Below are 55000 nucleotides of genomic sequence, written 5' to 3' on the forward strand. Positions count from 1 at the left end.
TAATCTTGCCCAAGGAAAAAAACGAAAGTGCCTGAAGCGGGGCTCGAACCCGGGACCTTCCGGGTCACAGTACAATGCCTTAACCACTTGGCCAATTCGCCATCCCCCCATGTTATGCGTTTAAGTAAGATACTCACAACATCTGCCCGCCAAAAACAAGGGTCAAGCTCTAGCACATAGTCTAGATAATCAGTTGAATCAACGGGCAATAGAATTGCCCTCAATTTAAGAAAGGTTGGTAAGTTACTTGTATATCAATCTGTGAAAAGTGGTTTTATAATTTTTAGATTTGATAGTAATTCTGTGCTCCATGATACAAATTTAAGATTGGCTGTACGGAATAATGTTGATCTTGATTCCTATTTTTTAAAATGAACAGATTATAATTTAAATTTGGCCCATGTTTTCGCAGTAATCTATCTTCAATTGTGTGATTACTTCTCACTAAATACTCTCTAATAAACTGTAAACTGTAATGGTTATACGAATTAATTTTGTGTATTTGTACGATTGATATGGCAGGCAAAAATGGTGTCTATTTTACTTAAACACATAGTATCAATACTGAAATGCCATGTTTAACGAATTGACAGTAAAAATGCACATACCAAGGGAGATGCGAATTTCTTTTCTCGATATTATCATTGTCATCTCGTGGGATATCATTATCATACATTTTTACCTTCTATCTCCACAGGCAAAACGTGCTATCAATGAGGAGGATCAACCCAGACTCAAGAGACGTGTCTGTCCACCAGAAATTTGGGGTTGTTAATAAAATATGGACGTAAAGACAAATAAAGAGAAACATGCAATGTAGGAAACAGACAAAATCAAAATTCCATTGTCAATCTTTATCAAATTTAACATCGGAAAATTATTTTTTTTCGGACAACATCTGTTAATTAACTCCAATAAAGTTACAATACGTGAAGAATAAAGTGTTTGATTTAACTTCTTGTTGGGGGAATGCGATTGTCACAGATTCTTTCCCTTTGCTGTGTCCAACACTCTTGTTATGCCATGGCAATAGTTGTGAGGACATAACCCGAGCTAATCCGGAGTTGACGTAACTTCCCAGGGGTTGCTAGGCATTCTGAACACCTCTTTTATCCAATCAGGGTTAGAGCCCGCCGTCATATAAGCAAGGCGCGGGAAACCAGAGGTAGTTCTTGTAAGCTTCGTCCAGTTGAACACAATACCTACAAGCAGCGATCGCATTTTATAAGAATTTATTGTTGTCGTGTTGATTATTTGTGGATGTCAGGAGAAAAACAAGAAGGATGAATGGATAAGTAGAGTTTTGTCATACCTCTTTGTGTTGTAGATGTATTTAGTTACAGTAATAAATGGATCCTGTTTGTAAATCTTGTAAATAGAGGTGCCTACTTGAGTCAATAAAATGGGGATAAAGATAAAAGGAGTAAATCTGACTCCTGAATGAACACAAAAGAAACTTCTGTGTTGTTCATTCATGAATCAGATTTACTCCCTTTATCTTTATCTCCATTGTAAATCTTGATTTCCTTCATTCGATTGCTACCCTGTCTGGCCGTAAAACACATACTTTCTCCTTCTTTCTCTTCCCTCTGATCAGGCTAGGCCCAGTGCAGTGACCTGATCTTCTACTCCGAGGGAACTTAGCAACGAGTTCCATCTTTCTGTCCTCCTCTTCTTTTCTTCATTTTTCTTTTGTTGACGTTTCGGACTATCTGGCTCCACCAACTCTCCGGGAACGGCCCGAATCGTCACAGTGGCGCCCAATAAGTTGCTGTTTACATATGCTTTGTATATTTGACTGGAGGTAAGATCGCGGCTTCTTGGGCATATACTCAGAAGAGATGAAAATATACCAGCTAATAAAGCCATGAATATGTTATTCACCCCATCTGGACACAAGAAATATCAAGGTAGACCACCCACGTCAATTTATACTGTCCTCAATCGAGACCTGAAACGCCTTCAAAATAACAAAGAATTAAAATCAAAGGAAGACCTTATAAACTTAGCATCCACAGCAAAAGACCGTGAACTGTGGAAGAAAATGACACAGATGATTAGAGAGGCAGCCGAGGCGTCCCGATCGGATGATTAGGAAGCGAAAGGCCTTAAGTCAGTAAGTCATATCATACTTTGATTCTTGATGAATTTTGTGGAGACGATCAACATTTCTTTTTGATGTTACATACCTATCAACCGACATTCCACATATTAATGAGAAGACACAAATAATGAAACTCACCTCTTTGAACTTGCTGATCAGTCTCTCTTACAGATGATGATGTTAGAATGTAAATTCATTTTCTTATTATGACCTTTTTGTTTAAGGAATCACTTATCATGTAACTCTCTAATTTGGGGAACGACAAAATTAAGCATTATTATTATCACCCTTTTTTTTCTTCCTGTTCCTGCAATAAAAAGCAGATGTCTCAATGAATAAAGTTCACTCTGTCATCTAATGGAATTTGTTATTCTGTTCTTGATAATTACCTTGGCCTTCATCTAAAATCAATGATATGGCGTCCACCATGCCAACAGATGACACATACCTAGTATTAGTAGATACTAGGTGTGAAATGTGAAGAACATGCGAAATTGCGGCATCCATCCCTTTGATCTAACAAAGTTAGTTCACCATAAACAACGTCTATGTCATGTATGATGAGAGGGCAATAGAAGAACACCCTCTCTCTCTCTCTGATCAGTCTCTCTCTCTCTCTCACTCTCTTTCTTTCATCGTTGTAGTCGTCGTCATAGTAATGGTTGTAATAGAAGTAGTAGTAGTAGCAGCAGCAGCAGCAGCAGTAGTAGTAGTAGTAGTAGTAGTAGTAGTAGTAGTAGTAGTAGTAGTAGTAGTAGCAACAGTAGTAGTAAAAGTATAATTGATTGATAGTTGAATGGATTGATGACCAAGTTGATCGACCATGAAGTTCACATGACTTTCATCACACCCTCGCAGTATTTTGTTTATTTATTTTTATGTAATTTTTGCTAACAACGCGTCTGTTCTGTCCCCGAAATGCCAATGTTTACTGTTTTCTCATATTACGCTGCCAGGTTTCTGGAAACCCCGTATATCGTCAGTCTATCTCTAATCTCGATTCATCCGATAACTGCTGACATCTTAAATACGATGTTGGCGATTAGCCACTAAAAAGTGGCTGTTGTCCGGTCTGCTCAACACTGACCAAGGAATTCTCACCAAGAGGTCACACACTCACTCACAGACTTCACAATTCGACGCCACTCATCACGGTCTTGGGCCCTCCTCATTAGATTGTTCCACGTCAGTCCTATCCAATCTTTAATGTTATCCTGCCACATTTTCCTCTGTCTTCCTCTTTTTAGGCAGCCTTCTACTGTGCCCTGCAATATTGTCTTTCATAAGCTTTCGTGTCTTACGAGGTGACCAAACCAACAAAATGTTCTTCTCTTTACCTTTGCAAGTAGTGGTTCTTGCCTTCCTGCCAGTTCTTTTACTTCGTCCAGAACACTTACATTGGTCCAAAGTTCCAAATTTGATATCTTTAGTAGTTTTCGGTAGCCTTTGAGTTGGACTGCGCGAACTCTCCTTTCCGTGTCAGCATTCATGGTCCAGGCCTCGCAACCATAAAGGGGTACAGACAGCACCAGAGAACTAAATAGTTAAAGCATTGTCTTGAAGTTTATGTTGCTTTTCTAGATTCTATTTAAAAGCTGGGGTACCTTGGCAATCAAGGATTGCTAGGCACTAGGAGAAGACAACACTCCAACCCAGCGGGTCCCCAGGATGCGGATAGGGGAAGGCCCTGTAATAGGGTAGCTGCGAATATTCAATAAACAGTCCCGGACAGAATCATGGGGGCCCTTTGGCAATGCCAGTACCCATCAGCCACCCTGCTTGGGTCACATCGACTTGGAGAGGAGACGGGCGCTTCCAAGTCTACCAGCCCACAGAAAGGACTCGTGGGAAGCAAACATAACATAATGATGACACCGGATCGGTCGAGGCCCGGGACAACAACGACCGCGCGTTCTATCGGCAATATCCAAGGGTGGACGTGATAAATCAACGACTGGATACAGGAAAATGAAACTACCAACCACAGGTATGACACTTGGGACTTGGAATGTGAGAACGCTCTACGCTGTGGGAAAAGTAGCCGAGCTAACACATGAATTAAGCAACTATAGATGGGACATCATTGGCTTGTGTGAGTTGAGTGGGACAGGCATTGGTGAAACAGTGTCGACAGAAGGCCACAAAATATGGTACTCTGTGGATGAAAGGGTCCATCAACATGGAGTTGCATACATTGTTAAGAAAGAAAACACCAATGCTATCATAGAATGTACCCCCGTGTCCAGCAGGATAATCACCATCAGAGTCACAACTCAGTCCAAAAATGTGTCTATAGTACAGGTTTACGCGCCAACATCAGAATACAGTGATGAAGATACAGAACAATTTTATGAGACTCTAGAAGCAACAATTTCCAAGATACCAAAGAAGGACCTCTTAATAGTACAAGGAGACTGGAATGGGAAGGTGGGACCAGACGCATATCCAAAATGGACAGGAACAATAGGACGTTTTGGTATAGGAATAATGAACAAGAACAATGATAGGGGCATGAGACTACTAGAATATGTTAAAGCCCATACGTTGACTATTGCAAACACTCTCCACCCACACAAAAGAACACGAACAACAACATGGCACTCCCCTGATGGTCAGTCACACAACCAAATTAATTTTATACTGGCTCCACAGAGATTTAAGTCGGGTATAAATAAGGCAAAGACAAGAAAATATCCAGGAGCAGATATAGGAAGCGATCATGATTTTGTTCTCTGTCCACTCAATTTGAAACTTCAAACAAAACCTGATGCCTCAAAAACAAGACTAAGGTTTGATATCGAGAAACTGAAAGATCCAGCAGTTGCTGAAATTTGAGGCTGAAGTTGGTGGTAAATTTGCTGCCCTAAGTTTAATAGACAATGATATACACTCGCTAACTGAGAGCATAAATGATGTACATCAAGAGGTCAGGTGGATCTTATTGACATGCAAAGCATGAAAGCACGCGCAGTGGATCCAATAAGAAATGGATCATGGTGTACCAAGATGTGAGCTGGCGAACAAGGAGACAACCAGATATGAAGTGAATAGAAAAGTGCCAGAAGACAATAGAGAATAAAAAATTTTTCGCGGCGGTGGTGGGGTTTGAACCTGCGACCTTATTGGTACGACAACTCCGCCTGGCAGGTGAGAGCGTGGCTCTACCGTGTGAGCTATCCACGAACACAAAAATATTCGTTTCAAACTCAAAGTCATTACTAGATCCCTCTCTCACCCACTTCTTGAGACCGCCGATTCGGTCGTACACCAACATCGCGAATAATTTTGACCAGCAGTTAAGCTTAATAGCCAATATTCTCAACACAAACATATAACATAGAAACGATTGAGACATTGAGTATGCTCCGGTGTATGGGGTGAATTTTTAATTCAGAAAAGTGAGTGGAGCAGGCACTTATGTTGGTAACAACCAGATATGAAGTGAATAGAAAAGTGCCAGAAGACAATAGAGAATAAAATTTTTTTCGCGGCGGTGGTGGGGTTTGAACCTGCGACCTTATTGGTACGACAACTCCGCCTGGCAGGTGAGAGCGTGGCTCTACCGTGTGAGCTATCCACGAACACAAAAATATTCGTTTCAAACTCAAAGTCATTACTAGATCCCTCTCTCACCCACTTCTTGAGACCGCCGATTCGTTCGTACACCAACATCGCGAATAATTTTGACCAGCAGTTAAGGGAGCGTTCACATATTACGTCATCAAAAATTTGCCCTTTTTAGACCCCCCCCTCCCCCAAGTCATCACTTGTCATCATTGACCTGACCCCCCCCCCAGCAGATGATGATGTCATCTAATTTAATAAAAACTAAAAGATACTTTAATTTCACAATATTTATTATTCGTTTTTCAAACCATAAACATTGATTATCAACGTTTGATAAAACACATTCAGACATTTTATTAATTTCAGAAACTTGATAATTTATGTTTTACGATACAATGGGGACATAAAATTTAAATTTGCAAAGATAAAATCTAACAAACATTATTTAAATTAGGCTACTTGGTGCAGGTGCTATTAAAAAAATTCAGAAAGTGTAATTTAAAATAGTATAGGAGGCAAATTATTTTATAGCATATTAGTCTTTTAGTGGAATGAATTTCTGTTTCAATTTCCAAACATAAAATTAATTGATTCAAAAATGTTTCTGCCTTAGACCTCTGGCAATGTACTATAAATAGTATCATCAATTTCATCTTCATCGTCATCATTTTCTCCCATTTGCTGTTCTTCATGTATGCCGCATTTTAGTGAATGGTCTTTCATTGCTGTGATCGAGGAGTGATACATTTAGGGCAAGTTCGCCTTTTGAGAAGTGATACCCCTTTCCCATTTTGTTTCTTGAGAGATGGGCAATACTCATCATAGCAATTTATCTTTAGCTGTTTTGAAAGGAACAAACTTTGAAATAGGCTTAATTTGCCTATGTTTTGATGACATCATCTTGGGTCTGACCCCCCCCCCCATGTCAACACATGTCAACATTTGGTAGACCCCCCCTCCCCCCCTAGCTGATGACGTAATATGTGAACGCTCCCTAAGCTTAATAGCCAATATTCTCAACACAAACATATAACATAGAAACGATTGAGACATTGAGTATGCTCCGGTGTATGGGGTGAATTTTTAATTCAGAAAAGTGAGTGGAGCAGGCACTTATGTTGGTAACAACCAGATATGAAGTGAATAGAAAAGTGCCAGAAGACAATAGAGAATAAAAATTTTTTCGCGGCGGTGGTGGGGTTTGAACCTGCGACCTTATTGGTACGACAACTCCGCCTGGCAGGTGAGAGCGTGGCTCTACCGTGTGAGCTATCCACGAACACAAAAATATTCGTTTCAAACTCAAAGTCATTACTAGATCCCTCTCTCACCCACTTCTTGAGACCGCCGATTCGTTCGTACACCAACATCGCGAATAATTTTGACCAGCAGTTAAGCTTAATAGCCAATATTCTCAACACAAACATATAACATAGAAACGATTGAGACATTGAGTATGCTCCGGTGTATGGGGTGAATTTTTAATTCAGAAAAGTGAGTGGAGCAGGCACTTATGTTGGTAACAACCAGATATGAAGTGAATAGAAAAGTGCCAGAAGACAATAGAGAATAAAATTTTTTCTATGTTATATGTTATTTTTACATCGTAGAGCAGGTGTGTGTGTGTATGTGTGTGTGTGTCTGTGTGTGTAAGAGAGAGTGTGAAAAAGAGAGAGAAGAAAGAGAGACAGAGATAATGTGTATGTGTGTGTATGTGTGTGTATGTGTGTGTGTGTGTGTGTGTGAGAGAGAGAGAGAGAATTGTCTTGGGTTGAAGTCGAACGTGAAAGGATTTAAGGAAGGATTGTGCGGCTATGTGGTCTAGTGGTATGACACTCGCTTTCGGATCGAAAGGTCCTGGGTTCGAGCCTCGCAATCGGCTCAATGTTGAGTCCTTGGAAAAGGCCCTTTATTCACATTCTCTCACCGTACTCAGGTGTAAAATGAGTACCTGGCCGGTAACAGCGTTGTCTTTGTCCGAAAAATTGTAATATCGCCTAACAGGCGTTATGTCCCGTCCTACACGTTAAATGTTGCTGTTGACCAGGGACCCCTGTAAAGCGCTTTGAGCACGTTTAGTGGATATTGCGCTATATAAAAATAACTCAATTTAATTCAATTTAATATTAATTTTAGGCTTCTCCTTCGATCATTTTTTTGCCTTTCCTGTACGATAATTTTGATAATTTTTAGTCACTTAAAGACACCATGGATTTGATTTAGTTATTGGATTCCAAGGGATATAACCGATATAATACTTTGATAAAAAATTAATCATGATTTATTCCCTTGCTTCGAATCGTGAGAGCCATAATTGACCAAAATAATAATGATGACAAGGATAATAATAAAGATGATGATGATGATGATGATGATGATGATGATAATGATAATAATAATAATAATATAATAATGATAATAATAATGATAAAAATGAGAATATAAATAGTAATAATAATGATAATAAATAATAATAATAATAATAATAATAATAAATAATAATAATAATAATAATAATAATAATAATAATAAATTTATTAAGTATTTTAAAAAATAAATTTAAAAAAGAAGTTAATAAAACTCTTTATTCTTCACGTATTGTAACTTTATTTGAATTAATTTACAGATGCTGTCCGAAATAAATTTTATTTTACGATGTTGAATTTGATAAAGATTGACAATGGAATTTTGATTTTGTCTGTTTCCTAGATTGCATGTTTCTCTGTATTTGTCTTTACGTCCATATTTTATTAACAACCCCAGACTCCTATCGGACAGTCACCCTCCAGGAGTTTGGCCTGAACGTCGTCATTGGTGGCGCGTTTGGCCTGTGGAGAGAGAAGGTAAAAATGTATGATAATGAAAATGAGATGACGATGATAATGTCGAGAAAAGAAATTCGCATCTCCTTCGGTATGTGGGTCTGTAATATAATTTCGTTAAACATAGCATTTGAGTATTGATATTATTTGTTTAAGTAAAATATACACCACTTCTGCCTACCATACCAATCGTCCAATTACACAAAACTATTTCGTGTAAACATTAACGTTTGAAGTTTATTAGGGAGAATTTAGTGAGAAGCAATCACACAACTGAAGATAGACTGATGCGAAAACATGGGCCAAATTTAAGTTATAATTTATTCATCAAAAATAGGGCTCGGGATCAACATTATTCCTTACAGCCAATCTTAAATTTGTATCATGGAGCACAGAATTACTATCAAATCTAAAAATAATAAAACGCATTTTCCACAGATTGATATACAAGTAACTTACCAACCTTTCTTAAATTGAGGCAATTCTATTGCCCGTTGGTTCAACTGATTATTTAGAATAATATGTGCTAAGGCTTGATCATTGTTTTTGGGCCTCCATTTTGATTAGTTCTAACATAAATATATCAGACAATAAGCTTCGTGTTGGTAGTATGTTTCAGCCGGCGGGCAGATGTGAGTATTTTACTTAAAAGCATATCATCAATAGGTCTATGTGTTTTTTTTTTTTGTTCTTTTTTTTTTGTTTTGTTTTTGTTTTAGGGGTGGTTGTTACGCGTGTGCGGATGTATAAGCGGATGTCTGTATATATCCAGAATTGTTATGGTAAAAGATCGTTTTGTAACATGGGACACAAAAATTAACCATTACTAAAGCATTGATGTTATACGGTTAACCAAAAAGCGCACAAAATTTCGCCTGCCGGATATAACGTACCAACACACAAAACTGTGTGTAACTTTGAATGTTGATAGAATTTATTGGGAATTACTCATTACAATGGCTGGCTTTTAAAACAATAACAAAGAACTGAATGACAGACATGCCCCAACCGTTGCCATCTTCTACTTTTAATGATACTCTCCAGAGACTCCATTTCAGCTCTCGCTCTCAGGTCCTCATTTGATATTGTTTTTGACCAGAATATCTTAAAGATACGTCGCAAACATTTGTTTTGGAATACTTCAAGTTTCTGGATGATACTCTCTGTGATCTTCCTACATTCTGATCCATTTTATATATTGAGAATTACTCATTACAATGGCTGGCTTATTAAAACAATGACAAAGAGCTGAGTGACGTCAAGTTCCTTCTATCTATTCCTAAGCACAATGACTAGGTTTCGTTTTCATCAGTTTTATTTGTTTGTCTTAAATAATATGCGACTATGTGGTCTGACAGTCGTTTTAGGATCGGAAGGTCCTTGGAGAAGGCTCTATACTCACATTTTCTCACCGGACTCAGGTTCAAAATGAGTACCTGGTCGTTAACAGCGTTGTCTCTGTCCGAAAAAATTGTAATACCGCCTAACAGGCGTCATTTCACGTCATACATGTTAAGTGTTGCTGTTGGTCAGGGATCCCTTGTAAAGCGCTTTGTGCACGTTTAGTGAATATTGTGCTACAAAAAAAAGCCTTTTTTAATTATGAAAAAAGATCCAAATCTTGATGGCTTGGAACCAGACGTAGTATGGCCCCGGAATGAATGAAGCTGACAACACTCAGCTCAATATTATTGTTTTAAGTCACCAATATAGTTAATAAACGATAACCAACTCCGCATATTGTTTTGAAATTTTAAAAAATCACACCACTTAAAAATATGAAACTTATCTTGAATTGTAATATTTATTGGACATTGCAACTAATTGAAAGCCCATACTGGCTAAAAGATTGATTTATATAATAAAAGTGATGAGAAACTACGGAAGTCTTCCCCTCTGACAGACTACGAAAAGTTTGAGGTTATACAAAGTTATGTATTTTAGTACGATTGCTATGTCTGGCAGGAAGAACGGGTCGTATTTTACCTGTGAGGGGAATGCAATTGCCACCGATTCTTTCCCTTTGTTGTGTCCAACTAACTGAACTCTACCATGAGGACCACAAACATATGACCAAAAAAAAAAGAAGTAGTAGAAGAAGAAGAAGAAGAAGAAGAAGAAGAAGAAGAAGAAGAAGAAGAAGAAGAAGAAGAAGAAGAAGAAGAAGAAGAAGAAAAAGGGAGAGGAGGAAGAAGAGGAGGAGGAGGATAAGGAGGAAGAGGAGGAGTAGGAGGAGAAGAAGAAAATAGAAGAAGAAAGAAGAAAGAGGAAGAAGAAAGAAGAAAGAGGAAGAAGAGGAAGAAGAGGAAGAAGAGGAAGAAGAGGAAGAAGAGGAAGAAGAGGAAGAAGAGGAAGAAGGAGAAGAAGAGAGAAAGGAAAGAAGAGGAAGAAGAGGAAAGAGAGAGGAAGAAGAGGAAGAAGAGGAAGAAGAGGAAGAAGAGGAAGAAGAGGAAGAAGAGGAAGAAAAAAGGAAGAAGAGGAAGAAGAGGAAGAAGAGAAGAAAGAGGAAGAAGAGAAGAAGAGAAGAGAAGAAGAAGAAGAAGAGAAGAAGAGAAGAAGAAAGAAGAAAGAAGAAAGAAGAAAGAAGAAAGAGAAGAAGAAAGAAAGAAGAAAGAAGAAAGAAAAAGAAGAAAGAAGAAAGAAGAAAGAAGAAAGAAAGAAAGAAGAAAGAAGAAAGAAGAAAGAAAAGAGAAGAAAGAAGAAAGAAGAAAGAAGAAAGAAGAAGAAGAAAGAAGAAAGAAGAAAGAAGAAAGAAGAAAGAAGAAAGAAGAAAGAAGAAAGGAAGAAGAAAGAAGAAAGAAGAAAGAAGAAAGAAGAAGAAGAAAGAAGAAAAAGAAGAAAGAAGAAAGAAGAAAGAAGAAAGAAGAAAGAAGAAAGAAGAAAGAAGAAAGAAAGAAGAAAAGAAGAAGAAGAAGAAGAAGAAAGAAGAAGAAGAAGAAAGAAGAAGAAGAAGAAGAAGAAGAAGAAAGAAGAAGAAGAAGAAGAAGAAGAAGAAGAAGAAGAAGAGAAGAAGAAGAAGAGAAGAAGAAGAAGAAGAAGAAGAAGAAGAAGAAGAAGAAGAAGAAGAAGAAGAAGAAGAAGAAGAAGAAGAAGAAGAAGAAGAAGAAGAAGAAGAAGAAGAAGAAGAAGAAGAAGAAGAAAACTAACTTTAAATTTAAAAAACCAATTCTACTAACCTTTGTGAGTGGATAATCCATAGCTGCTGGTTCCACACCAGATCCAATGGACGCGCCATCCGTCCAGGACACAAGGGATGTGGTAGTGATCAAAACGATCAACAACAACAAACAACACGTCTTTTTCATGGTCGATGTGGATTCTCTCAACGGAAAACCTGAACAGCAATGATTTGACTTGTGACTTTAACTTTGCAAGATACACAGCGACTGAATTGTAACCAGTGTGACTCGCCTTTTATATTGACTCCCAGCGGCGGAGTGATATTGTCAAGTTGTCTCATTAGTTTGTATTCAGTGCTCTACTCGAACTCTGCTCGAACGGTAAGCTCCAAACATTGTTCGAACACCACGAATGGAAATCAAATGCTTCGAGCGATATTGAGCGTAGACTTCGTAATCGAATAACTAGATGGGACCGAAATTGAGCATAAATAATATTGTGGTAAAAGCATGAACTCTGGTAACAACGAAGATAGTAGTCTTACAATTAATTTTGGATATTGATGCTATGAGTTTGGGTAAAATATTCACAACATCCTCCAGCCAGACATAATGCACCAACACATAAAACTGTGTGTAACCTTGGCCGTCAATAGTCTGATTGTTATAATTTAGTGAGATCTAATCATCAAAATGGTTGTCTAAAAACATTAACAAAGATCTGATTGTCATCAATTCCGTTCCTTCTATATATAAATCTGACAGTGACTTAAAGGAACTTCGTCACTATAAGGTTCCGATCACCAAAGTGAAAGTGAAAAGTGAGATATTCTCAGTAGTGTCCAAGAAACAGATGATCATGTCGAGTATGTTATTGAGTTGTTGAGGTCGTCACGTTGTATTTTGACATTTGTTTTTCTTGTTTGTCTGTCTTGTATTGTATTTTTTTCGGGGGGGGGGGGGGGGTGTTGTTGGTTTGTTAGTTTTGTGTGTGTTTTTTTTTTTTTTTTGCTTTCGTTTTTAAAAAAATATGTTTTGGAATTATTATAATAATAATGATAAAATTCATAATGATAATAATAATAACAATAATAATGATGTTGATAATAATAATAATAATAATAATAATAATAATAATAATAATAATAATAATAATAATAATAATAATAATAATAATATATAATGATAATAATAAAAAAAAAATAATAGTAATAATAATAATAATAATAATAATAATAATAATAATAATAGTAATAATAATAATAATAAATAATAATAATAATAATAATAATAATAATAATAATGAATAATAATAGTAATAGTAATAATAATAATAATAATAATAATAATAATAATAATAATAATAATAATAATAATAATAATAATAATAATAATAATAATAATAATAATAATAATAATATAGACAAGGAAGACGTAGAAAGAAGAAAAAATTATCGACGATTGCACTAAATAAATTATTACATATATTGATTCGAAAAGATAAAATAAAAATAAACACTAAATTAAAATTATACACAACACTTGTAAAATCCGTGCTTATATACATTGAATAAAGCCAGGAATACGTTTTTCACCCCATCTGGACACAGCAAATATCAAGGTAGACCGTACGTTAATTCGCATTGTCCTGAATAGAGACCTGTAACGCCTTTAAAGTAACAAAGAATAAAATCAAAGGAATACCTTATGAACTTAGCATCCACAGCAAAAGACCGTGAACTGTGGAAGGCAATGACAATTATGATTAGAGAGGCAGCCGAGGCGTCCCGAACGGATGATTAGGAAGCGAAGGGCCTTAAATCAGTAAAGTCATAAACGTTTTAAGGTAACACATAGTTTTGTGTTGTCTGTTATACTTCCGGATGGCAATGTTGTGAGCTTCTTAGCCAAGCGCACACTATCTATAGATAGAATGCGCTTGGCCAAGGAGTTCACAACATTGCCATCCGGAAGTATAACGGACCAACACACAAACTCTGTGTAACCATGAACTTTTATAGTCTTGTTTATACAGTTTAGTGAGAACAACTCACAAACGCGGATGGCAAAAACAATAACAAAGGCCTGAGTGACGTCATCTGCATACTATCTATATAGACTAGAATTCACACTAACACGCATACACACAAAATCACATGTACACTCAAAACCACATACGGAAACTTCTCCGCATCTACATTCGCAAACTTTTTACATACACATTACTATAGATAGTTCGAAGATGACGTCACTCAGGCCTTTGTTATTGTTTTTGCCATCCGCGTTTGTGAGTTGTTCTCACTAAACTGTATTAACCAGACTTTAAAAATTCATGGTTACACAGAGTTTGTGTGTTGGTCCGTTATACTTCCGGATGGCAATGTTGTGAACCCCTTGGCCAAACGCATTCTATCAATACCATCTACCCAAAAATCAAAACATAAAGTTGTTGTTTTTCAGTTACAAAGGAAAAGTTAGAGCCAAGTCTCAAGATTCTGCATATAAATAGAATGAAGTTGACGTCACTAGGGTATTTGTTATTGTTTTTTGCCCTCCACGTTTATGAATACTTCTCACTAAACTGTATGAACCAGACTATAAATATTCATAATTGCACATATGTTTGTGTGTTTATCAATTATACTTCCGGATGGCAATGTTGTGAATTTCTAAGCCAAGCTCATACTATCTATAGATAGTTCGAAGTTGACGTCACTCAGGCCTTTGTTATTGTTTTTGTCATCCGCGTTTATGAGTAATTCTCATAACTGTATTAACCAGACTATAAACGATCATTGTTACACACAGTTTTGTGTGTTGGCCAGTTACACTTCCGGATGGCAATGTTGTGAACATATTAGCCAAGTGCATAATATCTACAGATATCTCGAAGTTGACGTAACTGAGGTCTTTGTTATTGTTTTTTTTTCATCTGCGTATATGAGTAATTCTCAATAAACTGTACTAACCAGACTATAAACGTTCAAGGTTACATATTGTTTTGTGTGTTGATCGTTATATTTCCGGATGGCAATGGAGAAGGCTCTTTACTCACATTCTCTCACCGTACTCATGTGTAAAATGAGTACCTGGCGATGTCTTTGTCCGAAAAAAATGTAATATCGCTTAACAGAGGCGTCATGTCCCGTCCTACATTTTAAATGTTGCTGTTGACCAGGGACCCCTTGTAAAGCGCTTTGAGCACGTTTAGTGGATATTGTGCTATATAAAAACTCATTTTTTAAAAATATGACAATGTCAGTACACGTAATTAGCATACGCATTCCCTAGTCGATGGGGGAGAGAGAACATTCGATCTTACATCAAGTAAGCCCTCAAGGTTTTGAACACTGTTCACTATTTTTTGACATTGACACATGTGATCGATAAGTGCTGGATGTTGCGCGATGAAACAACGTGATGCTACTTGCCTGTCAACCGTAGCCATCGTTATGTTATAGCCTGATACTGAAATCCAAAAGGACTGGCAGTTTGACGTCATTATTTGGTTTTTGCACCGCCTAGTGATTTGTCGTTAGTAGAGCTCATGCAAAACAAGTTATTTCATTGGTTGAACTATTGAATACAACTCACGATTTGTTTTCTTTTGTGGCAAAAGACTGGCATTTTGACGTCATTTTTTGGTCAGTATCAAGCCATAACTTTACGAAGGCCACGGTCAAACGAAAAAAACCAACTGCACACATCCTGAGTATTTCGTAGTTTTAACACAGGCGATTGAAAATAATGCAAGGGGTTGTCAGGTGTTGAAAGATAAACAATGGGAGCGATCTATATTCATGTTTTCGTCCAACCAGGTCATCAATCACATGATTCTTTGCTGTCCAACGATTGGATATTTCTTAACAAATGTCAACAGGCTGCTTTGTTTACAAAAGTTATAAACATACCCATGTGTCAATCTGAACATATTAACCAATCGTGATGTTAGATATTTAAAAAGCTGTGAACACTTTTCACTAAGTGGGTCACTTTGAGCACATTTTGCAATGTGACCAATGACCTCGAGCACATGGGAGGTTAATATAGATCATGCCCATTCTTTCATCAGTGATTCAAAACATGGAATTTGTGACACACCTTCAGACGTGCTCGGTCAAACAGAGCTGTTTGTTTATAAACAATAACGTGAATGAAATTGACCTCTCTATGACCATTGTTATTGTTTTTATACTGACAAATGGGTGACTAGTTATCACATGATTTTCTCGATCATATTATAAACATTTAAGTTAACATAGTTGTCTTTATTGGTTCTATAGACAGTATGCGCTTGGCTAAGAAGCTCATAACATTGCCATTCAGAAGAATAACGGACCAACACAAAAAAACTGTATGTATTCATGAACGTTTATAGTCAGGTTTATACAGTTCAGTGAGCATTACTCATAAATGCGGATGGCAAAAAACAATAACAAAGACCTGTGTGACGTCATCTTCGAACTATCTATTGACCAAGCGATAGAACAGTGGGTATTTAACTTAGACACATACCATAGTGTAGTTCGCGATGTTTACCAATCATTGTCATTATTCACATTATGACGATAGTCCGAGAGGGATGGTTATCGAAGTGTCTATTACTTCAGATGTCTATGGATCGTACTGCGTCAAAACAACGTAAAAACTCTGTAGTTCGGCTAATTTTGCTGGTACCGACGTACTTTAGGTGGTAATGGGAATAACTGGATTCAGTAGTCTGATGTCACGCCGCCCGGCAACGGCGACCATCTTGGTTCTAAACAAAGAAAATCATTACTTTTTATTCTTCATACCGGCTAGAACTTCTAATATGCCTTGTGATCAGAATGTGTAAAATTCAAAACATGATCAAATTTATGAGGTTTTTTTCCCTCTGGATACGCTTTTATGCTCGTCGGAGAAATATTTAATACGGGGTCCGCCATGGTTCCGATAGTTTAGAGCCAGTGTTGCTAAGTTACCATGCGTCATTAGGAAGGAAGTGACGTTAAGACAGTTGAAGAGTATTCGGGAGATAGAAAGAGAGAGAGAAATATTTGTGTTTGTGTGTGTGTGTGTGTGTGTGTAGTGAGAGAGGAGAGAGAGAGAGAGAGAGAGAGAGAGAAACAGAAAGAATGAGAAATAGAGAGTTAGAGAGAGAGAGAAAGAAAGAAATAAATTAGAGAGAGAGAGAGAGAGAGAGAGAGAGAGAGAGAGAGAGAGAGAGAGAGAGAGATGGAGATAATTATAAATATTACCCTTGGGTAACAAAATATTAAAATTCATTGCTGAATGAGAAAAAAGACGTAGATAGATTTGTAAAGAGGGACAAATCCCAATTAAAAACTAAATACATGGAAATTAGAGAAGAAATTAAAAATGTGTAAGGACTGTCGCGTCATTGTAGGAGAAGTGGCAAGTCAGTAGAGACAAATAGAAGTTAGCTCGTTTCCCCAAAGACAAAACTTGTCAGGAGCCTCTTTTACCCTGTCATTGTTGGGTTAAAGTTCAAGACAACTCGACAGACAGTAATAAAATTTTATATTTGAAAGCAATAGGTAGTAGAAGTGGTGGTAGATTGTGGCACGTTATATATAGGGATAGATTAGGTTCAGAAAGTAAGTATTAATCTCCGTTAAAGCAAAAATACTTTAATATTAGTCAACAGAATAGCCTCACACAACAACACGTTAACGTTCTGTGCTTTACAGTCACCAGGAGTACTTTCTTTCTTATATTTGGTTCATTCAATGCAATGCTGTATGATTTTTTCCCTTTTCAGGCCACAATTCCCATCCGTCTGTAGCACCACGTATCAATTCTTTTCATTCACCACCAACACTACAATCATATTATTCACTAACATCAAAAATATATAAAAATAAATAAAATTCCCTTAATTCATCCCCATGGGGAAATTTGTTTTTAGGGTATATTTCAAGGAAGACTGGAGTAACCCAGGCGTCAGCCGCAGAGCAGCGCCACAAAGTGAACTAGGGCGATGTAACTTGCTCAAGGCCACACAGCTCGATGAGTGATCGAACTTGGTATCTTTCGGGTACGAAACAAAGACCGTACCACTGAGCCACGCTGCCAACAACAACCCCTTTTCTGAATAACTAATAGACTGACACACTCGAAGTAGGACACGCATTCACGGCATGTGTCCATACGGACAGCGCAGTCATATTCAGTCATTCACCGGAGCTTATTTAATGTCCCAATCATCTGAATGTCGCACAATAGATATCAGCTGTATCTAGCACATTCTTGAGAGAAGCAAAAAAAGCGTGTGTCGTGAATTGGGCGGCTCCTGGAGAGTAGGTAGATCAATATTGCCCGAAACATCAATAAAAATAAAAGACTAGGAGAAAGATAGAAGACAGAAAGAATTTGTTGATAAGTTCCCCTGCAAATCAGGCGGATGCACTGGGCCTAGTCTGGATAGAGAAGAGAAAAGGAAAGAGGAATAAGAAGGTCCTACTTCACGAAATGACCATGATAAAAAAATCATAATAAAGTAGGAAAGGAAATCTAGATTAACAATTACGATATATTAATTATAGAAACCACTTTTGCCTTTCGTGTACGAGTTGAGACTTTTCCTTGGTCTACGTTTTTACTGGCACTGAAATGGCCCAACAGCGCCGCCACACTAGTCGCCATTTTGATAACTTATTAGTTACTTAAAGACACCGTGGTTTTGATTTATTTATTGGATTCCAGGGGACTAACCGGTACAATACATTGATATTTAATTAATCATGACTTATTCCCCTTGGTTCGAATCATTGCAGACATATTGACCAAAATAATGATGACGATAAGGATAAGACAGTGTCTCCGTACACGGTAACCGGGCACCTAGCCTCAGGATCTACGTACACCTAGCTCTGGTAACTGGTTTGCCGCTAACAATTCAAGCAATGGAGGGACCTCACTTTACTATGTGTGTGTGTGTGTGTGTGTGTGTGTGTGTGTGTGTGTGTGTGTTATTATTAAAAATCAAACAATATAATTTACAGGGGTGAGAATGACTGGTCACTAAAAATGAGGAAATTTTTCAGCGCTTAGATCAAGAATTTTCATGTTCACTTTCCTGTACTTGCCAATAATAGTTAATCACGAATACTTAGACCTCAAACTTTAGCCTAGTTATTTTTCAAGTTCATGTTTCTCTACTTATCACTAGATGCACTTTTAGCACTCTCTCTTAAACACACACACACACACACACACACAAACACACACACACACACACACACACACTACAACCACCCCCACCACATTTTCATCACGACCATTACAATTACAACCACCGACACCACCACATCATAACTACAACAACTACTTCAACCACCACCACCACATCATCATATCTACCACTACTACTACTACCACCACCACCACATCATCATTACTACTTTTAACCCATTAAAGGCGATATTCAAGGATACTATGTATAAGTGTTGCCGTGTATGTAGATAATAATGATGATGATGGCGATGATGATATTCATGATGATGATAATAAAATTAATAATAATAATAATAATAATAATAATAATGATGATGATGATGATGATGATGATGATGATGATGATGATAATACTCCTCCTCTTCCTCCTCCTCCTTCTACAACAACAACAACAACAACAACTACTACTACTACTACTACTACTACTACTACTACTACTACTACTACTACTACTACTACCACTACTACTACTACTGCTACTACTACTACTACTAATAAATAATACTAATAATCAAAATAATTAATGATAATAATAATAATAATAATAATAATAATAATAATAATAATAATAATAATAATAATAATAATAATAATAATAATAATAATAATAAATTGTTGTGCTTAGAGATGTAAATGTAAATGTTCCAGTGTACTAAATAATGTATAATAATTGAACAGATCAATGAAATACTGACAAGGATGTAAATAGTTAACATTCAATAAAATTGTAAATAAATTCAGATAGGTAGAGTTGCATCGAAAACAGGAGTTGGGAGTTCATTAAAAACAGCCGACGTGAACTCACTAATATTCAGAGTTCTGTTCCCATCAGCTGATTTCGAATGGGCCGAGTTCTCAGCCTTCTCGATTCTCGATCCACTTTCGATTTTATTCTTTCGAGCGCAAAGTTTGAATTTTATTTTGGTTTCAACGATGTCTTTATTCTCTTTGGACTATTTACTATTTTGTTTTTGTTTTTAAGGGTTTTACTGCGCTTGCAACACATTTAGGTTATACCAGCGCCAGTAAAAAGGAACAAAATAGGATAGTCAAATTACCAGAATTACAATTAAAGCACCCAAGAAAAGGTAGGACAAAGGGGAACTGGGAACAAATAGGGATCAGATGTAGATTCCAAGAGTATACCACCAATGTACTAGTTTGAGACCACCTATAAGTCGACACAAGCACAAGATCCAACAAAGAGGAATACGCTCAAATGCTTACATTATACATTTTAAATAACAAATATAATAATACAAAACAGAGAGATGATTTACAAGGATAAAATATCATCTCCCAAAACAATAACTATACATTTGACTGTTTCCCTCCCAGCCAGGACTCCGGCCAGGGCCATGACAAAACCAAGTAATCTCATTCCAAGACAAAGATAGAAAGCAAGCTGGAAAACAGATATAAGGGGATAGAAGACACAGTATGTACCTCCCTGGCTACTATGTGAGGTCAGAAACCCCACCCTGACTATTTACTGTGACATACGATAAATATATTTCTACTTCATGTCGGATTACCCTTAATTAATGGTGTTTATTTCATATTATTTTTTACTTTTTACACGTAATTTCATACCTCGTCTAACTCAGCGGCGAAAAGATAACAAACGCACATCAACAAATTTACTATTCTAGACTCTGGTCAGTTTGGTTGTCAACAATTTCACCCTTCAGACATTATTTACATGTTCTTATCATTTGTCATTTTGCTGACTCGTTTGATTTGTAAGAAGATTAACCCTCTCGGGAAAGGTCTTCTTTGCCTTTCTTTCACGTTTCTTCGTTGTGTAGACTCCTCTGTTGCCTGTTAGTTTTTTCTATCTTTCACTATTTCAATCGAATTTTAAACAATTCTTAATTGTTACTCTCTCCATATATCAGCAATGTAGTCTGTCTCATTTAAAACAAGTATGTGTGGGGTTGGGTGGGAGAAAGAGTGGCTGTGGTCCTATGGTAGTTTAGATCAAATTTGAATTGTCATTATGTCATAGGAAGTGAACCCCCCCCCTAACCTCCAACCACCACACCTTCATCACAACCACTATTACTACAACCACCACTACCACATCACCACTATCGCTCTTACTACAACCACCGCAACCACATCATCACCACTACCACAACTACAACAACCATCACCACCATATTATCATCATCACGATCACTACTACTTCCATCACACCGCATCATCATCACTACCACAACTACTACAACCACCACCTCATCATCATCATCATTACCACTTCTACTACAACCACCACCTCATCACCACTACCACGACTGCTACAACAATCACCACCATATAATCATCACTACCCCTACTACTACTACTATATCCAATACTACCACATCATCTTAACTAACACTTCTACAACCACCAGTACCACATCATCATTACTACAAGTACAGCTACAACCACCGGCACCACATCATCATCAGTTCCACTACTGCAACAACCACCACAACCACATCATCATCACTACCACTACTACTGCAGCCATCATCACCACCACATCATCATCACTACCTCTACTATACAACCACCACCACCATGATGTTATCATCACCACCACTACTACTACAACTACCACCACATCATGATCATTATCACTACCACTACTACTGCAACCATCACCACTACATCATCACTACCGCTACTACTAATACAACCACCACCACCGCATTTAAAAACACAATGCCAAATAACATCCCAATTCCCTTTTCTTGTGTGCGCAAATTCCTCTTTGGAAATTGAAATTCATACGAGTTGTGTCTGAAATTCCTGTGAGCCAAATTTGAAGATGGCGTATCTGCAGATAACAAAAAAAAAAAAAAAAAAGAGAAGAAAAGAAAAAAAATGGCAAACTTTCTTCAGAGTAGTAGCTTTCTTTTCCTTTTGTAAATTTGGACCGTTTTTTGTGATGTATATTATTTCTTTCATGTTCAATACTGGCAGAAGTCAATTCTAATTCAGTACAATTTTTTATCATGCAACTTCCTAGATGATGTACTGTCAGATTGTGTTGACTGGACCTTCTACTACTTCCATTGTGCCAATTTCTATTAAAACACTATTCCTACTTAACTATAGATAGATACACTTTCATATTCCTAAATCTCTTTAAATAATTTACTACTACTTTATTATATCATGTGATTTTCTGATTGCTTGATATGTGTAGTTTAATACTCTTCAACAGTCGTAACGCAACTTCCTTCCTAATGACGCATGGTAACTTAGTAACACTGGCTCTCAACTATCGGAACAATGGCGGACGCTCGTGTGAAATATTTCTCCGGCGAGCATAAATGCGTATCCTTCTTCTTCTTCTTCTTCTTCTTCTTCTTCTTCTTCTTCTTCTTCTTCTTCTTCTTCTTCTTCTTCTTCTTCTTCTTCTTCTTCTTCTTCTTCTTCTTCTTCTTCTTCTTCTTCTTCTTCTTCTTCTTCTTCTTCTTCTTCTTCTTCTTCTTCTTCTTCTTCTTCTTCTTCTTCTTCTTCTTTCTTCTTCTTCTTCTTCTTCTTCTTCTTCTTCTTCTTCTTCTTCTTCTTCTTCTTCTTCTTCTTCTTCTTCTTCTTCTTCTTCTTCTCTTCTTCTTCTTCTTCTTCTTCTTCTTCTTCTTCTCTTCTTCTTCTTCTTCTTCTTCTTCTTCTTCTTCTTCTTCTTCTTCTTCTTCTTCTTCTTCTTCTTCTTCTTCTTCTTCTTCTTCTTCTTCTTCTTCTTCTTCTTCTTCTTCTTCTTCTTCTTCTTCTTCTTCTTCTTCTTCTTCTTCTTCTTCTTCTTCTTCTTCTTCTTCTTCTTCTTCTTCTTCTTCTTCTTCTTCTTCTTCTCTCTTCTTCTTCTTCTTCTTCTTCTTCTTCTTCTTTTCTTCTTCTTCTTTCTTCTTCTTCTTCTTCTTCTTCTTCTTCTTCTTCTTCTTCTTCTTCTTCTTTTCTTCTTCTTCTTCTTCTTCTTCTTCTTCTTCTTCTTCTCTCTTCTTTATATCTTCTTATTATTATTTATTATATTATTATTATTATATTTTTATTATTTTATTATTATTATTATTATTATTATTATTTTATTATTATTATTATTTATTATTATTATTATTATTATTATTATTATTTTATTATTATTATTATTATTATTATTATTATTATTATTATTATTATTATTATTATTATTATTATTATTATTATTATTATTATTATATTATTATTATTAATATATTATATTATTATATTATTATTATATTATTATCATCATATTATTATTATTATATATATTATTATATTATTTATTATTATATATATTATTATTATTATTATTATTAATTATTATTATATTATTATTATTATATTATTATTATTATTATATTATTATTATTATTATTATTATTATTATTATTATTATATTATTATTATTATATTATATTATTTATTATTATTATTATTATATTATTATTTATTATATTATTATTATTATTATTATTATTCGCGTTTGTAAACAATAATTGTAACAGTGTCAATAGCGCGTCAATATTGTGAAACTCCATCCATAGTTGAACATCGAATCAAGTAGACATTGAGTAATTATTAAAAGCAATTCAATTGTCGATTCAACCGCGGTTATATTTTCAGATGGGGGTTAGAAATTATAGATTTGTTCTTCATTTAATGTGTTTTGCCATTCTTTAGTCTTCTTTAAAAATTGCATCTCAGTTATCAAAATGTCTGTCTTAATGAGTCGATGAATTATTCTCCGCTCGCTATTAACCAGTATATTTTTGACCAATCAAAACATGAAATTTGTGACACACCCTCACACGTGCTCGGAAAACATACTTGGTTGTTTATAAACAGTAACGTGAATGAACTTGACCTCTCTCCGATCAGTGTTATTGCATTCATACCGCCAAATGGGTGACTAGTTATCACATCATTTTCTCGATTATAATATGAACGTTTAAGTTCACACATAGTTTTCTATGTTAGTTCTATTGATCAAGCGGTAGAACAGTGGGCATTTTACTTGAACACAAACCATCGATAGTAAAACCTGTGTAGTTTGCTGTGTCTACCAATCACTGCCTTTGTTTTACATTATGACGACTGTCCGAGAGGCGTGATTATCTATATGTCTATTGTTTACTATATCGTTGCTAGACGATCCCACAGAATTCAGCTCATTCGAGATCAACTGAAAGTACCGGATATCTGACTTGGTACTCAGTACACGTGTTTGAGTTGCATCGAAAGTAGGAGTTGGGAGTTCATTGAAAACAACGCATGATTGGACGCGTCTGGCCAAATTCCTGGAATTTAGACATGCGCAGACGCTGTCGCTGTCTTATCGTGTTCTGTTTACATGCGCACCTGTTATGAATGTAGAGCCGTGAAAAAATCCTTTCATTTGGTGTGTAACATGATAGGGTTGAGTGTGTTAACATGGCGTTTGTAGGATCCGAAACAAATTGAAGTTTAGCGCAAAATTCGAGCTAATTAAATCTGAATTACGACTGACATTTCTTACAAAATAAAAGAAATAAACACGTTTGCTTTTATTTTCAAGCTTTACTATAATCGTTAATATTAATCAATTGTTAAATTGATTTAAGAAGCTTTATACGCAATTTTTTTAAAAATTCACATTATCCTCCACTTTGGCTTATATCTCGAATGGGAGCTTGCCGCATCTTGTCGGGTTTTCTCATCCCACTTCACATTTTAGTCACAATTAAAGGCTATACAGTAAGATCCTACCATGTTTTCTGCTTTGAACCTCATCCTCATTGGTAGCGCGGTATCCCTGTGGAGATGACAGGTAAAAATGTATGATAATGATATCCCCCGAGATGACAATGGCAATGTTAATGTGCGGCTATGTGGTCTAGTGGTATAATACTCGCTTTCGGATCGGAAGGTCCTAGGTTCGATCCTCGCTCGGCGCATAGTTGAGTCCTTGGAGAAGGTTCTTTACTCACATTCTTTCACTGTACTCAGGTGTAAACTGAGTACCTGGCCGTTAACAGCGTTGTCTATGCCGGAGAAAAATTGTAATATCGCCTAAAGGGCGTCATGTCTCGTTCTACATGTTACGTATTGCTGTTGGTCGCGGACCCTTTGTAAAGCACTTTGAGTACGTTTAGTTGATATTGCACTATATCAAAACTAAATTTTTTAAACATCGAGATAAGTAATTTGCATCTCCTTCGGCATGTGAGATTTTCATGTCAATTTGTTAAACATAGCATTTGAGTATTGATGTTATGTGTTTAAGTAAAATAGACAACATTTCTGCCTGCCATACCAATCGTACAAATACACAAAACTAATACGTGTAAAATTAAAGTTTGCAGTTTATTAGAGAGAATTTAGTGAGAAGTAATCACACACTGAAGATAGATTACTGCGAAAACATGGGCCAAATTTAAATTATAATCTGTTCATTTTAAAAAATAGGATTCATGATCAACATTATTCATTACAGCCAATCTTAAATTTTTATCATCGAGCACAGAATTACTATCAAATCTAAAAATTATAAAACCATTTTTCACAGATTTATATACAAGTAACTTACCAACCTTTCTTTAATTGAGGGTAATTCTTCTGACTTCGTCAATTGCAAAAGAGTTGCAAACATCTCGAAATCAAGCCATGTCAAGTCGGTAAATATTCTCTAGCTGATAATTCTATTTTAATTTGAAATGTTATAACTTAAATTTGTTGTGGCATTGTCGTTTTTCGCAGCTTCTAACTTCAGTAGGGTGATTACGACCCTATAATTCTTTCTAACAAGACTAATAACAAGAAATGAAGTGAGTAGGAAAGTGCCAGAAGACAACAGAGAATAAAAACTTTGCGGCGGCGATGGTGGCTAACAAGACTATAAACTTTGAAGTTCACCCTTATCATGCTATCAATGCTCCAATGCTATGTTTACTGACTTGACATTACATTCGCATAGTATTCCTAAGATTCTTATCTCATCATCATCATCTTAGCCCCGGGTTACAGATAGTTGTTTGTTTTTGTTTTTTTTTGCGTTGGCACGTTTCAACTGGTGGGTAGATGCTATATTTACTTAAACACATAGCTTTAATAGGAGAGTTTGTGTGTGTGTGTGTGTGTGTGCGTGTGTGTGCTGAGGGGGGGGGGTATATGTGTGTGTGTATGTGATTCAAAAATGTTATGTTGAGAAGTGTCAAAATGTCGTTTTTGTAACATGGGACAATAAGATAGACCATTGCCAAAGAATTCCCCAAAATTCAGCATATCGGTTTCGTTTTCATCAATGGGTTAAATATATTCTTTAGAAATAATAGGATAGGGGCTCAAAATTGTTCCGTTCATCCAATTTTTCATTTTTGCCGACGGGCACAGAATTACTGGCAAATCTAAAAATTATAAAATCATTGTTAAAGATTGACATACGAGTAAATTGCAAACCTTTCTTAAATAAAGGGTAAATCTATCACCCGTTGACTCAAATGTTTGTTTATAAAATCTGCTAGGGCATGATGATGGGTCATTTGAAGTTGGGGATCGCCATCTGGCTGCCCTGTTGCCAGATTCATTTGCGCTCACCTACAGACTTTTTTATTGGACTGATTTACATAGCAAATGGGCTCAAAAGATTAGTCTCGATCTATGTTTATTTCAACAAAACATTAGCATAATATTTAAATTAAACGAGTGCCTTTTCACATTAGCCTTCATTTCTCAGAAGAAGAAGAAGAAGAAGAAGAAGAAGAAGAAGAAGAAGAAGAAGAAGAAGAAGAAGAAGAAGAAAGGGAACTACTTTTTAAAAATGCAATTCTACTTACCATTTCGGTTGGTTCCCCATCCGTAGCTGGTGGTTCCGTGTCAGGTCCATTGGACTCCCCATTTGTCCAGCACACAATAGATGTGGTCAAAATCAACAAGAGTAACAGACAACACGTGGTCAATGTGGATTCTCTCAACGGAAAACCTGGACAACAATTTAATGGTCAAGCAATTTATCGGATTGCAATTAGCATCAGGAAACACACAAGATATCGGCGGAATTGAGTGGCAGGCCTTTTATACAAACTCCAGTGATGTAGTAATGAATATTATTATATCGATGGGACGACATTGAGTAACTCATCTTTTTTGTTAATTGCTTCAGTTGCGTTATTCGTTACCATTTGCTCGAACTAAACTCTAACGGTCCGCCCCGAAAAAGGAACCTAAGAAATGGATGAATACAGGGATTTTATTTATTAAATTAAAAAAAATAATAAGTCATTAAAACTTGAACATTGCATTTATGTTTTTTTAAATGTTTTAAGGATTTTACGGTTTTTACACATTCAGGGTCTTCTGCGCCAGTAATAAAAGGAAGAGAATTGGATAGAGGAAACAATTCTAAAATTCCAAGTACAGGTACCCAAGAAATAGAAAGGCAAAGGGGAATGGTACAAATAAGGAACAGTTGTAGATTCCAAGAGTACAGTATCAGTGTACTTATATTGATATCATTTAAAAGTCTCACCCAGACACCAGCACAGGATCCCACGAAGAGGAATACATTCAAATGTTCAGAGAATATATCCAAAAACAGAAAACATTACTAACAATTCGTAACAGAGAGATCATTTACAAGGTGGAAAAAATCACCTCTCAAAACTAATGCTAAATATTTGACTGTTTCCCTTTAAAGCTAAGGACTTCGGCAAGGACCAGGACAAAAACCAGGCAACCCCATCCCAAGACAAAGAACAGAAAGCAAATCGGAAAACAAAGATAGGGGTATAGAATACTCAGCAAATAACCTGGATGGTGTCCTTTGACCTCCTGCTATGGTGAGAATCGGATTTCGGCACGCTCTAATTCTAAACAAGTGTTATATGAAAAGGTGCCAGACAAAGCAAGAAAGAAATATGGAAGAAGAAAAATGAAAACACCCCCAAAAAATCAGTCTTCACAACTTATCTAGTCGGGTTGGAATTTTGTTCTTGTATTTTTCATTCTTGCTTTGTCCGGTATCGTACAACATACACTTGTTCAAATCTTTATCTTACTTCGGTGTCTGCTCCCTAAATTCTCAGCTCGAATTCTAGCACGCGTTCTTTTGGCTTCTTACGAGACCGTGTTAGAATCCGGTGACTACTGCACTGTATCCTAAAAAATAAATAAAAATAATTTTGACACTTACTTATCTGGATGATATGATAATAAGGGTGTCATTACCGTTTGATAACACCACTGATCTTTTATCATAACAAGCCTACACAGTCTGTTCTGTCAGATTAATGAAACAGTGGCGGTGCGAAGATTAGAGTTATCCCAATGCGTAATAAAACTTATTTTACTAGTTAACCCCCCTCCCCCCCCATGGGGGTCCTGATAGCTCAGTTGGTAGAGCGCTCGCTTCACGCGCATTGGGACCGTGATCGATCCCGTGTGCCGTCGAGATTTTTTCTGACCCCTCTGTTCAACCAGCAGTGATTGGTAGCTTGGTCTGTTAGATCTGACGGAAGTACTGGCGTCCTGTCGAAAGGATAGCAAGAAATTGCTATTTTCCATTTAACAATATAGAAATCGGGATGAACTCCAGCTCCATGGGCCAAATAGCTTGGAAGGACCACATTTTTACTCTCCACCCCCTTCTCTCTCTTTATCTCCCCCCACTCTCTCTCTCTCTCTCTCTCTCTCTCTCTTCCCATCTCCGCCCCTCATATATCTGGTGGCACTGCTTTTAAAAAGATTGAATAAAACCAAGATAAGCATTTCTATAGAGCAATTCTACGGATATACAATGACCAGCGGGCTTCACAAGGTTTCATCCCTCAGTAGGCCAAATCATGGAATCATGTTTCCATTTCATACAGTACATGATGTCTGCTAGCATTTTGTTGTGCGCTAGCACTTGTACAATATCAGTAAAGATGATGTTGAGATAGTTGAATATTTTTAATATTTAGGAATAACTATTGATAGTTCCCTCAATTTCTCCCAACATATTAATATAATATCTAAGAAAGATGCCCAAAGATGCCCAAAGATGCCCAAAGATTATACATCTTAAGGAAATTGAGAACATTTCAAGTAGGGAAGAAAACTATGTTAAGAGTTTATGGCTCATTGATTCAAAGTGTAATTGCGTTTGGCTGCAACATATGGTTTGGCGGATGCCGACTTAAAGGTAAATCAAAAATTTCAAGATCAATCAAAGAGGCATCAAAAATAATAAACCATCCTCTTGATGGAGTAGAAATAATTCATGGAAAAGCAATAGAAAGGAAAGCATTCTCAATTACAAACAATAAAATACATATACCATGAATTTAGTCTTTTACCATTTGGCAGAAGGTTTTGTCAGATGAAACGTAGAACTAACAAGTATAAATCAACGTTCGTTCATTCAGCAATACAAATTTTGAATATTTCATATGGTACAGCAAAACCAAGGATTGATGCGTTTGACTGTTTCCTGTTTCTGTAATATGAAGCAACAGACCTTAAATAGTTCTTGGTAACTTTCTTTAAACAGTATTTGGTATTTCATCTTACTTTGAAATAATTGGTCCTTTAGAGTATAAGGTTTACGGAACTGGAGTTTTTCCTGTGACTTGAAGCAACATACTGTTTCAAGTGCTTGCTGAACTCTGAATAATTTGCACATTTACATTTTACATAGTTAGATCCAGTTATTCATTCAAACATTGCTATCTTAATTTCGAATTGCCATTTAATGAATAAATTTTTTTAGTAAACTCATAGCCTGATACTGACCAACAAATGACGTCAAAAGACAAGTCTTTGGCCACAAAAGAAAACAAATCGTGAGTTGTATTCAACAGTCCAACTAATGGGATCACTCGTTTCCTTGAGCACAGGTAATTACAACTCACTAATGAAACGTTTATAGTTTGATTAATACAATTTAGTGAACACATAAAAATGACTGGCTAAAAACAATCGGTGCATTGCGTTTATCCAAAAAACTCATACCATCCGCCAGTCGGATATAACATTCCAACAAATTAAACTATGTGTAACCTTGAACATTTATGAATGAATGAATATGCTGCGCTGTCTCTATGGACGCTGGCCGTGAATGTGTCACTTTGAGTTTGTCAGTCTGTTTCTATTATCCAGTTAGTAATTTGCCTCCATAAATCTCTGTCCGGTGCAAGTGTTCTTAGCTTTAAAATGTGTGTTAATGTGCTGAGGCAGTTGGATGTTTCCTTCTGTTGTTGAAATCAGTTCGTCAGTTGTTGTTTCTAAATGTATTTGATATTTTTTGATATCTTGATTCGATGTTGTTGGAAGTGAAGTTGGTGTACGCCCTCTGTATTTGGCTCCTTGTTTAAAGTAATCATCCATTGAGGTTTGTGCTGGAATATTTTCATCTCGTCGGAGCACTTGTCCGAACAGTTTCCATCTTTGTTTCTTTATACGCGTACTGTCATATACATCCTCATTACTAATTTTGTCTGGCCAATGTACCCCAATATCGAGTTTGATTAATACAATTTAGTAAGAACGACTCGTAAAAAGGCTGGCTAAAACTTGAATCAAGAGGTAAGTGGCGTCAACTTTGTTCTACCTATAACAAATGTGACCCATCGTCTCAAAACGGTATTATGTCGGGATGAACCAGTTACTAAAAAGCCAAATTAAGCGAGACTGGTCAAACATTTGAATTAATGCTATTTAGCATTCTAAGAAAAGATATCCATTCTCTCCAATAAAACATACAAAACTGATTGCAAGTAATAAATTCAATTTTCAGAAACTTATTCATTCCGACATAATACCGTTTTGAGACGAGGGGTCACAAATAACTGGGTGACGTCAAGTTCGTTTTTTCTTTAAGTTTATTAAGGCTACGGTGAGTTTGTGAACATTTATATAATTTAATATTTTTTGCACACTAATGTGAGGAATGTCATTACCACACTTGACGATACAAACATTAGATTCAATAGTCTGATGTCATGTCGCCCAGCAACGGCGAGCAGCGTGGTTCTAAACAAAGAAAATCGGTAATTTTTATTCTTCATGCTGGCTACAACTTTTCATGTCATGTGATCCGAATGTAAAAAAGTCAAAATATGTTCATATTTATAATGTGTTTCTCCTCAGGAAATATTTCGTAAGGACGTCAGCCATTGTTCCAATAGTTTAGAGCCAGTTACTAAGTTATGCGTCATTACGAGGGAAGTGACGTCATGACTATTTCAATAGCTTGTGTAAACAGTATTAATAATGTTAAGGATCATTGGGGCTAAGCGTAACCTTTGTTAACGTAATCTTAACTTGCTGTGCGTTTAGTTTAAAAAAAACTCACAACGTCCGCCAGCCGAATGAAACGTACCAAGATTCAAAAGTATGTGTAATCTTGAAGGTTTATGAATAGTCTATGCTCTTGGTCAAGAAGTTCACAACATTACCATCCGGAAGTATAACGGAGCAACAAAGACACGGTCGCTCATCTCTTTGTTCTTATTATTAGACAGACTGTTAGTGATTAGTTCTCATTAATTTATATCACTCAGACTATAGACGTTAAATGTTGCACACAACTTTGTGTGTTCGTATGTTAAATTCAGCTGGTGGATGTTGTGAGTATTTTATCTAAACGCATAACATCAATAAGCAAAACGATGATGACGGCTGACTGATTTGGCTGTTTGGAATGTGCTTAGGTTAGCTATGGGCGTGATACTTTGTGATAACATTACATGTCACTGTTTTTATGACATTAAAATATAGATATTTTCAACTACAATCGGACTAATGATTTTACAAAAGGTCATCACAAAAGTATAGCTTTAAATTATTAAACAAGTCCGCTGATTAAATTAAATTAGAACTTTATTTTCAAAGATAAGAAAATGTCAAAATTAAAGTGAAAGGTTTGACAACCAAAAAGTACCTATTCAGTAACATATAAAGACAATACAATATACACAAACCCATCTTGTTTTGTTGTCGTCTCGGGTTTGCTCCTCTGTAATCTTGAAACAGCGTTGTTCTGATTTTTCGTGAAGATGTGTAGATACTTCTTCACTCTGAAACGATCACGGCCCAACAAATATTGAGAACAACCGTGCTTCTCAAATTTGGTTTACGTACAAGACTTAACACTATCCTTTTTGATCTGGATAGAGATTAAACCGACTCAATTGTCAATGACACCTTTTTACTACTACACTCTTTTATTGAGATGTGATATTACGACATATGTCGCTTTTTCATTCGTCACCGACCGACCAGCTTTTGATATTTTATGACACAGTTTTTGGTCTCCTGTGTTATATTTGTTTTATTCTGTACCGGCCTGTATAACACAGTTTCGGCCTTCTCTGTGTTATACTTTACTGAGACATATAGTAACAGATTTGCCTTCTCTGTACTATGATTTGGTCACCCGTTCACGGACTTACACAGTACAGTAATCTGCACTATGCCTTGCTATTTTCTGGCCCCAAACGTATTTCACACAATCAACCCTGCATTGTGCGAAGAATAGCAAGTGACGTTTTGCTGCCTGCCATGGGATTATATAACCATGGTGAGTAGTATTCATATGACGACTGAGAGGAGTTGTCATCACAAGATAGCATAGCAACAGGTTTGAAAAATAACAACTCATGGTCGTCTAAAGCTAATTTACCATTGAGACTTAAGCTCGTTCTACAGTAACGTGACATTACACATGCCGCCATCTCTGTCAAAGTTTGTTGACATATATATGTTGATTGATTTCAACCATAGCCTTCTTCAAAACATGCCATTGACCCAATTAAATCAGCCCCACAGATTGATCAGTGTCATGACATGAATTGATGAAGGCCAAGATCTTAGCGTAGCCATCGTTAACCTAAAGCCTGACACAGACCAAAAAAATGACGTCAAAAGTCAAGTCTTTGGCCACAAAATAAAACAAATCGTCAATTGTATTCAATAGGTCAACCAACGAGATCAATTGCTTCCTCGAGCGCTACTAACGACAACTTTCTTGTCCTCAAAAACCTAAAAATTGAATGTGTAGAAGTATTGAATACAACTCACGATTCGTTTTCATTTGTGGTCTTTAACTTGTCAAAAATATTCATATATGAGACAGTTTTGAGTCTCAGGTTTGAAAATATTCAACACATTAAGGATTTTTTTAATCGATTGATTTTGTAATGTTTTTCTAGCCAAAAGTTTTAAAAATCTGTTTTGACAAAACTGATTGGCTGGACCCATCCTGTATTATTGATTTAATATTATTTCACTCCGACACTGTTGTGGATGTGTATACGGGTTGCCAATTCAGCGTTTTTAATGTCAAAATTAAAAAAAAACTTAGGGTTTTAAAAAGCTTTTTGACATGGACGCATAGTTTTGGGTTTGACATTTGTATTTTGGACACTTGATATAAACAATTGTTACATTTTAATAGTTGAAAGCCAGAGGCGTAACTGCATCAGGGGGGCGGGAATTGCTTATCACACATTTTAATTTCGCCTATTTTAAGAACAATTTGAAACTAATTTCAAAAAGTATATAAATATTTATTATAAAAAATATTAAGTATATCAATTTTTTAATATAAATATTTTGTATATATAAATATATTGTCTTAAACTGGCAATCGGAGTGATTAAATCAATGTCCTAACTCATGAGAGCGAGATAAGAAAAGTAAGTTTTCTTTCCAAAAGATAGCGTTTGCATTTTAGTTGAATGTATGGAAAAGATTGGCATTTTTTTTCAGAAAATTTTCAACTTTTCTGATTCGCGATTTATTTGGCATTATTTTTTTTTAATGCGAAACAAATCTGGCCACCCTGGTGTGTATAAAAGGTGTGTCCAGCAATCACAAGAGTTGTATTTTTCCTCACGCCCCGTCAGTCAGTTGATGTCCAAGGGTCTAAAAAAAAAAAGTCAGTTGATGTCCAAGCCATCACCTAGGAGAATTTAAATATTTTTTGGAACATGAAGAAGACTTGCCTTGGAATGTTCTTGGTGGTTTTGATTACCATGTCAGTTGTAGCTTGGTCTGATGGGGCTGCCATCGGCGCTACTGGTATTGGCTCCCTCACAAATGACAAGCAGATGAACCTGGTGAGTGGAATTTTGTTATAATCCTATTATTTGTAATGATTTTGAGTCGAAATAGGATTCAATAGACTGATGTCACGTCCGCCCAGCGACGAGCAGCTTGGTTCTAAACAACGGAAATCGGTATTTTTTTTATTCTTCATTTTGGCTTAAACTTTTTCACATGTCATATGATCCAAATATATACAATTCAAAACATGATCAGATTTATAATGTTTTTCTCCTCTGGATAGACTTTTATGCTCGTCGGAAAAGTATTTCATAAGGGCGTCCGCCATTGTTCCGATAGTTCAGAACCATTTACGAAGTTACTATCCGTCATCCTATTGTATTTCGATTAAACGCATAACATCATAAGTTTTAGCCCTACGACTGAATTATTGTCAATGTGTGGGAGGACTGCCGTAGTTCCCCTTCATTTTTTTAAATCATACCATTTAATCTTTAATCATTTTGGACCTTCATAATTAGTTGCAATGTCCAATAAATATTACTGTTTAAGATAAGTTTCATTTTATGTGCGGTGTGATTTTTCTACTTTAAAAAACAATTTGATGAGTCGGTTGTTGTGTAAGTACGACTCCGGTAATGCCATTATTAGATACTTTGTTTCTCATCAGTTTCGATATTGCAAGTGATGTCCACATCGTTTCATCAGAATCTTCAGATAGAGTTGAGGTGGATGGGGGGGGGGGGGGAGTGTTTTTGGGATCTCCCGCCGATTAAAAAAAAAAACATCTCTCTTTTCGTGCTGTGAAACTACGGCAGTCCTTCGCAAAAGTATTATCAGCCGTATATCAAAACGGGAAAGAAATTCCACTTACCGGTTCCACTTTAATGACTATTATTTAAGATTTAAGAAATTTAAGATCATCTCAGTCCCAAATTCTAAAGGTTACCACCTAAAATTCCACTTTCGGTAAAAAATGAAATAAAGCCTTTTCATCCATAGCTCCACGCATATGGAACGCACTCAGTCCTCGGACAAAGTCCTGTGAAAATTTATCATCTTTCAGGAAATGTCTGAAGAATGAGTTGTTCCGTGAGGCTTATTTTTTAAGAAATAGATATTGCTTAAATTTTGTTTTTGTATTCATGCTTATTATGTAGACGTCTAGTGCCGTGATTAAAAAAATTATAATGTAAAGCGCCGCAGAGCACGATTAACGTGGATGTTTAGGCGCTATATAAATTAATTATTTACTATTTACCATTACTATTATAGTTCGTTCCACAACTCGTTCACACGCGTTGACGTTGATATCTTCACAACCATCTGATAGATTTTATTGAAAATTGGCTCGAACACTAGAATTGGCATTAAGCCGATTTCTTTTTTCATTGGTTACAGTATCATACTTTGGGCTTTTTCTTCTATACGGTATATAAAAAACGAAGGGTCTGGGATGAGTGAACAAATGGATAATTTACAATAAAATTATTATACTCAGTAAATTATGTTGTGATTACGATCACTGAATTCCCCACAGGCTTGACCAGGGGTTTACTTTTCACGAGATTTTTGTGCACTTCAGTAAATCATCTATCTTTTCATATATTTCTTATCACTTCAGGTGAAACGTGCTGCCAATAAAGAGACTGCCGTAGGAATGGAAAAAAGTATGTGTCCGATCGGCTTTTGGTGCTAATAGGCACTCGAGTCTTGGTCGTCGTGAACTCGGTCTATGGAAGGCGGTGCTCGGATCTAGATATGCCTCCATGGACGATTTGGCAAGAACGATAACTTTTGCAGATTTCATTTGACTGGTTTTCCAAAACTCGTTAAGTCGATTTATCTACTTTTTTAGATTTTTCCTCCATGAGATCAAATGAAACGTAATCTTTATTTTAAGCATTTTTGGCACGAAAACTTCCAAATATTTGGGTGAATTTGAAGTTTAAATATTATAAAATAATAGACGAATGAGAAATTTCAGCGGAAATAATCCTCAGTTTCTCACATGGGTAAAACGGAGTTAAGGAGTTTTGGAAAAATCACTCTTCGTTTGTTGGACAATAAAATATTGAAATAATCTCATGTTTTCTGAATATATTCATTGTTGCATTGAAACGCTCAGCTCTTTGTAATTATTTTTAGACAGTCAATTTTATGACAAGTTCTGACTAAGGATAGAACGAAGGTGACGTCACTCAGGTCTTTCTTATTGTGTTCTGCCTTCCATGTTTATGAGTAATTCTCACTAAACTGTATTAACCAGATTATAAACGTTCAAGGTTACGCATAGATTTCTGGGTGGGGTTCCTGACCTCCAAGGGGGTACATACTGTGTCTTCTATCTTCTTATATCTGTTTTCCAACATGCTTTCTGCCTTTGTCTTGGAATAAGATTACTTGGTTTTGTCCTGGCCCTGGCTGGTGTCCTAGCTGGGAGGGAAACAGTCAAATGCATAGTTATTGTTTTGGGAGATGATATTTTTCCTTGTAAATCATCTCTCTTTTATGTATTATTTTATTTGTTACTTTGAATGTATCATATAAGCATTTGAGTGCATTCCTCTTTGTTGGATATTGTGCTTGTGTCCGGATGAGACATAGGTGATCTAAAAATGAGTACATTGGCGGTATGCTCTTGCAATCTACATCTGATCCCTATTTGTTACCAGTTCCCCTTTGTCTTAGTTTTTTTTGGGTGCTTTAATTGAATTAATAATAATAATAATAATAATAATAATAATAATAATAATAATAATAATAATAATAATAATAATAATAATAATAATAATACTTTATTGCATCCCAAAAAGGAAATTTTTTGTACAGACGTGTTATAATTTACACATAAGATAAAAATACAATGGAAATAGGATGTATATATATAAAAAAGGAGCAGCTCTATAACCAGAGCTGCGCTTTATAATATGAATAATTTCAAACACTGTAAAATAGTTAAAACTGTCACTATAAATTGAAAATTGAAAAGATTGCAAAACAAATAAATTAATAAATTAATATTTATATTTTTTTAAAGTAAAAATGAGAAATAATTATATAAAATGATTATTGCTTGTTGTTATAAAGCCTAATACTGGACGGCAGAAAAGATTTTCGGTGTCTCTCTGTTTTCGTTGAAATAGAGAAAGGGCGACCACTTCTTTCTGACATAATAATTGATGGTCTTAGTGGATGATACTGGTCATTTAATATTTTAGTTATTTTATTTATACAAAATTTCTCGTATAAAAGATCTACATCGTCAACATCATTTATATAGCGTTTAATGGATTTTTTAATATTTGAATTTATTTTGTTCCTTTCCACTGCTAAGCGATTGCCTCCCCAAGCTGTTATACAAAATGACAAAACACTTTCGATGACTGCTCTATAAAATAATGTGCAGAGGGTTTTATCTATTCTAAACTGAGAGAGTTTTGATAAAAAATATGTACGTCTGCACATCTTATGCCTAATTATTTTCAAGTGTTCATCCCACTTGAGCCTGTCATCAATCGTTACACCAAGGTATTTGTAGTGAGGAACTCGCTGGACGAATTGGTCCTTTAATTTTAACGGTTCTATCGGTTCCTTCACTCTCCTAAAGTCAATCACTAGCTCCTTTGTCTTGCTTATGTTAAGCTCTAGGTGGTGGGCATCACACCAAGACACAAATCTATCAATTTCTTGCCTATAAGCCACTTCGTTGCCATTTGTTATGAGGCCTTGAAGAGCGGTGTCATCTGCAAACTTTATTAAAGGTACACTCAGGTTTTGACTTCTACAGTCATTCGTGTATATTGTGAATAATACAGGGGACAATACACAACCCTGAGGAGCACCAGTATTTGTAGTTATACAGGAAGATTTGTTTTGTCCTAATTGAACATATTGTGCTCTCTCCGTAAGAAATTCGAGCACCCAAGCAATTATATACTTGTTTAAATTCAGACTAGTCAATTTTTGAACAACCAACTGAGGTTGCATTGTATTGAACGCTGAAGAAAAATCTGCAAAAAGCAATCTGCAATAGCTCCTAGCGTGATCTAGATGCCTGTAGATGTTTGTAAACAGCAAAATGGCATCTCTACGCCACGTCCTGGTTTGTAAGCAAATTGATGACTATCACTCAATGGCATAAACTGATTCCTAATTTTAACAAGAACAAGTTTTTCTAAAGATTTCATGACTATTGAAGTCAGTGCAACAGGTCTGAGATCGTTCATAGTTTCAAGTTTTTCTTTTTTTGGAACAGGAATAATTTTTGAAGTTTTCCAAATTTCAGGGATCGAAACGCATTGGAGGGACCAGTTAAAAATATGTGTATAAATGGGGGAAAGCTGGTGGGCCATTCTTTTAATAGTTTTCCTTTCAATCCATCCGGCCCAGCAGCCTTCCTCTCGTTTAGTTTCGAAAATACGAATCTCGTTTCCTCTTCACTGACCTCAATAGTCATTTCATCTTCCCAAGCCCTGTCTAATTTATGTTTTTCATTTTCAATATCAAATTTGTTTGCTGTGTCGAAACGTGAATAAAATTTATTTAAAGTTTCAATTTCGATATCTTCTGATATAATCGTGGGCTTTGGATTATAGTTCACAGCAGTTTGAAGCCCCCGCCACGTGTCCCGTATATCCCCAGAAGAAAAGCATTTTTCAATTTTATTTTTGTACTTATCTCTACAACTAGAATTCTAGAACTTTTTACTATTCCATTTTCTTCCTCTTTACTCGTGCTGATATAACCTAAATGTGTTGCATACGCCGTAAAACCCTTAAAAGCAAAAAAAAAAAAAAAACACATAGTTTTGTGTGTTGCTCCGTTATACATCCGGATGGCAATGTTGTGAGTTTCTTGGGCAAGCGCACACTATCTATTAACGCTCAAAATGACACGTGTTGTATGTGTTGTTACATCCGGCTGGCGGATGTTGTGAGTAAATTACCAAAGCGCACAGCATCAATAACAAAGAAGTGAGTAACTTCAATGTCATATTCCTTCTGAATGGACAGTCAATGACGGGTCAATAAAATTACACACAAGATACCGTGTCTTGTTTTTCGCTGTCCACATTAACAGTCAATGGGAGCGATCTATATTCATGTTTTCGTCCAACCAGGTCATCAATCACATGATTTGTTGCTGTCCAACGATTGGATATATCTTAACACATGTAAACACGCTACTTTTTTGATGAAAATTGTAAACACACCCATGTCTCAAGCTGAATTAAATGACCAGTCGTGATGTTAGATATTTCAAAAGCTGTGAGCACTTTTCACTAAGTGGGTCACTGAGCACACTTTGCAGTGTGACCAATGACCTTGAGCACATGGAACGTTAATATAGATCATGCCCATCGATAGCCAATGGTTTTCAATGATAAACAACTGTGACTGTGTCAGAACGTAGCCATCGGTCAGAATCGATAAGATTACAAGCTTTTTTCTAATCTTCTTTTTTCACTACCAACCGTCTTAAAATTGGCTATTGAGTGAACTCGTTTGTTTTCAAATTAACTCCCTTCATTGTTGACTAAATAATAATTACATATATATATATATATATATATATATATATATATATATATGTGTGTGTGTGTGTGGAATGGAATTGACGTCACTCAGCTCTATGTTATTGTTTGTCTTTTTGGTTTTTTTTTTGTTATTGGTAAGTCATTTTTATGATTAGTATTTAATAAATTTTATCAATCTGACTATAAAAGCTCAAGGTTACACACATTTTGTGTGTTGTTGTGCTATATCCGGCTGGCGGATGTTATGAGTATTTTAGCTAATCGCACATCATCAATAACAAAGGACGGAGTGTGTTCACCCTGACGGACAAAACAAAGGGACATAATTAGTGAAATGAGAAGTAATCTCCCCTTTAGTGTGCTCTAAAAATAACACAGAGCTAGTCATGTCACTCCAGTTCATTTTAATATTTAAAAGAGAGAATCTAATTGAGATTTGAGCTTTTATATAGCGCAATATCCACTAAACGTGCTCAAAGCTCTTTACAAGGGTTCCCTGTCCAACAGCAATATTTAACGTTTAGAACAAGACATGACGCCTGTAAGGTGATATTGTAATTATTTTTGGACAGACAACAACGCTGTTAACTGCCAGGTACTCATTTTACACCCGAGTACGGTGAGAATTTGAGTAAAGAGCCTTTTCTACGGACTCAACCATGCGCCGAGCGAGGCTCAAACCCATGTCATACCATAAGACCACACATATGTATATATATATATATATATATATATATATATATATATATATATATATATATATATATATATAAGCGGTAACCGTTACGTTATAAAGCTATACAAACAATTAATTACAGTTCTGAGCCAAACACATTTTCTCCAAAATTCAGAGTTACTAGGTTTTACCTTTGGATGGTAGAGATAAAGACACACCCTTTGTTGTGGTATCGTACATGGTATTGGTGGAGGAAAAGACTTAATATTACTAAGTCTTGAAAATGGTTGCTCCCTGAGAAAGTCAACTCTCGTTTTGAATGTGTTATTGATAGTTGCTCTTTTAAACTTTAAATTTATATAACTTATCCTCAATATCTTAAACAGAGGTAAAACCTAACAAGCTAAATTTACAGGAGTATCATTGGCGGAATTGATCACGTGATGCAAGTGACAAAATGGCGGTGTCCAGGGGAATGATGCTTGTAGAACTTTCTCTATCGAAACAAAATCAAAACTAAAATGCCAGAGTATTGAAGCATGCATCAAGGGTTTTACGGCGATTGCAATACATTAAGGTCATATCAGCGCCAGTAAAAAAGAACAAAATGGGATAGTAATAAGTTCTAGAATTACAATTAAAGCACCCAAGAAAAAGTAAGACAAAGGAGAATTGGATCAAATAGGGAACAGATGTAGATTCCAAGAGCAAACCATCGAAGTACATAGTTTGAGATCACCTAAAAGTCTTATCCAGTCACAAGCACAGGTCCCCACTAAGAGGAATACACTCAAATGTTTACAAATGTTTACAATCATATTATGATGTGTAAACAAAAAATAATAAATTACATAACAGAGAGATGATTTACAAGGAAAAAATATCATCTCCCAAAACTAACTATACATCTGTTTCCCCTCTGACCAAGGGTATCCGGGGCCAGGACAAAACCAAGTAATCTCCAAGACAAATACAGAAAGATAGTTGGAAAACAGATATAGGGGGATAGAAGATAGGAAGTACCTCTCTGCCCACTATGGGAGGTCAGGAACCCCACCCAATTAAAGTCTTAGCATGTCCTATACTTTCATGAATAAAGAAAGAGGGACCAAGGATCCTCACCTAGATCATTAACGAATGCATTTAGACAAAGAAATAATAGCACGTGGTGTGTATCAAAATGCACAAACACACACATATGTAACACACGCATGCTGACGTCATGACACATTGCCCGGGCATTTTAATGAGCAACAGGCGCATGTGATGAGCGTTGACCAATCAGAATCATTCATTTGTAAAGTCGTGTCGTGAATAGATTTTTACATCTCATTCACGATGAGAAATAAAACAAATAAATAATATGCACGAGGCATGTATCTCCACATGAGTGGGTAGTCGCCACCGAAGTGGGTAGTTATGCGATTTACTAAGTACACATACCTAGATTTTGTTGTTCGTAATACGAAACATTTCAGTGTAATTCAAATAAGTCCAAGAGAACGAGTAAGCGGTGACTGTCGCTTATATACGCTGACAAACAAAATATGACGTCACAATCACAAAACGGAACATCATGACAACTCACAACGGCCTCGATCGAGATAGTACACACCAACACACAAACACACAACATAAAAAGGCATATCATTCCCTACAGTTGTCAGAGAAAAACCTAGACTTGTTCAGAGTTTTTAAAGTTCATTATTGGTTGAACCATGAAATTGTGGAAACAGTCATGCTTTCTCTGAGATAGATCTACCGTCCAAAGGTAAAGCCAGTAACTAGTCAAAAGCTACTTATGAGATAATCAACAAAACTCAAATAACTATCAGTATAAGCATGCTTTATTTAACATCTATAATATATTCACATCAAACAAACAATATAACTATGTGCCATATAATGTAACTGTTTAAAATGAAAAAAAAAACAACTAATTATTTACAAAGAAAATAGGAGTTACTAGATTTTACCTCATGACATACAGGGGAAAAAACTAGTAATTCCAACATGTAGCAAGTTGCGGGGTCCCCATTATAGAACTTTGAAAAGGTAAAACATAGTATCTCAATCTTTTGCTTGCTCTCTCTCTCTCTCTCTCTCTCTCTCTCTCTCTCTCTCTCTCACACACACACACACACTCTCTCTCTCTAGTATGTACATTTTAAAAAATGATCTTAGGAGTGTGATAGAGCAAAAAGGAAGATCATATACTCGCCATCAAAATAAGTTTTTTTTCGTTTCGGGTTAAATCAGTAACTTTGTTATCGACCGTAATATTAGTCCAAAATTTCAAACTTCTTCTTTTTTGTTGTAGCCTTCAGCAGAGTCAAAATACCTTATCTGTGAGAGACAATCTCGATGCTTTATTTACTTTCCTTGATCACCAGTGAGGAAATCTTGCTCCTGACTGTTTCTGAGATTAAGCCATTCATTGACCCATGCACCTGTTATTGTACAAAAAGACATAGTACCCACAATAGACTTTAATGGATAAATATAACCTCATTACAAAAATTAAGTGTGTGTTCAAAACCACATTTTGCCTAATGCATTATAAACTACAGGGTCATTCCGATTTATCACTAAGTCAATAAGTAAGACTAAAGACGAATTAGAATAGGACCCGCTTTTCAACAAGAAAAACTACTAAGGAACCTAAATCTTTAAGACAATCACACGTTTTGTCAGTATGGGTTGGAATAATATTAAAATAACACATATAAAAACTTTTTAAAAACAATACAAAAACATAGTTATAGTGTAAGATATTAATCAAGAGTGTACGAAAAGGCTTAAACATATTGTTTACTCACTTGATGTGTATTTTTCTTGAGGAAGGAGCCGTCGTACCGGTTGAATTACTGCATACTTTTTTACTTTATGTTTCTTGCTGCTGTTTGGTGGATTTGATGCATGTGTCAATACTCTGGCATTTGTTTTCTTTTGATTTTGTTTCGATAGAGAAAGTTCTACGAGCATCTTTCCCCTGGACACCGCCATTTTGTCACTTGGATCCATTTTAACGCATCTCCACGAAATAGGCATACTCAACGCGTATCACAATTCTTTATTCATTCACCCAGTAGGCAACACGGGACCATGATATTTCAATTTCTTATAGTATCACGGCCATTAGTCGTCTTTTGCACAAAACACTTGTACAATAATCGTCACTTCCTATACCCAGGTATCTATTCACACTAGAGTCAGGAGTGTTGTGTGTGCGTGTGTGTGTGTGTGTGTGGGGGGGGGGGGGTAATGTGTATAAAGTGCCTTGCACAAAAACGCAACATCGTGACATGAATTAAATTTTCCATGAACACAGTCACCCATTCGTCCACTAACCACGCTTAACATTTTTTTACTTTTCTGACAAGTCGAAACACAGAACCGCTCAGCTTTAGTCACACCAAAAAACTCCATGTAATGGGGGAGGAGGGGAGGGGCGGGGGGGGGGGGGGGCTCAAGCGTTCCAATGCAACAATGAATATATTCAGAAAACATGAGATTATTTCAATATTTTATTGTCAAACAAATGAAGAGTGGTTTTTCCAAAACTCCCTAACTCCGTTCTACCCACGTGTGAAACAGGATTATTTCCCCTGAAATTTCTCATTCGGTCTATTATTTTATAATATTTAAACTTCAAATTCGCCCAAATATTTTGAAATTTTCGTGTCAAAAATGCTTAAAATAAAGACTACGTTTCATTTGATCTCATGGAGGAAAAATCTCAAAAAGTAGAAAAATCGACTTAACGAGTTTTGGAAAACCAGTCAAATGAAATCTGCAAAAGTTATCGTTCTTGCCAAATCGTCCATGTAAATATATCTAGATCCGAGCACCGCCTTCCATAGACCGAGTTCACGACGACCAAGACTCGAGTGCCTATTAGCACCAATAGCCGATCGGACACATACTTTTCTCCATTCGTATGGCAGTCTCTTTATTGGCAGCACGTTTCACCTGAAGTGATAAGAAATATATGAAAAGATAGATGAATTGCTGAAAGATTATATATATATATCACAGGAAATACGAAACAACACACAATCATAAACAACAATAACGATTACGATCCGTAGATTGCCCTAGTTGGATAAAACCGTTCTATAGAAGTTAACTTTTATTATATATATATATATATATATATATATATATATATATATATAGATATATGTATATATATATATATATATATATATATATATATATATATATATATCGATGGCCCATTGATTTATCCTCTGAATTAGCGTTTTTGCCAATCCGCTGATCAAACATCTGATGTCGACTTCGAGATAAGCGCGCCCTCTTTTTCTTTGGTTTCAAGATCTTCAAACCTCTGATGTTAGTTCAGAGCTTTGATCATCTGGTTTTTATTTCAAAGTAGACGACAAGTACTGCGCAATCAACTTTCAAGCGATCGAAGTCCGTTATATAAATGATGGCCAGTGGATTTTCTTGGATTAAAAAGGAATAATTGTGACTGTAATTACAACCTCAATGTTCTGTTTCACATTTTATGGGGTTGTAGTAATAATGGACTCTATGACTAGCATTTAACACATTATAATCATTTTGAGTATTCATAAATATCACGGCTGCTGTAGTATCCATTTTTAAAGCATGATTCGGCTGGGATTAAAACCCATTATCCACCGGTTATGGTTCAGTTGCTTTACTAGTAGAGATAATTTACCAAATAATGATTTACTGTTTTTAAAAAATAATACCCCGAACACGTGTTCTCCACCATCAATATTTTAAAAAAAAATGTTTTGCCCATAGACGAGATTATAGAACTATTTTTTTTCCTTCAAATAGTAGGCGATGTATAGATAGTATGCGCTTGGCTAAGAAGCTCATAACATGCCATCCGGAAGTATAATGGACCAACACACAAAACTGTGTGTATCCATGAACGTTTATACTCAGGGTTAATACAGTTCAGTGAGCATTATTCATAAACGCGGATGACAAAAAACAATATATAACAAAGACCTGTGTGACGTCATCTTCGAACTATCTATAGCTCGCATTTTACACTTGAGTGTGGCGAGAGAATGTGAGTAAAGAGTCTTTTCCAAGGACTCAATTTTGCGCCGCTCGCCGCGGGACTCGATTGCAAGACCTTCTGATTCGAGGGCTAGTATTATACCACAAGACCACATAGCAGCTGCACAACTTTAGATATAATTCATATATATATACATAATATATATATATATATATATATATATATATATATATATATATATATCATGCCATTGATTTCCTCCAAGAGCTTAAAGTTAATGTGTCATTTGTAGCTGAAACAGAATTAATATTATATGTTCATGATCGCTTATATTATGACATTGATGTAAAACAAAACAAAACAAACAAACAAAAACAAAAAACACCAAAAAAGGGGTTCCTCCGAAATGTTACATCCGTCATCGATAGGACAAAAATAAATGCCTTTCACAAAGACATAATCCCCGACCAACTGTTGAGCAAGACAACTCATAAAGGTCGCACAAAACCCACTGGTCACCCATCGAGCAAGGTACATGTTTGCCATTTTTGAATTATGTCACATGGGAGATGGGGGGGGGGGGTCTTTGAATGTGAAATTCATTGAATGTAAGCTTCTTTAGCACTAGGTTCCATCTAATTTTTGTACAGTATAACCTTTCAAAGGAACCGGTTTTCAAAAGGTGTATATAATGAATATGACATAATTATTAATTTGTCCTCTCCAATCTCAGTTCCTGGTAGTGGACAATGTATTGCTATTCGCCCCTTGCCATGAAAAAGAATTCCTCGCTTCGCCTCACTGGAGAAGTATTTGATGTTTAATCCAAATTGTTATCAGTTTTTATGAATGTAGAAATCTTAACAGGCAGTTACGCCTCTGGCTTTCAACTATTAAAATGTAACAATTGTTTATATTAAGTGTCTACAAAGTGTTCAAGTTGCTGTGCCATTTTGAACCCAGGGTGGCATTCTTAGTGAGTAGTGCACATGAATCTCGTGAACAGTAAACCCCTGGTCAAGCCTCTCGCGAGTTCAGTGATCGTAATCACAACATAATTTACTGAGTATAATACTTTTATTGTAAACCATCCATTTGTTCACTCATCCCAGACCCTTCGTTTTTTATATACCGTAAAGAAGAAAAAGCCCAATATATGATACTGTACCCAATGAAAAAAGAAATCGGCTTAATGCCAATTCTAGTGTTCGAGCCAATTTTCAATAAAATCTATCAGAAGGTTGTGGAGTATCAACGTCAACACGTGCGCACAGGCTGTGGAACGAACTATAATAGCCATTGAAATTGAACTGGTATGTGGAATTTCGTTCCCGTTTTGATATTCAATCGACTGATAATACTTTTGCGAATGACTACCGTAGTTTCACAGCACGCAAAGAGAGATGATTTTTTTTAATCGGCGGGAGATCCCAAAAACACTCCCCCCCCCCCATCCACCTCAACTCTATCTGAAGATTCTGATGAAACGATGTGGACATCACTTGCAATATCGAAACTGATGAGAAACAAGGAATAGTGGCGTTGCCGGAGTCGTACTTACACAACAACCGACTCATCAAATTGTTTTTTAAAGTAGAAAAATCACACCGCACATAAAAATGAAACTTATCTTAAACAGTAATATGTATTGGACATTGAAACTAATTATGAAGGTCCAAAATGACTAAAAGATTAAGTATTATAATAAAAAATGCTGTGAAACTACGGTTGTCCTCCCACACATTGACAATAATTAAGTCGTGAGACTTAAACTTATGATGTTATGCGTTTAATCAAAATACAATTTTGACTCAATATCTGATTGAAGAGGCGGATTACCAATAATAGGATTATAACAAAATTACACTCACCAGGTTCATCTGCTTGTCATTTGTGAGGGAGCCAATACCAGTAGCGTCGATGGCAGCCCCATCAGACCAAGCTACAACTGACATGGTAATCAAAACCACCATGAACATCCCAAGGCAAGTCTTCTTCATGTTCCAAAAAATATTTAAATTCTCCTAGGTGATGGCTTGGACATCAACTGACTGACGGAGCGTGAGGAAAAATACAACTCTTGTGATTGCTGGACACACCTTTTATACACACCAGGGTGGCCAGATTTGTTTCGCATAAAAAAAATAATGCCAAATAAATCGCGAATCAGAAAAGTGGAAAATTTTCTGAAAAAAATGCCAATCTTTTCTATACATCAGCTAATATGCAATTACTTTTGGACAGAAATCTGACTTTTCTTATCTCGCTGTCATAAGTTAGGACATTGATTTAATAGAAATTTCACTCCGATTGCCAGTTTATATTTATATATACAAAATATGTATATAAAAAAGAATATACTTAATATTATTTATAATAAATATTTATATACTTTCAAATTGTTCTTAAAATAGGCGAAATTAAAATGTGTGATAAGCAATTCCCAAACCCCCCTCCAGCCCCCCGACCACTCCCCAAAAGACAAAATGTCAAACCCAAAACTATGCGTCCATGTCAAAAAGCTTTTTAAAAACAAAAGTTTTTGGATTTTGACATTAAAAACGCTGAATTGGCAACCCATATACACATCCACAACTGTGTCGGAGTGACATATTAAATCAATAATCCCGGATGTGTCCAGCCAATCAGTTTTTTGTCAAAATAGATATCTAAAACTTTTGGCTAAAAAAATTAATTACAATATCAATCGATTAAAAAAAAACCCTTAATGTGTTGAATATTTTCAAACCTGAGACTCAAAACTGTCTCATATCTGAATATTTTGGACAAGTTAAAGACCACAAATGAAAACGAATCGTGAGTTGTATTCAATACTTCTACACATTCATCTTTTAGGTTTTTGAGGACAAGAAAGTTGTCGTTAGTAGCGCTCGAGGCAACAATTGATCCCGTTGGTTGACATATTGAATACAACTCACGATTTGTTTTATTTTGTGGCCAAGGACTTGTGTTTTTGGTCAGTGTAAGGCTAAAGATAGTTCGAAGTTGACGTCACTCAGGTCTTTGTTATTGATTTTTGCCATCTGCGTTTATGAGTAATGCTCACTGAACTGTATTTACCAGACTATAAACGTTCATGGATACACACAGTTTTGTGTGTTGGTCCGTTATACTTCCTGATGGCAATGTTATGAGCTTCTTCGCCAAGCGCATCCTATCTATAGATAGAATGCGCTTGGCCAAGGAGCTCACAACATTGCCATCCGGAAGTATAACGGACCAACACAGAGACTCTGTGTAACCATGAACTTTTATAGTCTGGTTAATACAGTTTAGTGAGAACAACTTACAAACGCGGATGGCAAAAACAATAACAAAGGCCTGAGTGACGTCATCTTCGAACGATCTATATAGATAGTTCGAAGATGACGTCATTCATGTCTTTGCTATTGATTTTTGCCATCTGCGTTTATGAGTAATGCTCACTGAACTGTATTTACCCGGCTATAAACGTTCATGGATACACACAGTTTTGTGTGTTGGTCCGTTATACTTCCGGATGGCAATGTTATGAGCTTCTTAGCCAAGCGCATCCTATCTATATCAGTTAACGATGGCTGCGCTTGGACCATCGTCTTCGTCAACTCATGGCCTGATACTGACTAATCTGTGGGGCTGAGTAAATTGGGTAAATAGCATGTTTTGAAAAAGGCTATGGTTGAAATCAATCAACATATATGACAACAAACTTTGACAGAGATGACGGCTTGTGTAATGTTATCACAAATGCATCACGTCCATAGCTAACCTAAGCACATTCCAAACAGCCAAATCAGTCAGCCGTCACCATCGTTTTTCTTATTGATGCTATGCGTTTAGATAAAATACTCACAACATCCGCCGGGCTAATTTAACATACGTTCGTATACTGTGTGCAACATTTAACGTTTATAGTCTGACTGATATAAATTAATGAGAACTAATCACTAACAGTCTGTCTAATAATAAGAACAAAGAGATGAGCGACCGTGTCTTTATTGGTCTGTTATCCTTCCTCGTTATGAACTTCTTAGCCAAGCGCATAGACTATCCATAAACCTTCAAGATTACACATACTTTTTGAGTCTTGGTACGTTTCATTCGGCTGGCGGATGTTGTGAGTTTTTTTTTAAACTAAACGCATAGCAAGTTAAGATTACGTTAACAAAGGTTACGCTTAGCCCCAATGATCCTTAACATTATTAATACTTTTTACACAAGCTATTGAAATAGACTTCAACAGTCATGACGTCACTTTCCTCGTAATGACGCCTAACTTAGTAACTGGCTCTAAACTATTGGAACAATGCCAGACGTCCTTATGAAATATTTCTCCGACGAGCATAAAAGTGTATCCAGAGGAGAAACACATTATAAATATGATCATATTTTGACTTTTATACAATCGGATCACATGACATGAAACGTTGTAGCCAGCATGAAGAATAAAAAATACCGATTTTCTTTGTTTAGAACCACGCTGCTCGCCGTTGCTGGGCGACATGACATCAGACTATTGAATCTAATGTTTGTATCGTCAAGTGTGGTAATGACATTCCTCTCTTTAGTGTGCAAAAAATATTAACTTATAAAAATGTCCTTAACTGACCGTAGCCTTCGTAAACTTAAAGAAAGAAAGAACGAACTTGACGTTACTCAGTTATTTGCTATAGGTAGAACGAAGTTGACGCCGCTCACCTGTTTAATCTAGTTTTAGCCAGCCTTCTTACTAAATTGTATTAATCAAACTGGATATTGGGATACATTGGCCAGACAAAATTAGTAATGAGGATGTATATGACAGATGCAGAGCACAACCAGTCAGTACGCGTATAAAGAAACAAAGATGGAAAACTGTTCGGACAGGTGCTCCAACGAGATATTCCACACAAACCTCAATGGGTGATTACTTCAAACAAGGAGTCAAATACAGAGGGCGTACACCAACTTCACTTCCAACAACATTGAATCAAGATATCAAAAAATATCAAATACATTTAGAAACAAGTGAAGAACTGATTTCAACAACACAAGGAAACACGCAACATCCTCAGCACATTAACACACATGATGACATTCTAAAGCTGAGAACACTTGCACTAGACAGACATTTTTGGAGGCAAATTTACCTTTACCTTTACCGATGTTCCATGTCGGACACGACGTTGGAGATCATGGTTCGCCAGCTCTCTCTCTCCCATCTGCGAGTTTCGCACATTGATTTATGGGGCTTCCTACGTACGCTGCGACATTTCCAAGCCAGCTTGTCCTTCTTCGTCCTCGACCACACTTGCCTTCTATTTTTCCCTCTGCAATGGTCTTCTGTAGTGAGTCGTGCCTTCTGATGTGGCCGAAATATCGGGTTATCCTCTTTCTAACAGTTGAAATGATCGTTGTTGATGTTATTCCTAAAGTTTGGAGTACTTGATGATTTGTTTTCTTTTCCTTCCAGGATACCCTTGCAATTCTTCTATAGGTCCACATCTCAAATGCTCTGAGTTTCTTTTCTAGTGTCTTTGTCAGAGACCATGTTTCACATCCATAAAGTAGTGTTGACCAAATGTAGCATTTTGCCAGACGTGTTTTTGTCGTAAGTGATAGGTCGTGGGATGTAATTAGGGAATGCATTTTTGAAAATTTACTCTTGGCCAATGCAATTCGTCTGATGATTTCTGCATCGCATTTTCCATCTTCTGTCAATAATATGTCAAGGATGTGTATTATCCCCAGCATTACTCAACCTATACACAAACATAATATTAAGGAACGTTGAACACCTGCCTGGTCTTAATGTCGGGGGAGTGAATATTAATAATCTCCGCTATGCTGATGATACAGTGCTTATAGCAGAAACTGAACAAGCTCTACAAGCCATTGTAGATATAGTCAAAACTGAAAGCGAAAAGTTTGGCCTGCTCATGAATGTGAAAAAAACAAAGACAATGCTATTTAGCAAGAGAAAAAAACAATGGGAAAATATCAATTGAAATAGATGGAAAGATCATAGAGCAAGTAAAGTCATTCCAATATCTAGGAGGCAAATTACTAACTGGATAATAGAAAACAGACTGACAAACTCAAAGTGACGCACACATTCACGGCAAGCGTCGATAGCGACAGCGCAGCATATTCATTCATTCATAAATGTTCAAGGTTACACATTAGTGTGTTGAAACGTTATATCCGATGGTATGAGTTTTTTTTTGATAAACGCAATGCACCAATTGTTTTTAGCCAGTAATTTTTATGAGTAGTTCTTACGAAATTGTATTAATCAGACTATAAACGTTTAATGCCTGGTGAGTTGTAATTACCTGTGCTCAAGAAAACAAGTGATCCCATTGGTTGGACTGTTGAATACAACTCACGAACCTCATTTGTTGGTCAGTATCAGGCCATGAGTTTACAAAGGTCACGATCAGTATCATGATATAAGTTTACCATGGCTAATGGCTGAATAAATCGGGTAATCTGCAAGCTGGCAATGGTTCAAATGATTCAATAGATAGAATGCGCTTGGCCAATGAGTTCACAACATTGCCATCCGGAAGTATAACGGACCAACACACAAACTCTGTGTGACCATGAACGTTTATAGTCAGGTTAATACTGTTTAGTGAGAACAACTCACAAACGCGGATGGCAAAAACAATAACAAAGACCCCATTGACGTCAACTGCATACTATCTATAGATGTCAACCCAACTGGCGATCGGATTAACTTCCGTTCTCTCTGTGTAATAAAGATGTATCGATTCGGACAGTAATCGATTACATACACCGCCTGGTGACTTATGTGTGTATATGAAAAGAATTTGTATTTAACTCAAATATTTTAGACAGAATTATCAAAAAGCTTTAAAGTTCTGACCATGGAATTTTACAATACCACCATTTTAAACAATGATATCTAATAATAATTAATCTCGATATGTCAAAGTGCCATTAATAACCCGATGCCGTCCTATTTGAATCAAAACAAAAGGTAATCCCTTGGTGGGAAACGTCGACAAATAAAATGTATTTATAAGAGTCACCGTTCTTTTAACGTACGCGATGTCGCTCGTCCACCGTCTTCTGTGATTAAGGTTCAACTTGAGACGCTTCAACAGTCGTGACGTCACTTCCCTCGTAAAGACGCATGGTAACTTAGTAACTGGCTCTAAACTATCGGAACAATGGCGGACGCCCTTATGAAATATTTCTCCGACGAGCATAAAAGCGTATCCAAAGGGGAAAAAACATTATAAATCTGATCATGTTTTGACTTTTACACATTCTGATCACAGCCAGCATGAAGAATAAAAAGTACTGATTTTCTTTGTTTAGAACCAAGATGGCCGCCGTTGCTGAGCGACGTGACATCAGACTATTGAATCCAATTGTAATAATAACGATGGTTGTAAAACTAACCATGACAGAAGGCAACCGAAAACTACTGCTATTAAAACTTTCCAGGATATCATTTGCCCTCAACACGATGAAGACGAAACCTCATTTGTGACCCAACGTCTCAAAACGGTATTATGTCGGGATGGACCAGATGCTTAAAAAGTCAAATTATAGTTAAACTAGTCAAAAATAGAAAACGTTGGTATTTAGCACAGTAAAATATGATATCCGTTCTCTTCTATAAAGCAAATAAACTGAACTTATGTCTGATATATTTGGCTACAAATTCCATTCTCAGCATCTTAATCATCCCGACTTAATACCGTTTTGAGACGAGGGGTCACATTTAGATTACGCAATGGATAAATAACTATGATAGCCACTAGGAATGTAATAACACTAAATCAATTAGGGAAAGTTGAAAATGTAATTCAAGAAATGAAGATATACAACCTAAAAATTCTAGGTGTCCCTGAGACAAGATGGGCTGGAGCTGGTAAAATTAGCATAGATGATTAACATAAAAAAAAATAAAAAAAATTAAAACATTGAGCTTTTTATAGCGCAATATCCACTAAATGTGCTCAAAGCGCTTTACAAGGGGTCCCTGGTCAACAGCAACATTTAACATGTAGGACGGGATATGCCGCCTGTTAGGCGAAATTACAGTTTTTCGGACAAAGACAACGCTGTTAACGGCCAGGTACTCATTTTACACCTGAGTACGGTGAGAGAATGTGAGTAAAGAGCCTTTTCCAAGGACTCAACTATGCGCCGAGCGCGAGGCTCGAACCTAGGACCTGTCGATCCGAAAGCGAGTGTATACCACTAGACCACATAGCCGCACACATTCAAATGATTTACTCAAGAGGAACAAAGCATGAATGAGGAGTGGGTGTGATTCTGCACAAACGCATAGCAAAATCCGTTCTTGGGTACTGGGCAATATCGGACAGAGTTTTACTTGAGAAACTGAACTCACCAACATCAGAAAGTGACGAGAGTGATGTGGTCAAATTCTACAATGAAATAGAGAATGCGAAAAAGCATTGCAAAAACCATGAAATAATTATAATCATGGGAGATTTTAACATCAAAATTGGCGAGGAAAGAGTGGGAAACATCGTTGGACCTCGTAGTTAAGGAACACAGAATGAGAAAGGAGAACTATTGATAGACTAGTGCAGACAAGAAAGCTCCGCCAATGCAAGCACGTGGTTCAAACATCACGTCAAAAGAAGGTGGACATGGATAAGTTATAATAATTGAGTTTTATATAGCGCAATATCCACTAAATGTGCTCAAAGCGCTTTACAAGGGGTCCCTGGTCAACAGCAACATTTAACATGTAGGACGGGACACGACGCCTGTTAGGCGATATTACAATTATTCGGACAAAGACAACGCTGTGCTGTTAACGGCCAGGCACTCATTTTACAACTGAGTACGGTGAGAGAATATGAATAAAGAGCCTTTTCCAAGGACTCAACTATGCGCCGAGCGCGAGGCTCGAACCGAAAGCGAGTGTCATACCACTAGACCACATAGCCGCACAAAGTCGTGAACGTGGCTACAAAAATCAAATTGACTAATCAATATCACAAAGATTTAAGAACAAGATATGAAGTGAGTAGAAAAGTGCCAGAAGACAATAGAGAATAAAATTTTTTTCGCGGCGGTGGTGGGGTTTGAACCTGCGACCTTATTGGTACGACAACTCCGCCTGGCAGGTGAGAGCGTGGCTCTACCGTGTGAGCTATCCACGAACACAAAAATATTCGTTTCAAACCCAAGTCATTTCTAGATCCCTCTCTCACCCACTTCTTGAGACCGCCGATTCGTTCGCACACCACCATCGCGAAGTAATTTTGACCAGCAGTTAAGCTTAATAGCCAATATTCTCAACACAAACATATAACATAGAAACGATTGAGACATTGAGTATGCTCCGGTGTATGGGGTGAATTTTTAATTCAGAAAAGTGAGTGGAGCAGGCACTTATGTTGGTAACAACAAGATATGAAGTGAGTAGAAAAGTGCCAGAAGACAATAGAGAATAAAATTTTATTCTATATTGTCTTCTGGCACTTTTCTACTCACTTCATATCTTGTTGTTACCAACATAAGTGCCTGCTCCACTCACTTTTCTGAATTAAAAATTCACCCCATACACCGGAGCATACTCAATGTCTCAATCGTTTCTATGTTATATGTTTGTGTTGAGAATATTGGCTATTAAGCTTAACTGCTGGTCAAAATTACTTCGCGATGGTGGTGTGCGAACGAATCGGCGGTCTCAAGAAGTGGGTGAGAGAGGGATCTAGAAATGACTTGGGTTTGAAACGAATATTTTTGTGTTCGTGGATAGCTCACACGGTAGAGCCACGCTCTCACCTGCCAGGCGGAGTTGTCGTACCAATAAGGTCGCAGGTTCAAACCCCACCACCGCCGCGAAAAAAATTTTATTCTCTATTGTCTTC

The 55000-nt window shown here is 36.4% G+C and overlaps 4 long non-coding RNA genes across 4 annotated transcripts in view; 2 read left to right on the plus strand and 2 right to left on the minus strand.

Annotated features, from left to right (window-relative positions):
- The window catches only part of LOC144955913 (uncharacterized), a 4949-nt gene extending 4008 nt beyond the window's left edge, over nucleotides 1-941 (plus strand). The window contains exon 2 of the long non-coding RNA XR_013641848.1: nucleotides 698-941. This is a non-coding gene — a long non-coding RNA (uncharacterized LOC144955913). The remainder of the gene's footprint in view (nucleotides 1-697) is intronic.
- Nucleotides 942-8242: 7301 nt separating this feature from the next.
- On the minus strand, nucleotides 8243-11951 carry LOC144955914 (uncharacterized). Its single transcript, XR_013641849.1, has 2 exons — nucleotides 11670-11951; nucleotides 8243-8499 (listed from the first exon to the last, which is right to left on the minus strand). It is a non-coding gene; the product is annotated as an uncharacterized LOC144955914 (long non-coding RNA).
- A 21740-nt stretch (nucleotides 11952-33691) lies between these two features.
- LOC144980554 (uncharacterized) lies at nucleotides 33692-35971 on the plus strand. The gene is made up of 2 exons (XR_013646925.1): nucleotides 33692-33940; nucleotides 35512-35971. It is a non-coding gene; the product is annotated as an uncharacterized LOC144980554 (long non-coding RNA).
- A 7644-nt stretch (nucleotides 35972-43615) lies between these two features.
- On the minus strand, nucleotides 43616-47209 carry LOC144955915 (uncharacterized). The gene is made up of 2 exons (XR_013641850.1): nucleotides 47000-47209; nucleotides 43616-44074 (listed from the first exon to the last, which is right to left on the minus strand). It is a non-coding gene; the product is annotated as an uncharacterized LOC144955915 (long non-coding RNA).
- Between the last annotated feature and the right edge of the window lie 7791 nt (nucleotides 47210-55000).

Source organism: Berghia stephanieae, chromosome 10, assembly GCF_034508935.2.
Source record: "Berghia stephanieae isolate SIO BIC M18660-M18661 chromosome 10, UCSD_Bste_1.3, whole genome shotgun sequence".
NCBI classification, from domain to species: domain Eukaryota; kingdom Metazoa; phylum Mollusca; class Gastropoda; order Nudibranchia; family Aeolidiidae; genus Berghia; species Berghia stephanieae.